Source organism: Amblyomma mixtum, chromosome 5, assembly GCF_055824585.1.
Source record: "Amblyomma mixtum isolate Tamu chromosome 5, ASM5582458v1, whole genome shotgun sequence".
NCBI lineage: Eukaryota > Metazoa > Arthropoda > Arachnida > Ixodida > Ixodidae > Amblyomma > Amblyomma mixtum.
The window spans coordinates 185,162,224-185,234,312 of record NC_143016.1 but is presented as its reverse complement, the minus strand read 5'-3'; the positions used below and the strand labels follow the sequence as shown (position 1 = coordinate 185,234,312).

Here is a 72,089-nt window from a genome sequence, read left to right as displayed (position 1 = left end):
TCGCAGCAGGCACGTTGCCGGTTCCTTTCTAGCACACACACACGCACGCACATGCACGGGCGCATACAAATAAGCAAACAAAACTCTAACCCCTAGTGGGATTCGAACCAGTCGCGGCGCAAGAGGGAAGCTTCGATTTTCTTACGCCTTAGGCGATGATAATGTGCTCAGGCTTAATCTACTCAGCCATCTGAGAAGCTTATTTTTTTTTGTCTCATGGAATATTAGGGACCTCCCATGTCCCCTCGTGGATTACATTAGCGGGTCGAATTCAGCGATCTCGGCATGCGCCCTCACGCCACTATCACTCCCTTATTCCGCACGCGCATCAAAATTCCGGTGGTCGCACACGAAGAAGCGCCAACCAGTCTGAAGGTTTAACATCCTGCTCTAAAATATAATGTACTCTGAACAGTCCTCTCGTTGCACGCGATGGTTCTGCGTGTTCATCCATCATGCGACGTTGCCACACGCTAAACAGTCGTATTAACACGAAAAGTTCGCACGAAATTTCAGCGTCTTTCATCACAAGCAGAAATCTTATTGTGTAATGCGTGATCTCAATGTCCTTTTTAAGAGTCTGCGAAAGTTTCTGCCAAATTAACATTGATTGTTTCTCATTGCTAGCACAGGTAGCAATTCACTGACCATGGCACAAACGTCCCTTGGCGCGATGGCACGGCCTATATGCGCACCAAAAAAAGATTTTTGTGCTCAGGTGTTTGAAGTCCAAAAAAGGTTTGTCGACACATTGAATCTACATCCGCTGAACTCGCTCTAATACACCGTTGTCAAGAAAGGCTGCACGTTTAAGGGAAGAGGAAGTAATAACCGGTCAGAACTATTTTCATCTGGATTCGTAGAGCCCGTACAGGTGTTCCGAGAAAATGCGGAGAGTGGAAACCGAATGTATCAACACAAAATTCTCTCACGGCCATGTCTAGAAAAGAGAGATGAGCACTTAATCACCTAATAAGCACAGCGGCCAGGAAGGGATCGTTTGTGGTTTTGAAAAATAAGAACCTTGAATCTAGTTGATGCACAAAAACGTCGTAAGGTATTAACGTAGTTGAACCGAGTAGACATGCAAAACGACGTGATAATTCTGCGTCTCATCATTCTGGCATCTGAAAGTGCACGCAACCCCTTTCTCGATGACGGTAGCTGATTGCGCAAGTTGGTCGTTCATTATGAAGACTGCAGCGCTAGGAAACACGGACAGCACGAAGTAGACACTACATGGGCTAAAACGCCTAATCTCTTTTCTCGCTCTTCATCTCCACACCCTCTCTCCACTCGGCGGAAGCTGTCGCGATGCCCTCCTCCCATTGGCTACACCTGGTGCGGCGTTCCTCCGAAGTTACCCGGGTTACTCCGAGGCATCACACAGGAGTCTTGGTTGGGTCTGACCCCGTTAAGTAGTGCTTTCGTGCCAAAAGTGCCCGACAGGCTCACCAAACTCTATCAACATATCAAAAAATTTGGTCGACGCTTATATAAGCTTTCTTTGTTAGCGTCCCACAAGTGTCAAAAAAATTTATGTAGCTAATTTACGTTTTTCTTCGCACAATGCAGCAATTGCGAGTGTCAATGCGCTAAGTTGCAACGATGTTGCTAAATATGTCCGCACAGACAGAAAGTGCTATCTACCCACCCACCCATGCCTGAATTTTTTTATAGGCTTTTTATTAGAATCAAAGATGGCAACGACATCACCAGAAGCCAACAATCTTAATTTTGCACTGTCCTGGTAAGAAGCAACGATTTCCAGTGTTTCTGAAGACATCACACGAAAACAGCGCAAACTTCACAAAGGACGCAGAAAGGGGAGACCAGACACAGGCGCTGACTAACCACTGGAATTTTATTGCTCTGACACATCGGTAAATATACACAAGGCATCAAAAACAACAAGAAGGATAAGATATGAAACAGACAATCGCAGCAGGAAACGAGCAGGCAATTATCAATGCCGAGCTGTCGCAAGGAAACGAAATTCCTTATCCAGAAGGGCTATGGATGGGGTGCTGACACAGCGGTCTTTTAGGCTTCAATCATCTCTCGCGTGATTTGGTCACTGCACCTGCTCAGCACGCTCGTATCACTCCAGTGAGGAGCGCGTTTACAGTCGCGGCAATGGACGCCCAGATGGCCCGAGATTCGTGTGCTTACTATGTTTTCGTGTTCTGACAGTCTTTTTTTGTAAAGGCATCTGCCGGTTTGTCCTGCGTAAGCATGGCCACAAGACAAGGGAATCGAGTAGATTACGCCTTGAGCGCAGGAAACAAACCGATCCCGACGATTCGTGGTGCAGCCAACGTATCTGCGACCCAGCTGGTTTACACGCTTGCACAGGCTTGACACATGATCTGGGGCTGAGAATGCGACAACTATTCCTACTTTTTTCCCGATCTTTCTCAGGGAATGGGAAATCCCGTGTTGGTAAGGAATCACTGCGATCTTCTTGTCCCTGTCCCTTTGACGTGGTTCTTTTTTGTCAACATGGCCTCCGCCACCGGTGACAATAGCGTGAGAGGGTAACCAGCCTGCACAAGTCGGCGCGTCTGGTTTAAGAAGCTACCTTCAAGCTGATGATTGCATGATTTTTTGACTGCGTTATAGAAGCAATGGTTAACAATACTGCGCTTAACTAACTTCGAGTCAGCTGAATCAAAGGGCAGAAGGGGTTTTTTGGCTCTAGGCTCAAAGGTCCAGCACACATGATCGTTGTCAAAATAGAGTTCTAATTCTAAAAAAAACGTAAGAAACCACTAGAAGGCAGTTCGTGGGTGGCAATCAAAGGGCTCAGTCTGCTAGAAAAATTGCAAAGAACCTTTGAAGCTTCGATTGGGAGTGCCTGATGTTCGCAGTCTAAGATGACAAGATAGTAGTCGACAAACCGGAAGATCTGCTTAACATTGCTACACTGAAAGAGGTTCTGTAACTCGCTGTCCTTCATAGGTAAGTAAAGATCACTGATACCGGAGCAATGAAGAAACCTATACATATGCCATTTTTTTGAACAAAAAGTGAAGCATTCCATTCTGTGAATGTGGACTTCAAGTACACAGGAAGTAGCTTGAGAAAGCCGGCAGTTGAAATGCAACAGTCGTTCTTGAATTTTACAGATCCATGCCGGTCAATACAATCCTTGATACAAGTGATCAAGTTGTCGTGAGGGATGGAATAGTATAAGTCCTTAATGTCAATAGAAAAGCCTACAAACGCCTTGTCGGAGTTGTCTTTTAAAAAGTTAACCACAGGATCTGTGTTCTTTACCAAAAATGGGTCGTCTACAGTTGGTAGCTTTAGTTGCTTCTGTAAAAATGATGCAACAGATTTCTGCCAAGTCCCTGTCTCAGAAACAATGACACGGAAAGGATGATCTACCTTATGAGTTTTAACAGCGAAGAACATTTCTAAGCACAAATAGTTGCTGTGTTGCATTCCATTACATAATTTTTGCAAGTTCAGGCGTTCACACAGTTTCCTGGCCCCGTTCTTTACCTTCTTCAAGGACACGTTGTCGCATTCATCGAAGGACGATCTTATGGCTTCGAAGGCCTTGGTCATAAAATCTCCTTTCTGTAAAACTGCGCAACCTCCTTCCTTGTCAGCGGGAAGAAGACAAAGCTCATTCTCCTTCAGGTAGGGGACAGTCTTACCCAGGGATAGTCTCTTGCTAGTCGGCTTACAGCGGGTCAACACGTCCACTCCCTCGGAAACGCACCGGTCCACTTCAGCTCTAGTAGCCATTAGAAGCTTCAAAGGTTCTTTGCAATTTTTCTAGCATACTGAGCCCTTTGATTGCCACCTTCTAGTGGTTTCTTACGGTTTTTTAGAATTAGGACTTTATTTTGACAACGATCATGTGTGCTGGACCTTTGAGCCTAGAGCCAAAAAACCCCTTCTGCCCTTTGATTCAGCTAACTCGAAGTTAGTTAAGCGCAGTATTGTTAACCATTGCTTCTATAACGCAGTCAAAAAATCATGCAATCATCAGCTTGAAGGTAGCTTCTTAAACCAGACGCGCCGACTTGTGCAGGCTGGTTACCCTCTCACGCTATTGTCACCGGTGGCCGAGGCCATGTTGACAAAAAAGAACCACGTCAAAGGGACAGGGACAAGAAGATCGCAGTGATTCCTTACCGACACGGGATTTCCCATTCCCTGAGAAAGGTCGGGAAAAAAGTAGGAATAGTTGTCGCATTCTCAGCCCCAGATCGTGTGTCAAGCCTGTGCAAGCGTGTAAGCCAGCTGGGTCGCAGATACGTTGGCTGCACCACGAATCGTCGGGATCGGTTTGTTTCCTGCGCTTAAGGCGTAATCTACTCGATTCCCTTGTCTTGTGGCCATGCTTACGCAGGACAAACCGGCAGATGCCTTTACAAAAAAAGACTGTCAGAACACGAAAACATAGTAAGCACACGAATCTCGGGCCATCTGGGCGTCCATTGCCGCGACTGTAAACGCACTCCTCACTGGAGTGACACGAGCGTGCTGACAGGTGCAGTGACCAAATCACGCGAGAGATAATTGAAGCCTAAAAGACCGCTGTGTCAGCACCCCATCCATAGCCCTTCTGGATAAGGAATTTCGTTTCCTTGCGACAGCTCGGCATTCATGATTCCCTGCTCGTTTCCTTCAGCGATTGTCTGTTTCATGTCTTATCCTTCTTGTTGTTTTTGATGCCATGTGTATATTTAAAGATGTGTAAGAGCAATAAAATTCAGGTTGTTAGTCAACGCCTGTGTCTCGTCTCCCCTTTCTACGTCCTTTGTGAAGTTTGCGCTGTTTTCGTGTGATGGAAAACCAACTAGCTCGTAATGTGTTCTTCAATTTTCTGAAGGCACAGAGCTGTAGGGTTTCGAGATGCATAACGCGAGTTACGAAGGCGGTGTCGAACAGGTGATTTAAATAAAATATGTTCCATAAGCTCTTGAGAAGCATGCTGTAGGTGTGCCAGAGTGGGGAGGATGGGTGACTGTTAAGTTGGTTTTCTGGTGGTGGAAAAGAGTCTTCTCATATACCTGCGCATACAGGAGAGCTTCCTCTCTCAAGAGTGTACGGTGAAGTAGAGGGTGTCCGTGTAAGTATTCTGCGTAGAAGAAATTCACGACTCATTCGACCTTCAGGAGAGACCTATTACTCGAGCGACGGGGTCTCAGAAGCTGCTCAAGCAGAAGGGTTTTGTAGGTGTAAAACCCACCAGCTTTTTTTCTTATATATCTCATCAGATGAATTCTAAAGTATGCATAGCCAATTTACAATAATTTTGAGTTCATTTGATTTCGAAGCTATTACCGTGAATTCCTATCTTTTTGCCGCGGACGGCAACCTGAAGTAGGTGCAGTGAAGACAATTTGCGCTGAGCAAATTTTGAATTTTGTATTTAATACATCAGTGTCACACAGAAAAGTAAACAATAAAATAAGGTTAATTAAAACGCATCTACGTTCAGAATTTTTTTGTCTGAACCCGTTTGAATGAACCGGTTCGCAGCGGACCGAACCGGAACAGAAGGCCGCTCTGGAGCCGAACCCGGAACTGAACCCGAAAGGCGTGAACCCGAATCCGGACCGAACCCTAAAATATTCCGGTTCGACACCCTGCTCGTAGTACACATTTAGCTACGCATAACTTTGATTAGCTAGAGGTGCATGGTTTGTCTACACTGAACTATAAAGTTGGGGTGTAAGTGGTTGCTAAATCGTATCGTAGAAATAGATCATTCAGTAATGTCTACCGCCGATCGACTATAGGCCTGCCAAGTAATATGACATGCATTTCAAGGACAACCATATGCACGAGGAAAATTTTATAAATCAGTACCACTACGAAAAACTTGCTGGCTCCTGGCACACATTTAGCTACGCACCACTTTGATCCGCTAGAGGTGTATGGTTTTTCTACACTCAACTAGTGGCCGGTAAATCGTATCGTAGAATTAGATCATTCACTAATGTCTACCGCCGACAGCAATACCAAGGACAACCATGTGCAGCAGGAAAATTCTTTAAATCAGTACCACTACGAAAAACATGCTGCCTCCTGGCACACATTTAGCTACGCAGCACTTTGATCCGCTAGAGGTGTATGGTTTTTCTACACTCAATTAAAAAGTTGGGGCGTTAGGGGCTATAAATAACAGGGAAATGAATGGAACAAATATTACGGTCATCATACAGGATTATGTGAACTATGATTTACCTTCCACATTTATGGGCATCGATAAGACAATGGGAATCAGGGAGATGAGTGCCGATTGTGTCCTTCGTGTTCAGCGGCCGGACCAAGACGACTTATTTGTGCAGACGCGATATCACTCGAAATTTAAAGTTCGCGATCTCGTCTAATTGTTGCGATTGGCAAGAACACCAATAAAAAAATTCTGATTAAAAGAACGCATATCGTATTGTGCGCGATGGCTATTAACTAGGAGGCAACTTCGTAGAGACGAAGCTACAGAAGCGTGCGCGCAGGTATTCCCTACGGGTCTTCTTTCTTCGCAACCGTCGAGTCCGGCCCAAAAGGCCACAACATCCCAGTCGCCTCGCTCGTGGAAATGTCCAGATAGAGCTTGACTTCCCCCTCGTCGTTGACGCTGGCGTGGTCCTGACCGAAGTCTTGTGGCCGCAGGGGCGAAGTCGATCCAGACGTCGGGCTAAAGTCGTCGTGGGATCGAAGGTTTTGAAGCCGGCGGTTTAGCTCGTCTACAGGTGTGGGGACGCCGGCCGGAGATCCCTCGGGAGAAGCGGGCTGGGATTTCTCTGCCGGTTTTTCAAGGCTTTGCTGACCTGTCGGTGCTGAAGAAAAGGCCTTTGCCGTCGATTCGCTTTTCGAAGACTTCTCTGATTTCGTCTTACGATGTTTCCGTGCTGCCTTCTTTTTCTTCGGCAGCTCATCCTTGACGATTGGCCGAAGAGGTTGAGGACCGAAAGCTTCTGGCTCGAACGGCCCACTGTGAAGAGCAGCGGCTTCGGAGACACACGAAGGTGGTGACGGTGGCAAGTCTTCGATCAGCACCAGTGACACTGACGGCACCTTTTGAGGCCCCTTCGCTTGCTTCTCGTATTCCTCAGCGTGCGGAGTTGGCGCATAAGAGCCCTCAGAGCTACAATATTCGCTGCTTTCGTGAAAATGCTCCGAGCTCAAAGACCGCTCCTTGAGGCGCGGTACATCTCGGACGCTTCTGCGTTCTGCAGTAATCGAAGAGTAAGCCAATTCATCGAACTCGTGTCGTGTTCCTTTCCTCTTAGGCCCGAAGGATGGGGACGAGGCTTGATGGTAAGGACACTGCATCTGGACTTCGCTGTAGCTGTTAGTTGCACCCGCTGAGGAAAAACTGGGATGGTGGGGTGCACTCTGGGCTTCGCTCCTCGCCTGGAGACCTTGAGCAAACAGCATTCTTGGTGAATGGCCCGAAGAAGGCTGGGGAGTTGAACATTTGGTAGACAAGCCGCTGAAGGGGCCTCCCCACATACGAGGCAATGATGGACGTTCCTTCTCTTTCACTGTTTCGGCGTTTGTCTGCAGAGACGTTGGTTGCAGCGCTCCAGGCTCACACAAAGCGCCAGCTGACTTGCCGGAAAGCGAGAAATCCTGAGGCCCATCTCTTTGTCTTTCATCCGTTCCAGCGGCAGCCGAAGAGAAACCACTGTTGTCTAAGGCACCTCGCTCACCTTCCCCCTTCTTCGATGGCGAGGAAGCTTGCTGATCCGGCAGCTGGGCATCGGAAACTGTCGTGGAAAGGGAAGTCTGTTGGCGTGGCAAATCCAGTAATTCTCTATTCACTGCAGCTGCCGGCGCTGTGGACATCTTTGGTGAATGGCCTTCTGAGTGTTCCGGGGAAGACTGCTTCGAGGGTGGTGACTCAGCCAGTGGTCCTTTCCAAGTCGATAAATGTCTCTCACGCCAGTATTCCGTTTCTGTTACCTGCTTCGAACGCACAAACTGCTCTTCTGGCGCCTCAGATATGCTGGTTGAGGCAGTTATCCCGCTTTGAGGAAGCGATGCACGGGGCAGCGTGCTTTCCTGAACTGACGCTGAGACACTTGCCTCAGTTTGTCGAGCTTTCTTGTCGAGGAAAACAGTGTCTAACTGCGCCACGCTGATCAATGCGGGGATGTCGGGTTTAGTGTGGGTGCAAGAACTATCCAGCATGGATGTGTCCTGTGGCGGCTTATTGTGTAAAGGAGGCTGCTTATGATCCTCGGAATAATTCGAGCTTTGAGACAGGGGAGTATGAGATGCCGTTTTCCTTGACTTTCGTTTTCGCGTTTTCTTTGAGGCGGCCGGCCCATTTTCTGTGCCTTTCGGGAGGTTTGTATCAGCAGAGCACAGTTCACTACTCAAGTTATCCAAGGGGGCGTCGCTGCCGAACGTCGCGCCTTCATGCGTTCCATTGCCGTTTGTATTTGTCAATTCTCGGAGGCTGATTCCCCGAACGACCGCAGGGGCATTATTAGTTATGGGGCCCTCATGCGATCGGTGATGCTTCTTCTTTCTTCCGTGACGTTGCCCTTTATGTAACTTTCTCGGTCCTTCATGGTGATCCGTAATCTCCCTTGAATGTGTCCTGTAAGCGCTCTCTCCCCGCGTCCTCTCAGATGATGGTGGAGAGGCGTGTTCAGTAATTGCCTGGGCTGTCTGGAGCGTGACGCTGGGTCTTGGCCGACTTGAAGGAAAGTTGCCAAGGGATCGCGAAATTTCAGGCACCGAAGCTTGCCTGCCGCAGCAGGAATCTGTGTCGGTGGCTTCCCTGCCTCTCGAGGGCCGTTCTGGTTTAGGCGTACTGGGCCGACTGCTTTTTCTCAGCATCTTCGGTGAAGGTGGTCGAGAAGCGGATTCGGTTATTGCCTGGGCCGGCTGTAGCGTGACGGTTGGTACTGGCTGGTTCGATAGTAATGTGTAAAGGGCTGACGTCGCGTTGAATGGCAAAGCTTGCTTGTCTCGCATGTAGCCTGCGATCGGAGTGGGAAGTGTCGCCTCGGTTGATCCTGTGCCTGTAGCGGGATGTTCTTTCCGAGCCGGGCTGGGCGCACTGCCTTTTCCCATCGTCTTCTGTGAAACTGGTTGAGAAGGGGATTCGGTTGTTGCCTGGGACGGTAGTGGCGTGGCGCTGATCAAGCTCTTACGAACTGGCGTCGCTCCGGATGTCGAAGCCCTATTGTCGCACTGGGTGTCCAGGGTAGGGCCTGATGAGGTCACCTCGGTTGCCTTTGTACCGGCCACGGGGAGGTCTGTTTTAGGCGTGCTGTGCCCGCTAGACTTACGGCGCGGTGTCGGGGTGTTCGATTCTTTCATGACGTGCCGCTTGGTTGGTTGCTTGGCCTCAGATAAAATGGCACATACATACTATGCGGCAGTGGCCAAGACACCTTGTTTTCTTCTCCTCGTTCGTATTCTTCTTCCTCTTCTTCTCTGTGTCTACTCCCTGCAGGTCACGTGAACCGGCGACGAATAAAACATTTTCTGTTGATATTTGCTCTAAATAAAATAATCATGGACCTCACTGCTGCTGAAATGCAATTGTTAGAAAAAGTTAAGGAAATTTTTTCCTAGTCCAATACTACAACTCAGGACCACCGCCTGACAGGAACTGTCGATTTGTATTTGTACGGTATTTCTATTAAAGAAGCCACTAATCTTCAACCAACGGCGCAGCTTGCCCGCAGCTAAGGTTGGGTGCGGCAATGGGGAGCACTCATAAGTAGGCTGCCTGGATGCAGCGTTGTCTTAAGGTTAGGCCACATTTATTTTATTAAGATAAATACCTTAATTGTTTTTAGCTACTTTCAAATCAATTGCTGTCCAATAAAAAAAACACGATTAGACTGCTAATTTCCCATTTATCAGCAGTGTGAAAAAATATACCCCTATGATTTCTTTCTTTCGGTGGCTGTTGACTTCTTTTAAAGAGAAGGAAGACAACGCATAATTGTATTCTAAGGGCATCGTACATGTTTTGCGCTATCTCAGAAGCAAGCGACCGAATTCCCTCTCCCAAAATGTGGCCCTGAAAATTAAAGTCTCACTGGCTGAAGTAGCTGTACAGGCAAGAAAAATCTGCCCCAATCGGAAAATGTGGACGCCTTGTATGCGGACCCCCCTTCTGATGCTTCGCTTGAATACAACGTCCATTTCACAATAGATCAGCTACAGGCCGCGCAGCATGACACCAATTAATGCGCCACTCCGGATCTTGATGGTCTACGCCACTCAACACTTCTCAACCTTCGTGAGTAAAAGGAACGCTTTGCTGGAAGAAAATAACATATACAAGACCTTCGATTATCTTCCCTCTGCCAGAAATGAATCAATGGGGGTACTGATTCCAAAACCTGGCAATTCGAGTCGCACATTACAGGACCTAAGGGCGACATCCCTAACGCTCAGCGTTTGTATGCTAATATAACGTATGGCTCTAAGAACACTGGAGTCTCATTCGGCGAGTACAACGTTCTCCTTCTCAGGCGTGTTTTCGTCAAGGGCTCTGCGCACAGGACATCCTTAGAAGGTTTCACAGCGGTGTTCTCGCACACCCTATCCGAGGACAGCTTTCGGAGGTAGGTCGTTGAGGTAGAAGTCGAAAAGACGCTTGATTCCGCTTCACAGGTCGCTATACTTCACCGCCCTTCCGCTGGAGAGGACATTCGTGGCGATGGTTGGAAATATCCGTCGTAATGCCAATGTAACGAAATAGACGTCCCCGAAGGGCCGTCACATTTCGGCTGTTTTGGCATTGCTATGCCAGGCCTGCCAGCAATGCTCACACCCATATCGAGCCTCAAGCGAGCCGTGTCTACTGACGACGTGGCGCAGCAGACTAACTCAGCGTCCCCCGAGGAGCGAGAGCATGCCCTACTGGCCGGCCTGAATGGCATCTATGGCTACAGCCAGGAGTTCGGAATGCAATTGTTCCTCGAAAAAAAAACGCAGTACGTCGCTATCATGAATGGTCCTCAGGTGCGCGCCGAAGTGGAACGCAAGCTCATCTCCTTCATTTCAAGCAATGCAGTGATGCGCCGCAAAACATGAATCTGTATTCTCGGTATGCAAAATGACGAGGACGGGGGACGAAAAAGATGGTTTCATAGCGCAGTGCTTAGTTTTCACCGAGCCTTGGAGCTTAAGTGCCGCATCACTTCGTTCGTGTGACGGAATTTAAGAGGGATGACTCCGGCAGATAGCCATAGCTGTCGTGACATCTAAAATTCTGCACATATAACCGTGCATACAACTTAAAGTGACTCAAACCCACTGGCTCGAACGAATCAATCGCAAGGTCGATGCGCTGGTTAGTGGTCGGCCACACACTTGCCCAATCGCGGATCTGCAGGGATGCAGAAAAATTAGCGCCCTGTAGGATGTGGTAGAGAAGCAATTGCAAGTCCGTCTCTCCACGACGGCGCCTGGCTGTCAGATCCTGCTGCCATTAGGCTGCTGAAACGATTGTCTGAAACGGCTTCTTGATTCCCTGAACGGGATGTCATTAGCCAAGAAAATGAGTTCTTCCAATCCCCATTGGCGTAAAAGTGCTGCCAAACGCCACGCCAAGCTGTTAAGCAAGCTAGTTCAAGAAGGAGACATGGAACTATAGACCAGCTCCGTTCAGTGTATACATAGTGCCGCCATAGCTTGCCACGATCCTGAGTCGAGCGCCACTGTGATCGAAAGCCTGCCTGCGGAACAGAATGTCCCTAATCTTGAGCTCATGCCTTGCCATCGCCACTAAGCCACCGCTATGTTCACGCGGACTCACAAGCACCGTACAGGGCGTGCCGCGCGGGATGAGCGCACTACGCCGTTCCCAAGGCTATCCGAAACGAAGGGCATTGTCCGCGGTAGGACGGTTGCGCTGTACTCATCAAATGCATTGCCGCCCATGAAGAGATCATTGGAAACGAGAAGTCACACCGGGCATCGTGAGCTGCATCTCGTACCGCACCTTTGACTGGGTTCGCTCACGTTTCGACTTTCTGGGCCTCTATCGCCTTTGTTCATCCGACGTCGGCGGTTACGACAGGTCCGGGAGCAGGCATGGGGCGCAGCATTGCATCCGCAACAATGATAAGCGCCTGGCCAACACCGAACAACTACACACGCTCCCACCCAGCGCTTTCCGAAAAGCAGAGAAGGTCCTTTTTTGCTGAACCCAGACTGACATTCCAATTGAGGGGCTTCGCCTTCTAAAAGCGCCCGCAGCCGTCGTCCCACTCGCCGTTCCGGTGGCTAGGCGACGGCTGTTGCAAGGCCATCTTTTTGGGACCATCGCTCGGCCTTAAAAACAAAGGCGGTCACCGTGAGGCTTTCCCCTCAAAAAGCCTTACGAGCAATGCCCGAGGTGAAAGCATCTGGCGAGGACCAGGTAATTGTAGATCTGTTCAAGGACTGTGGAGAGGTGCTAGAGAAACTGGCCACATTGCAAACACTATGTTTCATGACCTTGAGCTTACAGGATTCGCCGTAGAACACTAAAATAATCACAAACCACAAAAAAGAAGGGGCGCCTGGGACTTGAGAAATTGCAGGCCGGTCACATCACTGTCCGTTGCCTACAAGGTATTTATTATGCTTTACGCTGCCCTAGAGCAACCCTAGAATTAAAACAAGCAAGGGACCGGGATGGGGTTCGTAAAGGCTGCACGGCAATAGACCATTTTCAAACCATCAAACACGTGATTGCCAGAAAAATTACGCCAGGCCGACGGGACAATAAGGTGCGTCAAGACGCCTGTCATCATCTCGCAGTTTTTTTTGGCAATCAATATGAACAGACTAACCCAGCATCATGTCTTACATCAATCAGGTGATAGAAAAGTGAACAGTACATAACCGACCTACAACTTTAGCCACAGTTTAAACTGTAGCCATAGTTTAAAAATATGCCGTGGCGCTCTAAGACGACGCGACGAAATATATGCTGCTAGGCGTTGTACGGAGCAAGCCACATTATTTTCTTATTGTGCCTAATTGCATAATTAGTCAAGATTAATTAACCGGCTTCGCAAGCAATGGAGAAAGACGAAAAATTCCAATGAGACACAGTGGGACACCCTGTACACAACGTTCGTAGATTACGAATAAGCATTTGACTGAATCGAAAACTCAGCAGTCATGCAGCCATTACAAAACGAGCGTGTAGAAGGAGCTGTCACCGGTGGGTCTTTGGTTCGCCTGGGTCGGTGTGTTAGAAAGACCAGCTAAAGTGAGCAGGGCGTACGATCTTGTGGACATGCCCTCGGTCTGCTTAAACAAAGCCTGCGATCCCCAGGTCCCTAGCCTGGGAATCTCTCTACTTGAGCAGTGTCCAGTCAAGTGATCACTCGTGGTGTCTTGGGGAGCCGCCCGCAGCGTAAATGGTGTCCTCTTGCAGCTGTTCTGGTGGCGAAGGCTATTTTCGACCAAGGAGCAACGCTGCCAGTAAAGTGGCCAACTTCAGCCCGCGGTGCTCTGTGGAAATGGAAGGGGATCGCCGCCATCTTTATCCAGTTTCGGAAAGAGGAGAGGTTAGGTTCCCAAAGCGCCTCGTGGGAAAGATATGGCTCCATGTTCGTGCCGCCACACGGGCATTTGTCCACCAATGACGGTGCGCTTAGCCCGAGTGGTCACTCACCACCGCCGTGTCCGTACCATCGAAGCTGCTGGTCGGCTGCCCCGCATACAGAGTGAAGACTCTTCCGTGCATGTCTAGGTGCAAGGATTCGGCGCCCCGCCGACGCCTCTAGGATGGCTCGAGCGCATGTTGCTATACAACTGCGTGAAAATTTCGCACAGGCTGTGCGCCGAGTTCTTAAAAGGGCTTATGGAAGAGTACTGGGAAATATCTATGGTGGGTGCACAGCTACGAAAGGCCTCTATAGAGAAAGCAATAAAATCCCGACAATGAAGACTGTCAGGCAGGGAGACACGATCTCTCCAGTGTTTTCACAGCTTGTTTAGAGGGAGCATTCGGATATCTGGATTGGGAAGATTGGGGTGCAAAAGTTAATGAAGAATACCTTAGGAATCTACGATTCACTGTCGACACAGCTTAGGTAAGTACCTCAGGTAACAAACTGCAAAGCATGATCGAGGACTTTTACAAGCAAAGCAGAACGGTTAGTCTAAAAATTGACAGGCAGAAAACTAAAGCAATGTTCAGCGGTCTTGGAAGGGAACTGCAGTGTACGATTGGAAGCAAGTCATCCGAAGGGGCAAGGGAACAGATACACCGCACATCTGCACCGCAGATATGACCGTATATCCGTACCACGATAGTGAAATACCGAGAAGAATAACTGTGTGGTGGAGTGCATTCGTCAGGTACTCTCAGGTCACGTCATGGTAAGCTGGCAACCATTAGCAGTACCACAAAAGAGGAAAATATATAAGAGCTCTATCTTACTGGCCTTCACCTGTGTGGCAGCAACGTTGAGGCTTACAAAGAGGTCCGAACATTAATTGAGGACAACGTGGCCAGCTATGGAAATGAAAAAAATAGGTTTAACGTTAAGGGAGAGGAAGAGAGCAGAGCGGGTGAGGGAACGAACGCGAGTTATCGACATCTTCGTCGGAATCAAGAAGAAAGGGAAGTGGGCAGGACGTGTAATGCGAAAGCAAGATTACAGTTGGTCGGTAATGATAACAGAGGTTTAATCCAAAGAGAGGGCTAGCGTAGTAAGTGGCCGCAAAATGTCAGGTGGGCGGATGAGATTAGGAAGTTTGCGTGTATATAAGGTGGCCGTAGCTGATACAGAACAAGATTAATTGGAAGCATATGGGAGAGGCATTTGTCCTGCAGTGAGTGTAGCGAGACTTCTGCTCATGATGATGACAGTTTTGGTGACTAATGCGCCCTCAGTCGAATATGGGTGCATTGGAATGCTAAAAAGGCTGTGACAAACAGGCCGGCATCACTCGTCGTTACACTTCCTAGCATCCGACAGTGCATGGGGCACCTACTTATTCAGCTCGAACGCCTTGCCAATGCTTTGCAGGTGAAGTGTGAAGGTTTTATTAAAATCCTAGAAGCGTAGGTGGTGGTGAAAACTCTTAATTGTTGAAATAGAGTTTGAGAGCCACAGAGTGCCCCGCTACATGGTCGGCGTCCCTAGTCCGGGACACCGCATGACAAGGCCCCGTCTCTCGCCCGTTTCACCAGAGCCATTTGGGACTCAAGCGAGGAGCAGTTGAGGAGTTGAGGTAGGGGAAGGGGGAGGTGCTCATTTTGAGTACATGCCCACACCATGTGGAAGATATCACAGGTCTTCCACAGTGCAGGCATCGCCCATCCGTGTTAGGATCGTAATGTTTTATGATTGCAGGACAGAGTAGAGTACCTGTCTGCAGGCGCCTTAAAGTTCGCTCCACCGTCTTACTCAGCCCCCTTGCAGGGGCCGGAAAAAGGCGGTGGTTGTCGCTATAATGTGTTATTATTTCCCTGAATCGCAGCAGCGGCTGGTTAGTCTCCGAGCCAGAAGAGCTGGGATGAGGAGCCCGGTGAATGAGCGCTCGGGCAGCCGCGTCAGCGGCCTCATTACCTCGTAAGCCCTGGTGGCCGGGAGCCCAAGTGATTCTTTTCGTCGTTGGATCAGTGGCAGTCCGTCTTAGAATGCAAGCCGCTAAGGGGGAGATCTCCCCTGCCAAGTAATGATAATGATCACATGCTTTTCGGGAGTCCGTAATGATGGTTCTCAAATTCGGGTTGGCGGCAGCAAGCGCTATCGCTACTTCCTCGGCTCGCATTGAATTCGGAGCTCGAAAGGAGAGTCCATCAGCGTGCATTTTCTGGTGAACGACAGCGGCCGTGTAACATCCCGTGGGTGATGGCCCTGCTACGTCTACATAATATACACCGGGTCGGGACCCGTGTGGTCTCTCAAGAGCCCGAGCCCACGCTTGTCGTCTGTTTTCGTGCATGTCGGTGCCTATGTTACGGGGGAGCGGGGAGACCCAGAGCATATGGCGCCACAGTACTGGAATACGCTCCGCCTCCTCTGGAGTGCAGTCGTGTTGGATGTGCAAGCGGTTTAAAAGGCGGCGCCCAAGGGCCGTCTGCATGAGCCGCGTGTATTGGTTCACGAGGTGGGTCTCCCGCAGCTCCTGGTAGGAGTTTAGCACCCCCAACGCCTTGAGTTTTGCATTAGAGGTAGCCACCCCACCGGGAGATCCAGGGCTCGCTTAGTTGCCTTGCGGATAATGGCGTCTATTCGCGCCTCGTCTTGCTTAGTAGTGCGGAGATATGGCACGGCGTAGAGGATCCGGCTAGTCACGAATGCATAGACGAGCCGAAGCTCATCCCTGCCCCGCAGACCGCCCCGCTTGTTGGAAACGTGGCGGATCATGCACCCTACCTGTTCGCCTAATCTCTTGAGTTTCACAATGGTGGAGTCCGGTCTGAGTCTGTGGTGAATGAAAAGGCCCAGAATACGGAGCTCCTCCACCTCTCTAATGGACCCCCTGACAGAGATATGTGAATTGCGGTCCTATACTTTGGGTTCGCTCTGATATGCAGAAGCTCTGATTTCGCTGGAGCACATTGGAGCCCACAGTCAATAGCATACGCATCGACTATGGAAGCGGAATGCTGAAGGCGGTCCTCCATGTCCCCAAGGCTCCCCTCAGTGGTCCAAATTGTAATGTCATCTGCATATAACGCGTGTTGAATGCCTTCCACCCGGGCCAGTTGGCTTGGAAGGCGCATCATAGCTATGTTGAACAGGAGCGTTGATAATGCCTTTCGATTTGCTCCCTGCCCAATCTTCTCAGCTGCGTGCGCTTCTCGAGTCCTATTCCGACATCTTCGACCTCCATAACAGCGCCCTCGGCCAAGCTCTTACCGTTACGCACCGCATCGACACCGGCGATGCTCCTCCTATCCGCCGCCGACCATACCGGGTCTCCCATGCCGAACGACAGGTAATCCAGGCGGAAGTGACAAAAATGCTGGAGAAGAACATCATTGAGCCCTCTCACAGTCCTTGGGCTTCGCCCGTCGTCTTGGTCAAGAAGAAAGATGGCTCGTGGCGCTTTTGTGTGGATTACCGTCACTTGAATAAGATAACTAAAAAAGATGTCGATCCGCTTCCTCGAATCGACGATGCCTTAGACTGCCTCTACGGAGCCAAATTCTTCTCCTCCATAGACCTCCGATCTGGCTATTGGCAAATTGCTGTGGATGACCAGGACCGGGAGAAGACTGCGTTTGTTACTCCTGATGGCTTATATCAGTTTAAGGTTATGCCTTTCGGCTTATGTAACGCCCCAGCGACTTTCGAGCGCATGATGGACTCCTTGCTGCAAGGATTTAAGTGGTCCACTTGCCTGTGCTATTTAGACGATGTAATTGTGTTTTCGCCCTCGTTTTCGTCCCACATGGGCCACCTTTCACAAGTTCTTTCCCTCTTTCGCCATGCCGGGCTGCAGCTGAACTCTTCAAAATGCCGTTTCGCGCGTCGCCAGCTCAATATACTAGGCCATGTCGTCGATGCTACGGGGGTTCGTCCCGATCCAGACAAGATCCGAGCAGTAAAAGACTTCCCAGTACCCCGTTCGAGCAATGACGTCCGAAGTTTTTTGGGCCTTTGTTCTTACTTTCGTAGATTCATTCAAGATTTTGCCGACATTGCTCAGCCGCTCACCGATCTTCTTAAAAAGGATGTTAGTTTTTCCTGGGGGTCCTCCCAAGACCAAGCATTTGCCCACCTTATAAGAAAGCTTACCACTGCACCGGTCTTGGCACATTTCGATGTGTCCGCTCCTACGGAAGTCCGTACTGATGCTAGTGGCCATGGCATCGGTGCAATCCTTTCCCAGCGTCAATGCGGCACACATCGTGTAATTGCCTATGCTAGCCGTCTCCTATCCCCTTCCGAGAAGAACTACTCCATTACCGAAAGAGAGTGCTTGGCCCTCGTCTGGGCTGTTGGTAAATTTCGTCCCTACCTATATGGCAGGCCATTCACAGTTGTGACAGATCATCACGCACTGTGCTGGCTTTCTTCTCTGAAGGATCCTATCGATCGCCTCGGTCGTTGGGCGCTACGACTCCAAGAATATGACTACGCTGTGATCTACAAGTCTGGCCGGTTGCACAAAGATGCCGACTGTCTCTCTCGTTACCCTGTTGCCCACTCTAATACTGTGACGAGCGCAAGCACCATTGACCTGTTCTCTGTAACTCCGTTTACAACTATCGGCGAAGAACAGCGTCGGGATGCGGAGCTTCTCTCCATCATCGATCGCCTAACGTCCGCCCCAACCGACCCTTCACTGAACCGCTTTGCTCTCGTTGATGGTATTTTATACCGCCGGAATCTTCAACCAACTGGTCCTGACCTTCTCCTCGTCGTCCCGAAGCACTTACGAACAGTCGTTCTCCACGAACTTCATGACCTCCCGACTGCTGGCCATCTAGGCGTTACTCGCACGTACGACCGCATCCGCCGTCGGTTCTTCTGGCCTGGCCTCTACCGCTCAGTGCGCCGTTACGTTGGTGCTTGCGATGAGTGTCAGCGTCGCAAGCGCCCTGCGTCTGCTCCCGCTGGCTTTCTTCAGCCCATTGACATCCCTCCGGAGCCGTTCTACCGTATCGGCTTGGACCTTCTCGGCCCATTTCCTGAGTCCACTTCTGGGAACAGATGGGTTGCAGTCGCCACAGATTATGCCACCCGGTACGCGATAACGCGTGCGCTCCCCACGAGTACTGCCGCTGATGTCGCCGACTTTCTTCTTCAGGACGTCATTCTTCATCATGGAGCACCCCACCAACTGCTCACTGACCGTGGCCGCACCTTCCTTTCCGCAGTGGTAAACGACATTCTTCGCGCGTGCTCAACTAAGCACAAGTTGACGACCGCTTACCACCCCCAAACTAATGGCCTCACTGAGCGACTCAATCGGACGCTCACCGACATGCTCGCCATGTACGTCTCCTCTGATCACCGAGACTGGGACGTCGCACTCCCATACGTTACATTTGCATATAACTCCTCCCGCCACGACACTGCCGGATACTCTCCGTTTTACCTCTTGTACGGCCGTGAGCCTCAACTGCCGCTTGATACAGCGTATCTAACGTCTCCTCCCCCACATTCTGAATACGCCCGTGAAGCCATTGCCCATGCCGACCATGCTCGCCAAGTCGCCCGTTCCCGCTTGCAAGCCTCCCAAGCTTCTCAGCAACAGCACTATAACCGCCGCCACCTGGACAGTGCCTTCTTGCCTGGGTCCCTTGTATTGCTCTGGGTGCCTTCTCGCCGTGTAGGGCTCTCGGAAAAGCTTCTTTCTCGATATCTGGGCCCATATCGCGTGCTGCGCCAAGTCACAGCCGTCACATACGAGATTGAGCCTGCCTTCCCCGAGTGCAATTCCCGTACTCCACCCTCCGATATTGTGCACGTGTCGCGCCTTAAGCCCTACCACCTACCCTCTTCTGACACTCGCTGAGCCGCACCGCGACGGTGCTTTCACGCCCGGGGGTCATGATACGGGTCGACTCAGAAACGATGAGGCAGACGAAGTGAGAGGGCGCTTGGCGCGTGCTCGGGCTCTGAATCCTGTGCAGTGGCCTGTGTCTTGACGTCCGGTGCGCCCTGTGCTTGTGTTCTGTTCAGTGTGAGTGCACCAGTGTTCTGCGGGCTGTGAACGCCTCCTGCCACGTAACAATAACACCGCTCCATGATGGGTACCCCGTGTTCCCATCATGTAAGGGCCGTATTCCTCGCCATCAATCCGAAGAAAGGCCTGGCGATTAGTCAAGAAATCTCTTACATACGCGTAGACCCTAGCCGCACAATCGGTAGAACTCAAGTTGGCCAGGATGCTTCCGTGTTTAACATTGTCGAAAGCCCCTTTCTGATCAAGGGCGAGGATGGCTTTGTCATTGTGTTTCATAGTTGTGGGTCATATTACATCCCTGTGCAGCTGCAGAAGGACATCCTGTGCAGACATGTGGGGGGCGAAACCCGAACATGGTGACTGCAAAGAAGCCCTTACTCTCCAGGCATGGAGAGAGGCAATCCCGAGCCATCGTCTCCATAAGCTTGCCCGCACATGAGGTCCGTGATATGGGCCTCAGGTTGTCCGTATTCACGGCCTTACCTGTTTTAGGGATAAACGTCACAAGTGACGTTTTCCACTCGGGAGGGAGTGGACGCCCGCCCCAGATCTGGTTGATGTATTCTAATAAATGGAGGTAGGCTGAGTCCGGTAGGTTCGCTAACAGGTTCACTGTTATGTGATCCCGTCCCGGAGCCGTACCCCGGCGCATTTTTGCTAAGGCCCTTAAGGTCGTGCAACTCAAAAGGGGCATCAAGTGTTTCATTAGGCCTGCCAGAGTACATGAACTCAGGCCCAGGCGGGTCCTCCGTACGACAGAGATATCTGTCGCACAGAGTGTCCGCAAGTTGCGCCGCCGTACCTTGATACCCTTGCAGAGCCCGGCGGAGCTGCTTTTGCGTCTCCCCTCTAGTTTGGGAGGGGTCGATTAGACTGCGAAAGAGACGCCACGTCCCCTTCGAGCTCATCAGAGGAGCTCGAGCTCATCTGATGAGCAGCGTGCTATCCAATTTGAATCTGAGAGTTCGGCAGCATACGCTGCAGCCTGCTCTGTGAGTGTGGCTATGCGGTCGCGTAATTTGCGATTAGTTTTCTGCTTTTTCCACCGTTTAGTTAAGCTCCGGCGCGCCTCCCACAAATGCAAGAGGTGGGTGTCCACTGCGGAGATCTCTTCGGTGGTTTGCAGTGTAGCGACGTGTTGTTTCTAAATGTTGTATATGTGGTTAGCCCACTCAGCGTAGCCGCTCGAAAATAGTACGGGAGGGATAGTGTGTTTTCGGAATTTGTGCCAATCGGTCAGCTTGGCCTGACCCCATTTTTTGCGCGCTGCCTTTGCCACGAGTGTAATCCGGAGAAGGAGGTGATCGCTGCCTAGAGAATCGCCCAAGTTCTCCCAGGCAGCCGCTCTAGCATTTTTAACGAGAGAAAGGTCTTGACACGTGTCGCGGGTTACCGAATTCCCCACTCGGGTGGGATACGCCGGGTCCGTGAGCAACGTGAGGCTGAGGGTGGAGATGAGCTCCGCCAGCTTACGTCCTCTTGCCTGTTCGAAGTGGTAGCCCCAATGAAGGCTGGGAGCATTGAAGTCTCCAACGATCACTAGAGGCTCTTTGGCTGCCATCCTTATCGCGCGAAGGAAGATTTCATTGAAAGTTACGCGCGGCTAATGCGGAGGGCAGTATATGTTGAAGATATGTATTGACGGGTCGCGGCGTCTGAGAGGCAGTACCCGGACCATTGTATATTCTTGCTCGGTACTCAAATCTAAGTCGACCTGAACCACGGTGTAAGCCTTATTCACCATGATGCACGTAGAGGGGCCACCCTGAAAGGTGCTGTAGCCTGATAGTTTAGCGTCTATGCCGGGCTCCTGCAGGGCAATGAGAGCCGGCATGTCACCTAGGGACTGCAGGTAGAGCTGGAGGTGTGACCGCTTTTCCAAGCTCTGATACCCCCACAGTTCCATTGGATGATCTGGAATTTTGCAATGCTCTTATCATGCCTATTAGATCTGCTAGCCTTCTTGTTGTATTTATTTACGGGTGAGCGGACTAGCTGTGACCGGGAGCCTGCGAACCCCAGTGAGGGGCCGCACCTACCCACCAGCTGCCGAGCCTGAACCATGTTCCTCCGCTGCCTGGCGGGAGGCGATCTTACGTTTGAAGTGAGGGGATTCGAAGCTAGTGGCGTTCTTAATTTGGGTGTTGACCCAGGGCTGCACGGCTTTAAGGACGGAGTCAGTAACCTGGGCCATAAGGTCGGGAAATGCTTGCGTTAAAGCTGCCTTGAATATGTCCTGGAAGGACTCGCGGACTGCTGACATGATTTGATTCGGGAGGGCCGCCACTTCCTCCTCCAGTTGCTCGGTTTGGCGCTGCAGTGCCTCTAGGCCGGCGACGCGACCAGCAGTGGAAACTGATCCAAATACCGTGTCCCCGCTCTGCCGCGAGACGCTACTGAGGCTAGATGTTACGGATGATCCGTCATCCTCGTCATCTGGCTCAGCTTCTTGCATTGGTTCGGATGACCCGGCGTTTTTGGCCTCTATTCTTGAATTTTGCGCGCTAGAATTTGGTTTTTGCGCCTGAGTTCCTCTACCTGCTCTTCTAGGGCGGTTTCGGTAGGGGAGGGACGGGTAGGGGCCCCGGAGACTGCCCTACTCCAACTGCTCACCTGTGGTTGGACAGGTGCCAAGGGCGGGAAGTCCCTGGCGTTGAGGACCGGGGGCACCGCCTGGGTCCCGGACTTGGCAGGTTTCGATGGCCCGGTTTGGGCCTTGGGTTCCTGAGCGGCTGGTGCTTTCTTGGCCTTGGGCGGAGGAGCCTGCTTGGGCCCCGTCTTTGTCTTCGGTTTGGATCCGGATGGGGAGCTCGGTTTGATGGCTTTCCGGAACCACCCGGCGCAGCCAGGAGCTCCGGTAGGGTGGCCGCCTCCGCAGATGAGGCAGCTCGGAACACAGTCATGTTCCGCCGGGCCGTCATGAGTGAAATCAGGAACCTGGACTCCGCAGCGTTTTGCAGCGCCCCGGCTGCGGTCGCGGGCACGCATCGGCCCGATGGCCCACTGTGCCACAGCGGTGGCACGCAGGCACTGTCTTCTTGTACAGGCGAACAGGAAGCCGTTCGTAGCTGTACAACACCGTCCGTGGCACCTTGGTCCCCGCGAAGGTGATCACCGCAACCCGGGTTCCCCCTAGCTTGTGCACAGACACCACGTTTTTTTCCGCAGCACTGAGTTTTCGTTTAACGCTTTCAGACGTTTCGTCTGGCGAAACAGTCACGACTCATCGACAGAACGCACCGGAGAGTTTAGGGTGTCCCCGGAACGGTAGCTCGAGTTCCCCTACCGGCAGCACAATACCCCGGAGTAGCTTCTCCGCGGCGTCGACTGATTTCAGTGCACATACAAGGACGTTTTGGTCCCAAACGGGCCACACCGCAAGTCCCGCATTTGCGTCGTCCCCGAGGATGCTCCGGATTGCAGCGCCAGCTTGTCCAGGACCAAAAGTTGCCTTGAGGTCGACCGTGTTTCTTGGTTTCAGCACCACGACGATGTCATCTTTTTCAATGCATGGCGTGTTCTGCGGCCGCCACTGGAGTTGCTTGGAGCGCTTCGAGGCTGCGTTCAGCGCACTCCCGCCCTGCGTATGCGCACAGCTAGCCAGCGCCTTTTGCTGGGTGGCACCAGCACCAGCGTCCCTCGATGGCGCCGCCGCGTTCTTCTTTCCGCGCCAGACGCGGACCATATCTTGAAGGCAATCGTCCTCGGTTGGTAGAGGATCCTCGCCTTGAGTCGTATCCTCGGATTGATGGGTATCCATTGTTACGATCGGCAAGGTCTGCGGGTCGTATCCGGTGACTTGATTTGGAGCCGCCAGAGGCGAGGGATACCCGACCGGGGCCATCGCAGGCCCCGGCGCCGTTAGGCTTAGAACCACCGCGCCATGACGAAAGCTTCAAATGACCCAAAAGTGGTCAAAAATTGGCCCCACCTTAAAGGGGTAGAAACATGAAATTCCAAGGTTGTACAAAAGACTGCCATACGTTTCCTTTGTATGTGAGCACCATAAGAGCGAAGTATTAAATTTAAGGGAAGTCTAGAACATATTTTAATTTCATTTTAAAGTTTGTGAAAATGCTCACTCTTGAAGTCTGAGTCATCGCTAGTGCATCAATGTGACGTAGGAACAGAGAAGAAAACACAAGCAAGTATTTCCTACGTCATTGCACAGTTTTCTGACGTACGGGACCAAGTTTTGCGGTTTCGCGGCCTAGCAACCTTGGTTACGAGTGCTCACGAGTCTTTTTTTTTTTTCTGCACGCTCGCGAGTGCGATGGTGCTTTACGCCCGGCGTTGCCGCAGGCGATGTCGTTGCCGAAAGATCCACTTTTGCAGAGGCATATTGCCCGTGCTCTAATGTAGGAAGCATTCTCTAGTATCATGGATGTTAGGTATTTTCTTGTGCGAACGTGAAGTACGCCGAGCATGCCGGCCGGCCGGCCAGTCTGGATCCCGTCTGCCGGCGTCATAAAAAGGAGCTAAAGTGTGTTCTTGACGTAAATAATAAACCCTGGGATAAGAAATGTGAAAAATGTGTCATTTTTGAGGATCGCTGACGAATACTGAGCTGCTGGCAAAGGTAACGACTGTGATACGAGCAAACTTTTTGCCACAACCGCCTCGCAGCTGCCGCTGGCCCGACGTTGCAGTCCGGCTCGCCTGGCGCCCGCTCGCTTCGCTGCTGAAGACGTCGTGGAGATTTACCATACTATTATTTTATTGTGAGATGATGCTATTGACAGTAAAGCGATGTGTAGAGTAGGCCTTTTATTATAGCGCAGGCGACTTCCGAAGCGCCGGCCGCTGCGACTTCGATGCGGAAGAGGCTTTAGGCCTAGCGACGACCACGGCAACCAGGCAGCAGAAGAGCTCGTCGCCCGGAGCGCCCGCAAGCGCTGCCTTTGCCGAAAGCTCGAAACATAAGCAGGCATGATTTGTCGCTGCTCGAGCAGTCTTTCTGAGGGACTGCTGTACGGCGGCGAAGTGCGACACCGGTTGCGGGCGGAGCTTGGGTAGAGCGGCGCAGCGATGCTCACCGCTCCGTGTCCCTGCTTGCAGTGGGGCGGCAGTTCGCAAGCGACGATCAGTGCGGCGCGTCGGCCAAGTGGCCATATAGCTTGATGAATGTTGCTGCGCGTGCATTATTTGTCTAAATAATGATTGCACTTCGCGCTCTGAGCTCGCTACTTGTTTTTGGTCGGCGAATGTTTTCGCTCGGCCACCGATATGCCCAAGCCACGTCGGCCAACGGGTCTCGTTTTGGTCGGTGGCGTTGTCACACTAGGACGACGCTTGGTCGTTGGGGCGTCGTCGTCGGTGCAGTGTGACTGGCTAGTCGGGGAACGACCAGGTTGGCCGACGCGACCGTCGGCGTCGCTGTCGCGTCGACCTCGGGGTCCCGTCGGCCTAGTGTGAACGCGCCTGAACTGCGCGCTGGTCCCAGGCTGCCCTAGTCGTCGCTAGGCCTAGGTGGTCTCGCTTCCGCAGTTGACGGCGCTTTGGAAGTCGACTGTGCTATAATAAAAGGCCTACTCTTCACATCGCTTTAGTGCGAACTCGTCCCATAATAGAACATGAGTTCGATTTCCACGACGCCTTCATCAACGGAGCTAGCAGACGAGCAGCGCGCACGAAGAAGCAGCGTCGAGCTGTCGGGATGGGACAACGTCGGCGTGAGGTCGGCGCTGTTGTCGGCAGAGTGTGACACACGTGTCGGCCGACGGCTGCTATCTCGGCGACGCGACGGCGATGCGCTCGTCAGGCGACGACCGGTGCTCGGTCGGCGTCTGCGCAGTGTGACAGACGCGCCGACGGCACGAAAATCGCTGCCGCCGACCATCGCCAGACTGAAATCGGCCGATCGTCGGCGTCGTGTGAACGCGCCTTTACCATTTGACGTTGCCTACACGCTCGGCGTTCGCTGGCACAATCTGAGCTGCGTCGGGCCTGACGCCTGCCTCCTCTTCGGAATCGCTGGCCAGCGGATCAAAAATGAAGTGGTTGTCGGGGTTCGAACCGCGGCGTCTTCTTCCTCGTCTGCGTCATCCCGCGATTCCTCATAATCGGTGTCTTCGCCGAAATAAAATTCTTCTTTCCGACTCGGAGCTGTTCGACTTGCCCTCCGCCCGGCTCTCCGTGTTTACGCGCACCACGTGCGCGTCAAGCAGACGACATGCCTACACGACGTCACGGCTTTCCGGACCCACGTGACAACGCATTGTCTGGTTTTTGACGTCATGAAAGAGCCTGGCAAAACCTGGCAACTACGAACCGAAACCGAAACTGCTGGGTACAAATAATACGATTATTAATTATATAATGCGAGTTCATGCTTCTAAGATGGTGTTCCATGCTCACTGAATTGCTACGCATTATTTACAACCCAGAGATACAACACAAAAATTTGGTGTCTCTACCCCTTTAACAAACGTGGTGTAGACGGGTGCCGCTGAGGCTCCTGGAGACGATGATACCAGGCTTGCAGGGGGAAAAGTTGGTGTATCGCAACTGATTGCGATCTGTCACAGTGCCGACGCGGTATGCGACCGCTGCCGTCCCCCCCCCCCCCCCTCTGGAGGCGTAGGGGGACCTGACTACATGTTTGGCTGCTCGTCAACCTCACCACTTAGCACACGGGCAAACTTTTATAACCAATGCCTGCCAGCGCTTTCAGTAAAGGCATTATTACCGAAGGTGACGTATTTCGCTGGTTCATTTGGCTGCTGACAAGGCCTTCGAAAAGTGAGTGAACAGACAGCCGCGAAATAGATGTTCCGACATCTCCATTTCTCTTCGACAATGGTCAAGGTATGACCGCTGTGAGGGTACAACGCGCCTGTATTTGTCGAATTCTGTGTTTCTATTTCTCATATGGTTTCTCAAATTTGTACCTAAAGAGAAACAGCTCCGTCGGCTACGATTTCTCTTTACAAAGCACTTCATCCATTGCTGAAATGCCGGGAAGACGTGGTTACATAATTGGTTGATTCTTGCCTTAGGATCAGTAGCTGGGCTGCGGTGCACTCCTCTGTGCGCAGATTAAACGGAGATAAGCTACAACGGAGAATGCCGATTACAGCGCACGCGCATCCCCAAAACAATCTATTTGCAGAGCCATCGCTCATATGCAAACGCTCATTCATATGCAAGCAAACATTTTGATTATTTTTATTTTTAGAAATTTTTTACATGTAAACCAAGGAAACTTGAGCCAGGCGTCACAAGTCGGAACATTGAGGCGATCACTGAGCTTGCCTCACACGCGTCTGCATAACGCCACTAGCTGTTGATGTCAGCCTCCAAAATAAAAAAATGGCAAAAAAATGAATTTCGTTAGCGCGAGCTTTACTGAACAGTGCATGCTTAGTGAATTACAGCAAAAACTGCTCAGAATATTACGCGTCCAACATACCAAACGTGTTTAGCAACAGAAAAAAGCTTACTTTACCGTGCTCACAGCAGTTATCCAGGCCTGCCGTTTCTCGTTGTCATCCATTTCATACCCCACAATTCCGGACAAACACTTTTGAATAGAAAAGAGTGTATGAACGCATTGTTTTCTTCATATACTGAAAGATTTCACTATAGCAATCTCACATCGATAGGCTTGCATTTTTTTCGTATTAACGTTTTTCCTATCGTCAACTGCTCGATACGAGCAATGAAAAATTTTTAAGATTTTGCTACATATAGAAAGGGTGGACCATTATCTTCAATATTTCTATTACTGTACGTTACAATTTTCCAATATTAATTTTTTTCCCAAGAATGCAGGAAATGTCCAGGAAATCTGTAGATTTCCACGGGCAGTCCTTGGCCGTTGATGTTCAGAGAACTACTGTACCAGCCCCTGACACAACAAGTTTCTCCACTCTTAGAACGCCGCGGAATTCCAGCCATGACTCACAGCGAGCGGCAACACCACTTTTGTGCGCCCGCGAGCAAGACGGCGCGTGCTCACAATGAAAGGGAGAGTGCCAGCGGCGCGAGCAGCACGCGCATGCCAGTGGACAGACTGCTGGCTCAATGCGCTCCGCCGGCGACGTGCCCGGACAGAAACGCCAAAATGACCGGCAGGGGAGAAGTGGCGCTGGTGCAGTGGGAGCAAACTTCAGGTGCGCTTCCCTGCGCGGCAGCGGAAAAAAAAAGGGAACTGTAGGAAAAGCAAATAGATGGTTTTCTTATATGAACGCTGAGAGACACGGGCTAAGGATGTGTATACGTTTATAATTGCCATAATAACAGCGCAGTGTAGAGCCGACGCAGAATAGAAAAAGGTCAGAACTAGCACTCGCCCTGTTGTTTTTCGCTCCTGCGCCCTTTCGGCAGTATGCTGTTAATGTGAATGTGAATTACGTCATTCATAAGTTATGATAGCGAGGGGGGGAGGGGGTGTTTCAACATGTAACAGTTCGGCACTTACTACTTTTGAGCGTAGGGTTTGTTCCTGGAAAAGGCCAATTACACACGGTTACTCGAGTATGTTTGGGCAAGAGATTCAAGGTTCAAGCGCAACCATAATGGACCGTTTGCGGAAATCTAAGTCAGCTTCTCCGTTTAAAGTTCAATACCAATAAGTCTAAAGCAGTTATATTTCCTACAAGAAACACGAATATTAAACTGCCTCCCTTCCTGCTCAAGGAAAATGTACTGGAAGTTGTACCCTGTTATAAAACTTTAGGAGTTTAATTCTCTGAAGACATGTCATGGGATAGACACATTGAACATTTTTCCGGTAAATTACCTAGCACCATCGCTCTTATACGTCGCTACTGCCCGACTTTCCCCACATTCGTTAATACCCTCCTTTTTAAGTCGCACTTCATGTCTTCGATTAACTATGTCATCCTTTTGTGGGCTACTACAACTACTGAAAACATGCACAAGTTGGTCGCCTTGCAGAAACGTGCCATAAGAATTATAAATAAAGTGCCTTACCAATATCCTACAGCTGACTTACTCAAAAATCTAAACGTTACTCGCGTGAACTCCATCTTTGGCTTTAGGTTATGCAAATGTTACAGATCGAAAGTCATAAACAACATCCGAACTCTGGCTGACTTATCTGAATGAAATGCATAGTTTCATATCCCACACGTCATCCTGAAATCTGGAAAGTTGCCAAATGTCGCACCAATTATGGAAAATAGATGCTATAGTTCACTTTGCCAACTACCATAAATAGGCTACTACAAAATGACATAGATGCTAAGAGAATATCCATGGAAAAGTTGCGCGATGTTTACTTAGATAAGGCATGTGTTTTCCACTTGTACTTATTTTATTAACTAGTCATGCTCGTTCTGTATTTTTTTTGTGAATACGACAGTAAGTGTTTTATGTTTTGTTTTTTTTTGCTCACGTAAACATTGTGTCTACGAGTGGCTTATATATGCTGTGTAATCTTCCATTGCCCTCTCCATTTGTATTTTTATCGATGTGTGTATTCATGTTATCGAAGTAAGACATGATGTTGGGCTAGTCGGTTCATGGTTAGAGCGAAACAAAACTGCGCGAAGACGACGGGACAAAAGAAAGGCACGAATACTGCGCTTTGTGTCTGTGTATTCGTGCCTTTCTTTTGTCCCGTCGTCTTCGCGCAGTTTTGTATTCATGTTGTGTAACGTAATATTCGCCACCCCTGCTGTAAAAGATTGGGTGGACTGGCATGTAAAGCCTTTCTGATTTTTTGCCTGTGCACCTAACATCACCTGATGTTGAATAAAGATCAAATCAAGTGACAGACGCCTTGACATAATGATCTCCTTTGTCTGTGTGCTTTATTTTGCTGTGACTGGATTGCATAAGTGCTGAGATATCAGCAAAAAATGTTTTGCAAACACAAGCATTGCCTTCATAATAATTTATTTCGTTGGCAAATGACTTTTGCACTGCATAAATTGTTTGTGGCATTGTTCAATAACTTAGATGCAATAATAATAAAATTTGCAATTTTATTTCATTCATGTTTCTTATGAGTCCAAAGACATTGCACAAGGAGAGGCAGCTGAGCATTTGTTTAATATATTAGAAAAACAAAATACAACACAAAGAAGCAAGAGCAAAACAAATTAGAGCAAGAAGCAAAAATAAATAGAGCGAAAGAATGGGAAACAGGCGGAAAATGTTTAAAAAGTTAATAACAATTCTGATCAATTATCTCTCCAAAACAACCTTAACAAGATTCGGAATTGGTGTAAAATTTGGCTAATGGAGCTTAACCCTCACAAATGCAACGTACTCTCTTTTCATCGCCGCCGTAATCCGCTCGTGCCCTTCTATCACATAGACTCCGTTCCCGTGCCGCCAGTAGAATCATACAAATATTTAGGCGTAACTTTGTGCGCTGACCTCTCCTGGAAAACGCATATAACTAACATCATTTCTTCAGCTAACAAATCCCTTGGTTTTCTAAAACGTCATATCCACGATGCGCCCATGCATGTTAGGTTATTAGCTTACGAAGCACTTGTGAAATCGAAATTAGAATACGCATCATCCATCTGGCATCCACATCAAGCTTATCTAACCAACGCATCAGAAGTTTTGCAAAACCGCGCAGTCAGGTTTATTCATTATTCATATCACTACAGCACGAGTTTTACGCATCTGAAATCGCTTTCAGGCATACAGCCACTCGAGCTGCGCCGCCGCACAGCCAGTCTTTTATTATTTGGTTTGGTTTTATGGGGTTTAACGTCCCAAAGCGACTAAGGCTATGAGAGACGCCGTAGTGGAGGGCTCCGGAAATTTCGACCACCTGCGGTTCTTTAACGTGCACTGACATCGCACAGTACACGGGCCTCGAATTTCTCCTCCAAAGAAATTCAACCGCCGCGGCTGGGATCGAACCCGCGTCTTTCGGGACAGCAGCCGAGCACCATAGCCACTGAGCCACCGCGGCGGCTTCTTTTATTATTTCACAAGTTATTTTACAGCCATCTACGAACTGCACCCTACATGGTCCCTCCGGCACGCATACGAGGTCTCTTAGAAAAGTATCCGACTTTATTTTTTTTTGCGAACACCTGAGGGATGTGAAACAAGCGCGCCTACAGCAGCCGACCTTGAACCCTCGTGCGCATGCACGAATTTTTTCCCGCCTGCCGATAGCGTCAGTCGCTGGGAAGCAGCGTTTGAGTGAGGCAGTGCGCAGTGCTCTCGTCGGTTTTTTGTTGCAAGGAAAATGGCGGAGCGAGAGGAGCAGCGCTACTACCTCAAATTTTGCCAGAAACCTGGCGATAGCCAAGTGGAAACCATTCGAAATGCTCAGACGGCTTTCGGTGATGATGCTATGAGCAGCACACAGATTAAGCAGTGGTGCAACTGGTTTAAAGACAGCCGCACATCCGTGGAGAGAGAGCCACGCTCCGGTCGGCCATCAACATGCCGAAATGACCAGGTTATTGCCGAAGTGAACGCTGTGGTGATGCGGGACTGTTGTGTGACTATCCGAGAAATTGTGGGAGAGGTGTACATCAGCAATTTTTCTGCACATTCCATTATCACCGAAGATTTGGCCATGGAGAGAGATGCGGCGAAATTCGTGCCGAAGCTGTTGACGGTGGAGAAAAAGCAGCTTCGTGTTGAAGTCTCACAGGAGATGCTGGATTCCACAAACAGTTACCCTGACTTCACCGACGCCGTAATCACTAGTGACGAGTCTTGGGTGTACGGGTACGACCCGGAAACCAAATCCCAGTCGTCACAGAGGACGCATTCCACGTCACCAAGACCAAAGAAGGCCCGCCAAGTGCGCAGCAATGTCAAAGTGATGCTGACTGCTTTTGTGACTCCATCTGTGTGGCACACCACGAGTACGCACCCCACAGGGTCAAAGAATGACTAAATAGTACTACAGGGATGTCTTCCATCGCCTACGTGGTGCTCTGCGGCGCAAGAGACCGGAATTGAGGTCAACAAGAAATTGGCGCATCCCTCGCGGCATTGCTCCTGCACATTCCTCGCATTTGATTCAGACTTTTCTGGCGAAAAACCAGACTCCTGTAGTTCAACAGGCTCCTTACTCTCCTGATATGTCCCCCTACGACTTCTGGCTGTTTCCTAAAATGAAGAGGCCATTGAAAGGAGCGCCATTTCAGAAAAGAAAGCACATTGTGGCTGCAACGACGGCAGAGCTAAGTTCCATTCCGAAAAGAGCCTTTTCGGAATACTTCCAACAATGGCAGCACCGATGGGAGATGTATATGGAGTCCCAAGGAGACTACTTTGAAGGGGATTATTTTTCCAACGCTCCAGTTATGCCATTTTTTTTTCTTCGGCCAAAGGTCGGATACTTTTCTAACAGACCTCGTATCTCACCGCACTCTCCATCAACTCCAGATCACCCGTCCACGTGCACGCAAAGTCACCTTCGCAGCTTCATTTTTTCCACGCACCGCCGCGGACTGGAATGGCCTTCCCGCTGACATTGCAACAATAACCTGTCCCGCGAACTTCGCACGCAGAGCTAACAGCTTTTTGTCATCATCATAACGCATGATTACTTTGTCTCCCCAAACGTTGTATCCACCCCTTATGTAATGCCCCTGAAAAGGGGTCTTTAAGGAAATAAAATTGATTGATTGATTGATTGATTGATTGATTGATTGATTTTCTCAGGCTGTTTCAGTCATGGTTTCACCAGCCGAACGCCGGCTGTGACATCAAGGGCGCACTCAGGTCACGTGAGGCATGGAGAAACTGTGGTGGTGTCGCTGCATTCTCAATTTTAATTAACACCGACTCGTACGCAAGCCTCCTCAAGAGTTGGAATTTAAGAAAATGAACAAGCAGCAATTATATCGCCGTATTATAATGTAGCCGTTGGCTGCGCTTGGGTAGATGCCAATGAGTAATTACTATATGATTACAAATCTACTCCACCTTGGGAGATTGCCCTACACATTTGACCAACACTGTTCCCACTTGGAGTTATTGATCAATTCGCTCTCGCCCTACCATAAAGGCCCATCTCCATGGACACATTCGAGGCGCACCAGCGCAGCGCCTACGCGTACCAGCGTACGCCGGAGCCGGACTGCGCATGCGCGACGCGCCGACGCGAGCCGGCGCTGGCGCTTGGCAAATATCTGTCCACGTCAGATATTCGCGCCTCGCTCGCGCCTCGCTCGCGCCGGCGCCGGAAGTGACTCGCTGGTTTGCGGTCGGTGTAACCAATCAGAGAACGTAGTTCTCTCGGCATCCGGTACGGCCCTTCGCGCCGTTTGCTTCGCCAAGCCCAGCTGAACGCGGTAGCCGCGACAGGCCATCGAGTTGCATGTGTTTTTCGACGCTTGTCGCGGTGCGGCGCTGGGCGCGTAAGCGCTGCGCTGGTGCGCCTCCGATGTGTCCATGGAGATGGGCCTTAAGCTTGCCGCCTCGGTTAGCGTTGGTAGAGCAACTGCTCCGGTGAAGCGGTAGTCCCGGGTTCGAACCAGGACGTAGTTTTCTTTAACTGCGAAGTTTCTGTGGAAGCTGTACATTTTTGCTCTGTAGCCGTGCGGATGCACATGGGTGGATGCCATTGAGTAATTAGTCCCTTATTGCAGTTCTTGCATGTTTCACATGGCCTTAACACGATCTGACTTTACAGCGGATGATTCAGCTGTTGAAGCTGAAATCAAAATGACATGAGAAACAATTTCATTAATCATTCACCCATCATTCTGAGGGTAAGCTGAAACAACTAACAAAGTGTGAATTTGCAGCTTAACCTGCTCTTTTCTGCGACCATCCACCTTGCTGAGAAGGCCTATTAGGCTCAAAAGGAAATACTCGTTATCGTCTACTGATATGGTAGCCGTCGTCAAGTCACCGAGCCTCTGCCGGTTTGCTTGTAGAGTAGGCATCATTAATTCGTCTATGTCTGTCCTCTTTCTTTTCGCGCGCTTGCTAAGGTTCTTGCCTGGTGCAGACATTTCGCTTTATGCAGGCTGTCCACTTGGGGCAGGCTGAAAGTTTGGCTCGTTACTGGCCTCCATCGGTTCCGACGCGGACAACCCTTCCACCTCATCAGGCAGTGCAGGCTCCTCCTCAGTACTGTCAATATAAAATGAGCTGCATGTGCCCTCAACAGAAGCAGCTGAGTCAGTGACTGAATCAAGCGACGGTGCATGTTGAACTGCAGCCTCGTCTCGTCTTGCCAGGCTGTGGATGGTATGAGAAAAAGCTTGTTAGATGCTTAAATGCACACATAAACTCAAGCATAATTAACAACACGAAGAGAATAGCGCATGCATAGTTTGTGTCACACGGGGTTGTTTATAAACTCCCTGTCAGTGTCAACACGTGACAAGTCAATGTTGCCCCATTGTATGGGCTGGTTTTGGCTTCTAAATATTTTTCTGCTCTTGGTAGCCTTTTGTCACTGTAGAATGGAGCAGAAATGCTAGCCATGAGCTCTGGAATGAAGTAGGTTGCGGAGAAAAAATAAATCTTAACCAGCACTACACGCAAATGGGGCACCGGTTTTTATTACTTGAATGGAAATCAAATGTAGACTACAGGGGAGTACAATATTACATACATGAAGTATCCGAGATGAAGGGGCCTATATGTTGTACAAATATTTTACCGATTCCCTAAAAAATACACTTGTGTTGCGGTAGTTTATTTTATGTGCGGCGTGCTGGCAGTTGTGCCCCACTGATTGTTCCCACTTTAGGACGTGAAGAAGTGAACTACTTCGTACATATCAAACATGCTACTAACTTCATTAACACCTCTTTTTGGGCTAGTTGGTCATACCTCGGCACCATGAGAGGTGGCTCACTCACACTCACACTCATGACCACTCGCTCTCACTACTACTCACACACACTCACACTCATGTCCATTCACACTCACAACCACTCACTCACTCGCACTCATGACCACTCACAACCACTCACTCAAACTCGCACTCATGACCACTCGCACTCACAACCACTCACTCGCACTCTCACACTCATCATCACTCACACTCACAACCCCTCACTCACACTCATGACCACTCGCACTCACACGCACTCACACTCATGTCCACTCACACTCACAGCCACTCACTCACACTCACAACCACTCACTCGCACTCATGTCCACTCACAATCACAACCACTTACACTCATGACCACTCGCACTCACAACCACTCACTCACACTCATTCCCACTCACACTCATACTCATGTCCGCTCACTCGCATTTACGTTCAGTGTACTGTTTCCTTGTTTGCTGACAACGGCGGGGATGAGAGATTTACTGTCGCGGCGACTGCCCTCGTAGCTCCCCTAACATTATACTGAGTCGCAAAGATGTGGTGGTGAGCTGCCTAGGCTTTGTCGGGCTATTTGGCCAATTTGCACAGTTTCGATGCTCGAAGAAAGTAGTCACTCATCACGCATATTCCGTGCACCGAATGCTACGCACCTGTGCTCCTCCGCTTGCTGCTGAGACGATGATTCCCTGTACAGCGTCAGCAGCTGAGATGCTTAGACAAGTTTTTGAACAGTGTCCATAGGCGTGCGCAGGGTTCTCCATGAGAATGAGCCAAGTTTCAGCGCAGTGCCCCCCCCTCCCCGCCCCCCACCCCAACCACCTCTCACCTAGGCCCCTGCCGCCAAAACGGAGAGCAAATATGAGGAATGATTATAAAACATTTATTTCCATGTGATGGAATTGCTAAATATACAGCATATTATAGAGGTGTAGTTTTTTATTTTAATCTGTAACATCGGCAGAGGAATATAGGGTATAGAGAGGATAAGCGGCTGGTTTTTTTGACGCTCAAAATGTGAACAAGTGAGGGGAAAGATTCACAGTATTGCCAGCGTCTCCACAAGAGGTCTTGTCTCCACCCAGACGAAGACAGTCCTCTTGTTGAAACGTTCGCAAACACCCTGAGGCTTTCCCTGCCTTGTTCACCACGTGAGTACCGGCAGAGGAAGGCAGTGATTGCGTCGCTGAAGCATTGATGTAGCATCGCGCTTCCGGAGTAATTTCCGTTCTCTCTAGACCACAGAAGCTATGACAGATTTGTTTTTGGTTACTGTCACCGCAAAAAAAGAAACTGAAAATATTGCCTCCAAAATGACCTGGCAAGTACACAGTTCTTGGAACGCAACATCAGAGGTCCTTGGCCGTTAAAAAACCTGCTTGGCGGTAGCACTGCACTGTAAACAAAGACTGAATAGGTCCGACAGATTACATGCATGGGGCAGACTTGGCGATTAGGGGGGAAGGGGAGGGGGGGGGGCGCACCTCCTTCCCTTGTGCGTGTGCCTATGACGGTGTGCAAGTAATAATAATGAGTTTTGCCTTGACAATATTCTTAGATGGTGTCTAATTACCAAGATTTGGTCTTCCTTGACAATGACGTGTCCGTGACTCTGCATCAACTCATTGGAGTCAAGTGACGATTATGAATACTTTTCGCGGCATGGAAAATGGAGCGTTTTTTCAAAAGATCGAGTGATTTCCTCACGCAAAGGAAAATGGCTGGAGTGGGTCGCAAGTAGAGGATTTCCCCGCGTAATAACGATGCTAGGGGAGGTTCCCATTATCAATCCATTTACAAAACCTACTAAGCTTACTATGTGTGACCGATCTGTGTACTGTACTATCGCGCTCAATATGAGTTGCAACGCGCGGTCATCGACCGGGGCTCGTTCCGTGGTGTGCCTCTTCCAAACAGTCGCTCGGAATTCTGGGAGAAACTTTTTCCTGGGCGGGGGTGCTGTTGTTTCCTGGAACAGCAGTTTCTCCCAGAATTCCGAGTGACTGTTTGGAGGAGGCACACCACGGAACGAGCCCCGGTCGATGACCGCGCGTTGCAACTCATATTGAGCGCGATAGTACATGTCTGCAGGCAGTAAGCTTTCTGTATTGCCCATAATCCCGGTCTGAAGGAAGTTTTACAAACCAACGCGGTGTTTTTGAGACCAGTGCTTGCGGAGACCACGTGCGCATACGCGCGGTAATACAGGGTGCTTACTTTGCACCCGATTATTTTCCAACGTCGTTCTCGAAAGAATGCATATGCAGCTAACTTGTTAGCCAATTTGAGCCAATCTGAAATTATATGACTTTACTAGGAAAAAGCGCTATCCAGAAGTTCTTGGTGGAAATCATAGTATCTGCTTCAAATGATGCCTCATGCTGTCCAGATATCAGTTAGGGTAAGATTGCTGAAATCGGTGCGTGCCGACAGAAGTTAATCCCCTTGCTGTACTAGAACACGAAAAATGAACAAAATCGCATTCCACGAGCTCATTTCGGTTTCACTGGCCAAATGCCGAAGATTAGGCGGCACAAATGAGAACCAAGCCTCGCATACATGCAGCGGAAGCTTGTATGCAGTTGTTGACTTGCCAGGGCAGCCCCCACCCGATCATATTGCCAACGGCGTAGTTCTGCTTACATGACGCTGACGGGAGCCTATTCATGACCAAAGAAAAAACATTTTTTTTTGGACTCCGGGGAGAGCGTGGGGGAGCTTAATTTTCAACTCTTCCTGTTCTGCGAGCGCAGTCCAGAGTGGAATATGTCGGCACCCTTCGACCTGTTTGTGAAAAGCTCCTGGCCCCCTTCCGCCCGCCACCCTCAGTTTTCTGTTCTCTTCTGGTCACATTTTTGGCTGTGGCGTCGTATGTTTTTTCTTCAGTGCCTTAGCAGCAATCGCTTGCACGATACTTTTAAGCGAAAGGAAAACTGTCACCCTAGCTTGAGTCTAATTAACTTTCATTCGCGTGCACTGCTTTTCTTTTGTAGTTTTTTTTTCTCGAGTGAAACGGTGGCAATACTCAGACACATTCTATTTTATATCCCTTTCCCGAGTACATAACAATTAATTTCGAACTGTACGTCCAACCAATCAAAAAAGATCCGGCAGTTTGGTTGCCACCTCATATCCACTGCCGATAATCGCCGCTACGTTTCATCACAGTTGAGTTTCCCTCTCAATCTTGTAGAGGTAAATTACTTTGATGATGATTATTGAAAGGTGCTTGACGTCTTGCAGATTCGATATTGCTCGATCACGTTGCCAGAGGACACTTGTGGAGAGGCTAACTTTTTATTACCAATTAATAAAGCAAAGAAAGATACAAGCAAGGAGAAAACTTGTTTAAATTTGACTGACCAGTAGCTTTACGTGACGAAACCAGCCCTCGTTCCCGCCCAAACACTTGATTTTAAACCGTATGACCCTGCCGTCGGTGGAGACAGTAACCAATCAGGTAAATCCACAAACATAAACCCAATAAATCATTGGGGAAAAGAAAACGTCGCCAACCAACAACTGTAAAAGGACAACACAGCCAATCAGTGATTTTGGAAAGAAGATAACTCACCTCCACAAACACTGCACAAATATGTCCATTTTCCACCATCAAGATTTCGGAGGTTTCTCCCTTCGTCCCGCGAGCTTCGCAAACATTCTCGATTTCCCACGGTGCAGGTTTTTTCAACCTCTGGTAAACTCAGGTTCGGGGAAAGTCACCTCAAGGCCCATCTGTGTCTACAAGCCTGTAGCTAGCGTGGCAATGTCCTGTTGACCGCGCCTCAAGCTGTCAACGCGTGCTGCCATAGACATGGGACAAAAGCTACACGACGAGGATCCGCCTTTCCGCAAGAACGTGCACAGTGGGATACGACCTGACGTATATGTTCCTGGAGGGTGTTTGACCTTTCCCTTATTCTCGGAACCCTTCGCTATCCCGCTCCCCTTATACCGCTGGGCAGCCAGTGTGACTCAACCCCCTCTCTGCAGTTGTGCGGAGGGCAGAAAAAAAAAAAAACTCAATGGACATTCCTTTATCGCGAACCCGGACGCGACAAACAATGCACAGGACCGCGAACTTCACAACCACCATCAGCACGAAACAATAATTTCTGGCGCAAATTAAAACATAAAATATTGCCGTTTTGGATATCTCCTTGGGCGTCAAAGGCATTACCATGCCTGATGCTACGCATACCAAAAAATAAATTATAAAAACCACATGCTTGATTTCCGACGCTGGGCTCTTTAAAGTACATGATAGAAACAAGAATCCTCTGGCGTTACCGAAAAGCGCACTTGGTTTTCGCGTCGTTTCCGGGCTTGAGCCGGGTTTGTGCAGTTCAAGACCTGGGATAAAGGAGGTCGGGTTACCGCATGGGTCAGAGCCTATGAACAAATTACGACCAGAGGAGAGCTCTGGAATGCGCACACCTGGGCAAAGAAAAAAACCTAAGTCCACTGCAGCACCCGAGGTCCCAACTTACGGTAGTTATTGCCGAGCAGCAGATAGTCGTTGTTTCAGCAGTAAGCATTGTAACTCATATGTATACGAGATCGAGCCATGCGGGGAGCGTGGCAAGAGACATAGATCTGTATTTTCAGGACAGGCAATGCTAAATTCGATATAGGGTCCCAAAAAACTTGTAGCGGCTCACTGCATCCGCGAAGGGCCTGCGCCCGTGACAACGTTGAACTACAAAAGCAACGAAAGATTGCCGTTCTCGTGCCAGCGGAATACTTTTCTTGGGTTGTCCAAAGACAACGGCATGATGCCTTATGCTGCCTCGAGCGCCTTCAGTAGTGAATATTTGCTTCCCGCAGCTGTCAACAACATGAAAATAGCTAAGCGGGTATCAGCGTCACGAAACATGGGCGACCGACTTCGCTGTCGCTTCCACCCACCACTCATTGCCACTCACAACCACTCATTGCCACTCACGCCCACTCACATCCACTCATCAATCATACCCACTCACCTCACCTCTACTCACGCTCACATCCACTCAATCGCATTCGCACTCATGTCCACTCACACTCACGTCCACTGACACTTATGACCACCCCCACTCACATCCACTCACTCGCACTGACACTCACGTCCACTCGCACTCACGACCATTCACTCACACTCATATCCACTCACTCGCACTCACACTCACGTCCACTCGCACTCACGACCACTCACTCGAACTCACACTCATGACCACCCACACTCACATCCACTCACTCACACTAATGATTACCGACACTCATATCCACTCACTCGCACTCACTCTCACGTCCACTCGCACTCACGACCACTCACTCACACTCACAGGCGTGAGTGTGAGTGAGGCGATATGAGTGCACCCATGAGTGAGTGTGCCGACCTATGTAGTTGGTGCATAGTTGAATTAGAGAAAAAATAGCGCAAACCGTGCACACCACGAGGATGGAACGAGGACGGGACACAAGCGCTAACTCACAACTGAAATTTTATTGAAGACAGGAAGCACAGGAAGCATAAGGTGAAGTCTCAGGAGGAAAGAAGGGTGACAAGGATGAGAAGGTGAACAAAGGCAACCATCTCGGAACGCAGAAACAGGCAGGCAGCCCAAAATCACAAAAATAAAAAGAGCAGTTACCTGATAGCAGAATCTAGAAAATTGTACTCGGAGGCAAAAAGCGATAAAGATGGAGTGCTAACACACCTACGGCCAACTTTCTTTATGTAGAAAGCCTCCAGACTAACGCGTGCAGTTTTATCCGTGCTCTTGCCAAGGATCTTTGTCTCCTTTAACCGAGCCTCGCAACCGTCGCAGCCGATTACGTGCGCAACCAAGTGTGCGTACTTATCTTTCATATCCGATAAATTTCGAACATGGTTCCCCTAACGCTCGTTGATGCATCGGCCCTTCTGGCCAACAAAGTTTCCCACACGTTAAGGGGATAGCGTAAACCACTCCTACGGAACACTGCGTAAACGGAGTATCGTGCTTAATCTGGCGTCCCCACTTTCTTGAGCTGCAGATTAGGGGCACAACTTTTCCAGCTTGTTAGGAGCTGACAAGGCGACACTCACGTCATACCTTTTGGCCACTTTCTTCAAGTTGTGCGAGGTTTTGTGCACGTAAGGCACAACCAGTGGCTTCTGTGTCCTGTGGCGGTCCTCTCCTGTATTTCTTCATGTTCCGTGCTTCAGTTTTTGAAAGAGGGTCTCTCAAAGAGCAACCGACACAGCGCAGGGGAACCCAGCCGCCGAAAGTCGGCTCATCTGATTCTGAAAGCTACCTTGCAACTGGTGCGGGCACGATTTCTTGAGAGAAGACTCCAGGCAATGCGACGCAATCGCTCCTTTTACAGTCTTGGAGTGCATGGAATCGTAAGGCAAAAGATCTTTTTTTGCACGCGGGTAATAACCCCAGCAAACGTGTCTTTCAAGAAAGGTTAGTTTCAAGTCTAAAAACTGTAAAACATTAGTGTCGAGTGGTTCGTGGGTAAAAGAGAGCCCAAGTCCATGTTTGTCAAAGGTATTTAAAACTTCACCTACTGTAGAGGGGTAGGCGAAGGACGTCTGCTTTTTTAAAAGCACTAAAAAATCGTCCACATACCTAAAAACCTTTAAAACCGCACCCCCCATAAAAAAGTTTATCTAATGATCGGTCAACCTTTGCCAAGAAAATATCGCAAAGAATAGGGGCCACGCAGGACCCCATGCACACACCATTGCGCTGCAAAAAAGGCAGATTGTCAAAAAGTATAAAAGTAGAACTTAGGTAAAACTGCAATAAAGCGATAAAATTATCAACCGACAGTCCTGAAGAATTCTGGAAAGACACGTCGCCGTTTGCTTCTATGCATTCCCTTACAGCCAACAAAAGCTGGTCTTGAGGAACAGAGTAAAACAAATCTTGTACATCTACCGAAAACCCAAAGCCGATGTCGCTGGTACTCTGTAGGTATTCAGGGACAGCTGTTGAACTTTTTGTGATGAAGGGGTCATCCATAACAAGTAATTTAAGATGCTTCTGCAAGAAACCGCTGGCATTCTTTTGCCAAGATCCTTCTTCACTGACAATGGTTCGGAAATGTATTTCTGGCTTGTGGGTCTTGGCTGTAAAGAAAGCATTTAGGCTATTACCCTTGCTCTTTTTTATATCCCTGGCAAGAGTCTGAAGATTCAAATTTTTGCAAAAGGTGATGAATTTAGTCTTAACTCTAAAAGCACTTTTCTTGACCTGTACAAAGTTCTTAGTGACTGCCGCATGCGCTTTCTGATCGTACAAATCCTCGTACACGTACACGTTCCTAGCATTCTTAGAAACTGCGACTTATTTCCATCTGCGGCCCATTTCCCTAATTAAATCGAATTAACGTCCTGCTCCCGCCTTTATTTTTTAATTCTCCGCGTACGGTGGGCGGAGTCGTCCAACGCGTGAAGTGCCTTTCCGCCAGCTCCGTGGATGCTTTGCTTTCGCTTTATTTTGTTTTTTAGGTTTCCATGAATAAATCGTTTCATTAGCAGATAATACAGCCGCAAAATAAGCCCGCAGAAATAAAAATACGCGCGGGCTATTTGCTACTACGGACTACTACGTATTACTCCGCCGATGGCAGAGCGGCAAGCCGCCACGGGACCGGGTGAAAGGCGCTCCACGCGTTGGTCGACTCCGCCCACCGTACGCGGGAGAATTACAAAAAAAAAAAGGCCGGAGCCGGACGTTAATTCGATTTAATTACGGAAATCGGCCACACAGGGCAATAAATCGACGTTTCTAAGAAAGCTAAGATCGAGTTCCCGCGGCAAAAAGACAAGTTCAGATTCCTCTTCAGTGCACCTTTAAGGCTGTTCTGCCTAAAGAAGGTAACAACATCATTTAACATTCTGTCACTCTGTGCACCTACGCAGTTTGGTAAACAGTTCCTCCAACAGTCCACCCCCTCAAGGAGGCACCGGTCCTGGTTCTCTCCATCTCTTACTTTTTGGACCAGTTTCCTGTTTGCAGCGATGAGTTCGTGAGCCTCAACACCAGCAAACTGTATTTCGGTCCTTTTTGAAGAAGCCGCATCACGTTGTCCGATGCGCGTTGCCCATTGGCCGATGCATCACCGAGCGTTTGGGGGACCATGCTCGAAATTTATCGGATATGAAAGATAAGTACGCACACTTGGTTGCGCACGTAATCGGCTGCGACGGTTGCGAGGCTCGGTTAAAGGAGACAAAGATTTTTGGCAAGAGCACGGATAAAACTGCACGCGTTAGTCTGGAGGCTTTCTACATAAAGAAATTTGGCCGTAGGTGTGTTAGCCCTCCATCTTTATCGCTTTTTGCCTCCGAGTACAATTTTCTAGATTCTGCTATCAGGTAACCGTTCTTTTATTTTTGTGATTTTGGGCTGCCTGCCTGTTTCTGCGTTCCGAGATGGTTGCCTTTGTTCACCTTCTCATCCTTGTCACCCTTCTTTCCTCCTGAGACTTCACCTTATGCTTCCTGTGCTTCCTGTCTTCAATAAAATTTCAGTTGTCAGTATAGCGCTTGTGTCTCGTCCTCGTTCCATTCTCGTGGTGTGCATGGTTTGCGCTATTTTTTCTCTAATTCAAACATGCTACTAAAACAGACCACCTGCAAAGTCCCAATGCCGAAATGCAGAGTACAAAGGATGTCGTACTGTCGGCTACAGGTTTCTTTTTTTTTTAACCAGGGGGCCAGTTAGTGTATGCAAACAGGTAGGTACACGAGCCTGGTTTATCTCTTTCTTCATCAACATATGGCGGCTGCAGCCAAACATATTGCCACGTTTCATTGTAGTGTTTGTTCATACACGCTCAAGGCTGCAGGAAAGGGTTGTTATCACTTTTGTTCGTCACGCGAGAAGCTACCACACTAATCTCGATTGATCGCAGCCATGAAAGGCTGCATCTAGGTTTTTCCAGATTTCTGTAGATGATCTTGTCTTGTTATCTGGAAGTTTCCTTGCCGGCTTTAAATTGAGCGATGCCGCGAGCGGCGGACATTCGTAGTTCGACGACCGACGAGCACGCTTGTTGTTGCCCGAGCTCGTCCAGACCCAGCGAAGGTTTTTTTCGGCGCTGGCTTCCTGAGAAGTTTCATCGACAAGTGCAGGCGGGCCCCGGATCCACTGCGACCCGGAGGTTCCGCAACCAGCCTCCCCCGCCCAGGCGCCGTGCCTTTGCCGGTGCTCGGGCAAACTGCGTGAAGTTCGTGCAAGCAGCAGCCCAGCCGGCCACCCGTGACGTCATGGGAGGCCCGGGACCTGCTGCCCCTCCCGTGTTCCGTGCGCCGCCCCCAAAGGCGCACTGTTTTTCATTTACAGTTACTTCCGACGCGACAGCTGACGACATCGTCGACGGCATCGAGTTGGTTGTCGGCCCGAAAGGGCTAGAGAGCCTCCAGCACCATGGAGGCATGAAGTTCTGCGTCGCCATGGCCTCGGCTGCGGCGGCGGAGAAGATGCTCGTGGAAGGCGCCTTCAACGTGAACGGCACTTCCGTCCCAGTAGCCTGCGTGGGTCCTGCCGTGGTCCACGTGACGGCTTTTCGTGTGCCGCTGTTCGTGGGAGACGCGGCGCTGGCAGCGGCACTGAGCTCCTACGGCAAGGTGCTTGACATCACCCATCCCGTCCTCAAGGGCCGTCGTCACGTCGGCAACGGGACGCGCGTGGTCCGGATCGAGATGAAGCAGGCGGTGCCGAACTTCTTGACCGTCCAGGGGCGTCATGTTTGACTACCGAGGCGTCCGGAAGGTGTGTTCCCGCTGCGGGCAGGACGGCCACATCGGCGCGGCGTGTCGAACGCCGCGGTGTTCTCGCTGCGAGGTGTTCGGCCACGACACGGCCGGATGCGGAGCGGCTTGCAGGCGCTGCGGTGGAAGCCACGCCACAGCGGACTGCCTGCGACCACGGTCCTATGCGGCGGCCGCCGCCTCGAGAAAGGAACCGAGCAAGGACAACGTGGTCGCAGAAACGCGGAGCACACCAACTGTCCGGACGCCTCTTGCCGACGCGGACCTTACGACCAGCAGCCCGAGGGAGCCCGAGCCCACCCCCGCGACGGAGGTGCCCGTGAAGGAGCAGCTCGAGGGGACGCCTTCAAACGAGGTGGAGCCGTTCGGTGCTGTTTTCGCGGAACCCTTGCCGCCGCTACCCCGCACAGCTTCCTTCAACACCGAGAGCAGCAGCGGCGATGAGTCGAGCGTGGCGTCGGGCGACCTGGTGGACGTACCGGACAAAGTCACGCCGCTTCGCCTGACAGGCGACTTGACGTGCGGCCAGGTGTCAGGAACGACGACTCCTGGAGGTGCGGACGACGCGCGCTTCCCGTCACCAGCCAGCCACACCCTCCCATCGGCGACCCTGGCGTCGGCATCGGCTTCAGCTGCGAGCGTCGCCAAGACCACGCAGCAACCGGTGAGCGAGGCCACAAGCGCCGACGGCCCCGAAAACATGGACTTTTCCCGACCAGACTTCAAACGTGCCCACCCCCAATCATCGGAATCCGAAGAGACTGTTAACGAACGTTCTAGCAAAAAAGTGCCGCGCGCGCCAAGCGCCGCCCATGGCAGCGCTCTTTAGGTTGTATGCTATGCCGTCGGTGCTCTTGGCAGTCATGGCGGTTGTGCATCTCCTCTCCCTGAATGTTCGGGGATTTCAATCCGTAGACAGACAGAGAGAGGTGATGCACTTTGCCAGGGCTAGGGGCGTCGACATCCTGTTTTTACAGGAATGCAACTTCCGTACTTCACTTGATGTGCTGAATTTCACCACCCGGTTTTCTGTTTTTGCTTATTTTTCGTTGACTGATTTTCATATGTGCGGTGTTGGTGTCGTTTTTGTAAACCCCTGCCTGCGCGCGGGTGCTCATTGCACTTTCGGGCTGGACGGCCGCACTCTTGCGGTCGACTTCACACTAAACCAGCGGCGGGTACGTGCGTTGGTTGTATATGCGCCAGCACGGCGGACTAGTAGTTCTGATTTTTTTTGAGCGCCTCGACTCATTCCTCCTTGATCCCTACCCCACTTTCATCGTCGGTGACTTCAATTGTGTACTTAACATCGACCGTGACGTCCGCGGGCAGGGTCACGGTCGCCGTTATTGCGGTGCCCCCGCGCTCCGCGATCTCGTGACTCAGTTCCGCTTGTGTGACGCGTGGGTGCAGCTTCACGGGGATGCCTTTGGAGCGACGTTTGAGAGAGCACAGTCAGCGAGTCGGATAGACAAATTCTATTTTCCACCAGAGCTCGCTTCTTTTGTCGTTAGCTGCGAAGTTCTCGCGTTCCCTGCAGGCACGCCGGTGATTTCCGATCACCACCCCTTGTCAGTCAGGCTCGACTTTGGAGAGGACACCCCACGTACTGTTACGTGGCGCATGGACACAAGCCTACTGGCGGACCCGGAAAGCGTGGCGTCGCTGCGTACGGCGTTGGCAGCATCGTGCAAGAACTTCGTTGCGACTGATTCATGGGACACACGGCTCGTTGGCAGGCAACTCTGGTGGCGGCCGGTCAAGACCGCAGACGCCGGGTAACTCATGCACTGAATGACACCCTCAAGCGCATCCGTATAGTGCAAAGGGGAGCACCTTTAACCTTTGCCATGAGCGATTACCTGAGTCTACTTAAAGCGCGTTACCACGTGTTGCTCTGCCAGTCATCACGGGCAGCTAGTCGTGCACACCAGCTCGGGCGGCCGATATCAGACCCGGCTGTGCTACGACACGTACGCGCAGGCACGGCAGAGGAATTCGCTCCCGCTACTGTGCCTTTCCTGACACTCCCAGACGGCAACCAAAGCAAAACCACGGCCGATATCTGCACGATCTTCGCAAGCCACTTTTCGAACCTGTTCTCTACGGACAGTTGGCTACATCTTCGAGATGGTTATGACGGTCTTCTACAAAGTTTTTTTGGAAACTTGCCACGAGTAGCTGAAGAGTTGCATGAAAACCTTTGCGCACCAGCCACAAGCCAAGAGCTGCACGCCATCCTGCAGAGTATGAATGCAGCCTCTGCCCCCGGTCCAGACTGCATTCCAACAAGTTTTTATTCAAACTTTTTTTACGAGATCCAAGGAGCGCTCCTGAAGATGGTCAACGGCTTCCTCGCGGATGGGTTACGTCCAAACTCTTTCCGCGAATGTCGCATCATACTCATTCCGAAAGCGGGCGGTGACCCCTCCGACCCGCAAGCATGGCGGCCCATAAGCCTCTTAAACGCAGATTACAAAATAGTCACATCTTTACTGAACACAAGAATGCGGACGATCCTACCTCACCTAATCCACCGGGCTCAAACCAGCAGCGTCCCTGACCGCTCTGTGTTTGATGCATTGGCACTCACTAGAGACCTGTTCACATTTGCCAGCAGGACGGGCTTCAGCGGGTGCTTTGTTTGACTAGACCAGGCGAAAGCATTCGATCGGGTGGAACACTCGTATCTGTTCGGAGTCCTTGAAGCTTTCGGATTCCCTCCGCAAATTGTCAGCAGGCTGCGCTTACTTTACGCAGACCTGAACGCTCGTCTCTCCGTAAACGGCCACCAGAGCGCTCCCTTCTCAGTCACCAGGGGCATAAGGCAAGGATGCCCTCTCTCCCCAACATTCTTCGTGTTGTGCCTGGATCCACTCATCCGGCGCATTAACGACAGCCCATCCATACGTGGCTTCCCTCTGCCTGGCCAGGGCCAAATCAAGGTATCGGCCTACGCCGATGACGTGTCGCTTTTCCTCAAGGACGAGGATAGCTACGCCGCTTTTTCGCGGCTGTTTCTCGAGTACAGCGAGATATCTGGGGCCCTATTGAACAGGGGAAAAAGCAAGGCACTAAGGTTTGGCACCTTCACACCGAACCTTGCGGGCGAGGTGGAGTGGGTGCAGGGAGTGAAAGTCCTGGGAGTAGTATTCCTCGCCAGCGGAGAAGTAGCCCGCGAAACCTGGACTAACCTCCGCACGAACGCTGAGAAACGCCTCTCGGTGGCGTCAACTTTCCGCCTTTCAATGGCAGAGCGCTGCTATATAGTTAAGTCCACAATCCTAGCCGCATGTTTTTTTGTCGCCCGCGTCGCAAACCCACCGCGCACGTTTGCGCGCAGGCTAACCTCGGCCTGTGGCTCTTTCGTTTGGGCGGGCAAAACCGAACTTGTGTCACGAATGTTCATGCGCCTTCCATCGTACATGGGTGGGTTTGGTATACCTTGTATCCGCACCATGTGCAATGTGCTCGCCTTGCGAGGAGTACGAGATCTTGTACGCAACCCAGACTATCCCGGGAGAACACTCCTCACATACTTTCTGGGTACAGCGCGTAACGTGTTTTTTTCACAACACGTGGTTGGCCCTACAGCCGAGCAGCCGCCGGCATTTTTCGTTAATGTGCGTCGCACACTGACGTCGTTGACTGCCAGCGTGCCCGATCTGGATGTTGATGAAACCCCGCCCTCCAGAATGTGTGAAGCACTAACGGTCGCTGCGCTGACCCGCGAACAACTCCAGAAAACGAGACGGGCACGCTGGCGCCAGCTGACCTCAGCTACGCTTCCTGCAGATGTCAGGGACTTCGGCTGGCTGCGAGGCTGGCGGGTCCTGCCCACAAGAGACCGCCTTGCGGCATGGGGCGTGGCGCCCTCCGCCCGATGCCCGCAGTGCGGTCTGCTTGAAACTTTGCAGCACGCAATGTTTGAGTGTGTAGTTGCGCGCACCTTTTGGACATTAGTGTCACGCATGTTTTTAACCCGCCTCGAAGCGCGCACTAGTTCACGCGAACTGTTCACAAATATGCTCTTGTGTGTCGGCATGTTCGTTTTGTGGCGGCAGCGTGGAGTGGCATCCTTAAATGGGCGTCCGCAAAGAACAATGTTCCCAATGTTGCAGCGCCTGCGCACGCGCCTCTTTGAACAAGCATGCATGGACGCTCTGTCAATGAGCGAGGCCGAGTTCTTGCGCAAATGGTCGACATACTTTATCGTCCTGCGCGGCGGTCGAGTATCGGCATTTTTACTGCATTACTGACGTGCTCAGTGCTGCGTCACTGCGCATGTGCTTGACTGATCAGAGAATTAAGTTCATCTGCTTTGTTTTGTATTTTCTATGTTAAAACAGAAAAAATAAACTTCTCTTTCTACGCCGCCGCCGAGTGATTCAGTTATTTTGCGGGCGCAAGTCAGCCCAAATAAAGAGCTTCGTTTCCAAGACTGGCTGGTGTCTTCCTGACTACTGTACTGCCGTCACTACAACGTGACATCTGGTGGAGGTGCTGGGTAGCCTTTCATGTTCCGGACACCCCCAACAAGTCGTGACGCCAGCCCTCTGAGTCATCTACCGCAGGACCTGAGTCCAGTCCACCGCGCAAGCCGACGCCTGCAAGGGGACGCACCTGAGTTCGGGACCCTGCCGGACCCTAAACGGAAGCGAAAGCAAGTACCAACGTCCATCATGACCTTGCCCCAGACGACCACTCCAATCATTCTGCAGCAGCCCCGGGTGCCACCAACCTTCGACGCTTCGCCTGGCGCCGACCCCGAGGAATGGCTGGAGCAGTTCGACCGTGTGGCTGTCTTCAACAACTGGGACGATGCCATGAAATTTAGGTACGTCTTCTTCGCCCTGGAGGGACCAGCAAGAGTCTGGTTCGAGAATGAGGAAGCCAGCCTTGCCAACTGGGAAACCTTCAAGGAACAGCTTCTGAAGACCTTCACAAACGTCGTGCGAAAGGAGAGAGCCCAGCAGCTGCTACAGTCTCGCATACAACACCCAAACGAGACCGTTGCAGTGTATACTGAGGAGATGAAGCGTCTCTTCCGGCGTGCCGACATGAACATGAAGGAAGAAGAGAAGGTGAAGTTGCTTATGCGAGGAGTTAAAGAGCAACTCTTGGCCGGCCTCGTCCGCAACCCACCGAAAACCGTCGCGGAATTCGTAGAAGAGGCATCCACAATGGAAAAAACCCTTGACGCCCGAGCCCGCCAATATGACCGCCAGCAGCGCGTCTTCTCAGCAAACTGCCTGGACACCGTTAACAACGATAACCTGCGGGAGGTTATCCGTCAAGTTGTGCGAGAAGAGCTCCAACGATTGCTGCCAACGGGAACGCAGCCGCAACTTTCATCGCTCACTGACGTCATCCGGGACGAGGTTCAACAGGCCTTGGGTGTGACGCCGACACCCACGCAGCCACTGCAGCCCCCAGCCATGACTTACGCCGCAGCTGTGCGCCGCCCTGCCCCTCGACGCCAGGACCCAAGCCTCTATCGCCCTCAGCCAGCTGCGTTGGAGCGCCGCCCACTCGCCCCAACCCGCCCGTCCTACGAGCGACGCGCGCAGCCGAGGAAATGCGACGAGTGGAGAACTCCCGACCAGCGCCGCCCACTATGCTTCCACTGTGGCGAAGCCGGTCACGTCCTCCGGCACTGCCCATACATACGACTGGGCATCCGAGGGTTCTCTTACGACGCTCCATGACCCCGACCCGGGCAGCGACCAGCCGAAATCGAGGAGTTTTTGCGCCGGGAAGAATACTCATCGCCGAGCCGCCTATCACGTTCCCCGTCGCCATCGTCCGCGCGCTTTGTTTCTCCTAGCCGAGGTTACGCCGTGCGTGGACGCTCCCCCAGCCCCCGAAGGTTAAACTAAATAAAGCAGCCTCTGGAGGTGAGGTTGCTTCTAAGCGCAATGACAAAGATCCTCCATCGTCGAGTACTCAAGACCATGCCTCAACTACGACGACAACACCGACGACGATGACACCTACGACGACGACGACCCCTGCGAAGACGACGACCCCTGCGAAGACGACGACCCCTGCGAAGACGACGACCCCTACGAAGACGACGACCCCTACGAAGACGACGACCCCTACGAAGACGACGACCCCTACGAAGACGACGACCCCTACGAAGACGACGACCCCTACGAAGACGACGACCCCTACGAAGACGACGATCCCTACGACGACGACGATCCCTACGACGACGACGACTACTACGACGACTACTACGACGACTACTACGACGACTACTACGACGACAAATACGACGACAAATACGACGACAAATACGACGACAAAAACTACGACAACACCGACGACGGCACGACAGCATCTCAGCGACGCCGCCCACGCCCGGAAGTCGTACATGTCGTACGCCTGAAGCCATATTATGAACGCTAAAGGACTCAAAGTTTCATTCTCCGTGTTTATTTTCATTTTAAAGCATCGAGACGATGCTTCTTTGGAAGGGGGGTAATGCCACGTTTCATTGTAGTGTTTGTTCATACACGCTCAAGGCTGCAGGAAAGGGTTGTTATCACTTTTCTTCGTGACGCGAGAAGCTACCACACTAATCTCGATTGATCGCAGCCATGAAAGGCTGCATCTAGGTTTTTCCAGATTTCTGTAGATGATCTTGTCTTGTTATCTGGAAGTTTCCTTGCCGGCTTTAAATTGAGCGATGCCGCGAGCGGCGGACATTCGTAGTTCGACGACCGACGAGCACGTTTGTTGCTTACGCCGCCGCCGAGTGATTCAGTTATTTTGCGGGCGCAAGTCAGCCCAAATAAAGAGCTTCGTTTCCAAGACTGGCTGGTGTCTTCCTGACCACTGTACTGCCGTCACTACAACGTGACAATATCAAACCATGCTTAGCAGCAAAACGCAACAGCCACTGAGTAGCAAAGAAGGTAACAATTGGCTTTCACCTTCGACGTTGTATTGCGTCGGCCAGGAACATAAGATTTGGCATCAACGTTCAGCCTCACTCCGCATCCGCTGCGCCACTGCCGGACTTTGTGTACCCTTTACGGAGGCGGAGGAAGTTTTGCCTCAGGTAGCCACACCGATGCTGCAGCACTGGCACTGCATTAAACATAGGAAAAGAACATATTTACTTATTACAAACCAAACGCTGCACATAATTTTTCTAAAAAATGCGTTCGTCTGAAGGAACCTCACTACTGCCATATTATGCTGATCTCATTTCTACAGCCCAACATGAGGTTTATGAAAATTTGTGCGCAATGCCGTAGAAGTGAGCTATGAACGTTCACTTCAGCCTACCAGCTGGAGTTCGGCAGGGTAGCATCAAAAACAAACAGGGTCACTTCATCGCTGATTAAAGACAAAGCGATAGCAAGACACTCGTGCCATAGAGTGTAACCCGCTCCCATAGACACCCTTGCACGTGTTGGTTACAGTTCGACTCCCAAGCGAAGGCTGGCGCAAGTTGCGACTAGCAATTCTGTGCTAGTACTCACGCTGATTTCAACGCAATCAGTCAAGCACGTGTGCGCTAATTCCGGGGCCCACAATCTTTGCCCTAGAAATCGCCGCTTCACCGAGTGTGACAGCGAAACACCGGGAAAACGCTTCGACATGCCCCTTGTCCTATCGCATAAAAGCACCGTTGTCGACAAGTCGCTTGATGCTACGCAGGCTTTGCGGGCTGCAAGAATGCAGAAGAACGAAACGGGCAGCGCACCGCCGTCAATATTGTCAACGCTCACCCAACGCCATAATCGCACTTTTCTATAGTCGGATACAACTTAAAGGGTCCCTGAAACGGTGCCCATGTAGGCAAAGAGAAGTCGAAGTATTGATAGACACTGAACGATCCATCATCTTACCGCAAAAATTTTTGATCTACCTTGTGTGGAACCAGAGATAATGGCTATTAAAAATGACCACCAGCCTTTTCCCTCTCAACACGTACACCGGAGCGAACCATAAAAAAAATAAAGATTACAGACCGGGAAAATGCTCCGCCCACAAATACGTCATCGACGAGATCGGTTTGTTTACTTCCGGTTGACGCGCTCTTTCGCTCGCTCGCTCGCTTTCCCGCTGTCTGCTGTGTTCACTGTGTCTCTCAACCGTCTCTGCGGCTTCTCTCGTACTATGGACCCCGAGCTGAAGGAACGACTTTTGCGGATGAGCGCCGAAATGGGATTTCAGGCTTAAGGCGGGGACATATGTGCGAAAAGTGTGTGCGATTCGCTGCGGCGCGCCGTTGTGAACGACGTCGTAACGACCGATCGCAGCTCGTCGCCTGCGTCCAACCTGCTGGATGTCAACGACGAGCCGCGCGCGGAAAACGCAACGACGGGAAGCGGGAGCCAATACGAGCACGGAGAGCGGCAGCGTCGTGATGCCGTACAGCACGCTCCTCATTGCGCTGGGGGCCGAGCCACGCCAGGCCGGCCTGCCAGCCTTGATGCCGGCCGCCGGCGACTGAAAAACGCGCTAGTATTGTTTTTTTTCGTCCATAGCAAGTCCTTGAATAGATGCATGTCAAAAATGCATAATTTCTGACGATCGTTGGCCAATATCGAGTTGTTGGTAAAAGTGATGACTGCGATACAAGCACATTTCATCCCTCAGCTGCTTTGGTGCTGCTGCTACTAGGTGCGGTTCGCCTGCCGTCTTCTAGTTCCGTTGCTGAAGGCGTCGTGGAAATCGAACATATCTTTTTATAATGGGACGAGTGCGCAGTAAAGCGATGTGAAGAGTAGGCCTTTTATTATAGCGTAGGCGATTTCCGAATCGCCGTCAGCTGCGACTTCGATCCGAAACCAGCTAGGCCTAGCGACGACTAGGGCAGCCTGGGACCAGCGTGCAGTTCGTCGCGCGGCGTTGCCGCAGGCGGTGTCGTTGCCGAAAGGTCCACTTTTGCACAGGCATATTGTCGTTGCTCGAATCTAGGAAGCGTCCTGTCTGGTATCATGCCTGCTTTGTATTTTCTTGTGCGAAAGTGAGGTACGCCGAGCATGCCGGCCAGCCGGCCAGCCTGGATCCCGTCTGCCGGCGTCATAAAAACGAGCTAAAGTGTGTTCTTGACGTAAATAATAAACTCTGGGATAAGAAATGTGAAGAATGTGTCATTTTTGAGGATCGCTGACCAATACTGAGCTGCTGGTAAAGGTAACGACTGTGATACGAGCAAATTTCTTGCCACAACCGTCTCGCAGCTGCCGCTTGGTCCGACGTGGGGTCCGGCTCGCCTGGCGCCCGCTCGCTGCGCTGCTGAAGGAGTCGCGGAAAGTGACCATACTATTATTTTATTGTGAGATGATGCTGTTGACTGCAAAGCGATGTGTAGAGTAAGCCAAGCGACTTCCGAAGCGCCGGCCGCTGCGGTTTCGATGCCAAAGTGGCAATAGGCCTAGCGACGACCACGGCAGCCAGGCAGCAGCAAAGCTCGCCGCCCGGAGCGCCCGCGAGCGGTGCCGTTGCCGAAAGCTTGCAACATAAGCAGGCATGCTTTGTCGCTGCTCGATCAGTATTTCTGATAACAAGGCGATCCTGCCTTGTGATATTTGTACACCATCCCAAGCAGCGCTCAGGCACTGCTGCACGGCGGCGAAGGGCGACACCGGTTGTGAGCCGAGCCTGGGTAGAGAGGCGCAGCGATGCTCACCGCTCCGTGTGTCCCTGCTTGTAGTGGGGCGGCAGTTCACAAGCGACGATCGGTACGGCGCGGCGGCCAAGTTTTTAAGGACACGCCGTTCAGAAATCCGGCGCTGAATCCTGACGACGACGACTGCTCGCTCACTTCCATCTTTCGGCAGACAGTACCGAAGGGCAACACCTTGCCGAACCCTGGCTTTGCAACCAACGACATAGCACGGCCGGTCCATTTTGATTGCGCATGCGACGGAGGTCGCGACAGAAATCAGTAGTGCGGTGACTCCAAATCGCACTTCGATTCTCGATTCGGTTCGTCGGCGGCGCCGGCGGAGTGACACAAGCGGTACGAGCAGACGAAAACGTTGTAAACCGGAAGTGCAGTACTAATTTCTGACACCCAACACACAATAACCGCGTAAACATGCATATAAACGACAACTCTCCGTGCTGAAATGCGAAATAGTTCCGTGAAGAGTAAGAATGTGAAGTATCTAGAGCTCTTAGTTTGTTAAATGTGCGATTTCAAGTTGGCACCGCGAACCAATGATAGCCCCGCGCTGGTGACGTGAAGAGTACTGAAATGACGTAATGAGTACAGATTCGAGCGGAAGTTCACCGCCGCTGGTCGCCACAAGGCTCGGGAGCAGCAGTTTTTGAAAATGTATTATAAATTATCTACTCGCTTTTGATGTATTGTACGCGGCATGAACGTTCAGTGGCCTATGCTCTACATAATGCAACTATTTTTTTGCCAACCTCAGACACCCCTTTCAGGGACCCTTTAAGAAGGCAGCGGCTTTTCCCCCTCAAAGGAACCCCCTCCAGCCAATGGCGTCGGCCGATGCTCAACTGTAAAAGAAAACGCAAAGATGAAAACTGCCAGTCGAGCTCAACTTGTCTCAGGAAATGCAAAATTGTGAAAAACCTCTTGCACCTAGAGAAATATCTTTCGAGATACTTTGAGATCTGATGCTAGTGAGCATATTTGAGCATTTAGAAGTACGTGTATAGATTAGTTTATTAGCCACGCATGTCTGAAAAGCATAGAAAACAGAACAATGTAATCTGCAATACCTTTTGGGATATGCATTGCACTGCGACGACTTTTTGTACAGTTTGAGACCGTCTAATCGCCCTTCCATTCTGAAAATTTCATCCATCTGCCTTGTTTAGTTTAAAAGTTATTCCTGATCAAAGTTAGCGTTTTTTTTTTCGAAATACTTAAAAACGGAATGCAATACTGTTCAGGTAACCAGCACGTGGCAGTTCTGAGATTTTGCGTGAAGAAACTTAATACTTCGCTCTACGCGGCTAAGCATCGCCTTTACTCTACGGCTTTTGGGGAATGCGCAATGTCTAGTTGATTTTAGCTAACCTTCTTGTTCTCCTTATGAAGGGTACAAGCTCTTGAAACGTTCCGCGGCTTCTTTTTTTTCTGGCAAATATACTCTTAAAATGTCGGTCTTTCATTCTTTTAATAAACTTGTAACAATTGCCAACAAAAAAGTCCACAGAATACAAACAATAATAGCAATAACGCAGCGACATGCGATAAATGTAGATAAATCTAGTAAGTAGCGCCATCTACACATATGCACGTGTACTAAATAATCACAGTTCAAAAAAACAACGAGTTTGGCGCTGCTAAACATTTACAATCAGGAGGTGTTCACGAGAGCGAACGATATCTCTACGATGTCTGCACGTTTCCCTCGATTTTGCCCTATGTAGTGTGTGTCGAATTTCCGAGCAGATTTCCGCCATATTGCTTTGCTGGATTGTTTTATAGACCAGATTTTTGAGCCTCTCCTGGGCGCGGCCATTTTGCACCGACTGGCGCGCCGCGGTGCGGGCGTTTCTTTGGGGACTGCGGGGCTGCGGCAGTTCCGCGGCCGCGCCTGCATATAGCCGCGCTTCGGGCGCTAAAAAAACATTGTCGAGCATACTTCCGCTGTGTGGCTGTGTTGCAGGAAGCATTTACGCTATCAAAGCGATAACATTGACGCGTTTTAATGACATTTAGTGTGACATTCAGGTTAATTGTGCCGGCGCTTAGAACGCGCTCGTGCTTAATCGAATTCCGTCTTGGTGCTCCACCGCAAAGAAACTTTTTATTCAATATCAAGAATTAGGTGTGCGGCTAGTATGCAGTTCCAATTCCCATGCACTCTTATTCCTTCCTGCCGGCCATAAAGCCCCCCCCCCCCCCCTTCCACAAACGGCTTTCTTGTCGCCGTGCCAGTTTATCAACAAATTACCGCTGTGAGCTCAACTGAGTCGCAGCGCCAACAGAAAACAAATTTTGTCATGGTTTATGCAACCTGGTGCATAAAAACGTACTTTCGCTTAATTTATAAAAGCTTGAATAGATATGAGCAGCTAATCCAGCTTTCACTAATTCTGAGGTCCGAAGTCGCGTTATGTTATTCAGGAGCTCTCGCCGCGTGTGAGAGCGTTGCGTAGGCGTTTGGCTAAGTGTGGAAAATGCAATGAAATCGCGCATATTTTCCTATGAATAATGTAGATACCGCACCGCTGCGGTGGCTCAGTGGTTACGGCTCTCTGCTCTGGCCCAAAAGACGCCGGTTCGATCCCGGCCGCGGCGGCCGAATTTCGAAGGAGGCGAAATTCTAGAGGCCCGTGTACTGTGCGATGTCAGTGCACGTTAAAGAACCCCAGGTGGTCGAAATTTCCGGAGCCCTTCACTACGGCGTCCCTCATAGCCTGAGTCGCTTTGGAACGTAAAACCTTAATAAACCAAACCAAGCTAAGGTAGATACCAACAGCAGAAAGATACTATAGATAAACCTTTACCCCCCAGATACCTCTGACATGTGTGCGGAAAAAGCAGCTGAAATCGGTAGCGGTCGTGCTTACAATCCTGTGCATAAAATGTTCTGAATGGGAACAAGAGCAAGCTCAGCGCAAGGATGCTGAACACGTACTGGTGATCGAAAACACGCGCTCCGTCGGGACAACCTTCAGTCTGCAGCTCGCCTATCCAGTTACTACTCCACTGAGTCAAGTATATAGATCTACATTCTAATGCATAATATTATCATAGATGATATCGCACGTAAAAGGCGACAACAAACGACACGACAGCGCAGAAATCTGCTTCGAAGTGCCGGTTTCCAGTCGGTACACTACCTGGTCGACTACCCTCGGATGTCACGTTAACGAGTAACTGCGCACAAGATAACCGCAGCACTGTCTGGAAGAGGGCAAATGTGAGTAGTGACGCACAGCACACACCCTCATACGTTAGCTGATGGAGCACAAAACGGCAGAAGCGAACACGTAAACATGCGTTCTATGCGCGGCGCCGGCGCGACCCGCAGTCCCTCGGGCCGCGCGCGCCGACAGATGGCGACTGGCGTCGAGAGTAGGAATATGGAAAGAAGGCTAGAAGAAAGTAATCTGGGTTATAATCTATCGTACAGATTAGGCGGAAATGTAGTTGAGCAGCGACTCCCGGGTTTAATGTATGCGGACGATATTGTACTGTTAGCAGATAGCCAGGAAGATTTACAAACTTTGGTTAATTGCTGTGGAGACGAAGGAGACGCTCTAGGATTCAGTTTTAGCGCAACTAAATCAGGTGTGATGATTTTTAACGATACAACTGATCAGGTGCTTACAATACAAGGCCACGAAATACCCAAAGTGGCCGAATACAAATACCTCCGGATATGGCTAAACGAATGGCAGATATACACGGAAAAGCATGAACAGGCTCTTAGGGCAAAAGGACGAAGAGACGCCGGGATAATGAAACATAGGGCATTATGGGGGTACAACAAATATGAAGTACTAAGAGGTATTTGGAAAGGAATAATGGTGCCGGGACTTACTTTCGGCAATGCGGTTCTGTGCTTAAGGGCAGAAGTTCAGTCGAGATTAGACGTAAATCAGAGAGCTGTTGGAAGATTAGCACTAGGTGCCCACGGCAAAACCACAAACGAGGCAGTACAAGGGGATATGGGCTGGGCATTGTTCGAGGCACGGGAAGCTAAGAGTAAAATACTATATGAAGAACGCCTGAGGAAACTGGACGATAACAGATGGGCAGCTAAGGTATTTAAATATTTATACAGAAAGAACGTTGACTCACAGTGGCGGAAAAGAACTAGAAAACTAACCAGTAAGTAGGCCGGTCATGAGGACGGAGAAAGAAAGAGCATTAAACGACAGGTCAAAAACGCGGAAGTAAAAATTGGATGAATTCAATGGAAAAGAAACATAGTGTAGAACTATATCGATTCTGGAAAAGGCAGATCAGGAAAGAATTTTTCTATGATAACTCAAGAGGCAGTGCCCTACTTTTTGAAGCTAGATCAGGGTGTCTTAGAACGCGCAGCTACAAAAAGAAATTTAACGAAGAAGATGACACATGTGCAGTGTGTGGTAGATCTGTGGAAACAATTGAACACCTCATAATCAAATGTGATGGTATCCATCCGGATGTCGATGCAGTCACAGTCACTCTTTCTGAGGCCCTAGGGTTTAAAGATAACAATGGTCATGTAAATAAATCTGCAGTGGAAGTCAGCAAAAAGCGATTGGAGGATTGGTGGCTGAAAAGCAGAGATGTGGAATAAGGTTAGAATAGTAGGAAACCGTAGGCAAAGTTGATGGAGAATCTTAATGAGAATTGCCAACACAGTAAACAAAAAAATAATAAATAAAGAAAAGCTGAGCATGGTGGCAATTGCCACCACCCCGTTTCAAAGGGGGCGCTCCTATCCATCCATCCATCCATCCATCCATCCATCCATCCATCCATCCATCCATCCATCCATCCATCCATCCAGGCGCGCGTCCGCAGCCTGCGTGCGAGGGTAAAAAAATCTGGTCTATAGCGTAAAGCTAGTAAAGCCCGTGGTAAAGCCACACTACGCGGGTCAGAGCCGAGTTTTGCGCGAGTGGGCGCCGCCTGTTATGCGCATGCGCGAGAACCGCGTGACGGCACGGGAGGCGCAGGTCCGCAGGTGCGTCGCCTCCTCGCCACAGCCAGTGCGAGCTCCTCGCTGCTGGCGCCGCCAGCGTGCACTCCTCTCCGACGCGTGACCTCGTGTTTACGACAGTTGCGCCGCGCGCTACTGCGCATGCGCGAGGAGGGTGCGCGGAGAAATTACGATCGCGCTCAACATGTAAGCTCTGGTAAGCTAAGGAGAGTCGAGCCGCTGCCAAACAGCGCAGAAGACTGGAAAATGTAAATTATTCCGATCCCGAGGTTGTCGCCTGGCAGTTCGCCGTCGAGCAGCCAAGGCGAAACGTGCGGCCGAAACACCGGAGCGCTTTACGCTACGTATATCCAGGCATAGCACAGCTAAGCCACTGCCAATTTTTTTCACCTGATGCTACGAAACGCATTCTGGGCGTCGTATTATTTTTCGAGGACATCTTTGGCATTGCTAAAGCGACAGGAAAGGGAAGAGACAGGCTTTCGCTTCGTACTGCCGGTTGTTCGTTGTTCCGGCTAGCGCTGTGGAGGGGAAGTTGGAGAGCGCTCGATTCGCCTGCACTCACTGCACCAGCTCGGCAAAGTTCTGCGGCAGCGGCGGTGCGGCGGGTGTGTACCGCTAGTTCCAGCACTTTGAGCGCAGTTTGGCACTGTCTGCTTCCAAAATGGATGGTCGAGTGCAGGCCTGGTCGTCGCTAGCCTTTGCGATGTCAATGAATTGCAGTCAGCTGTTTACAGCCTACATCAGCGGCAGTCAACATCTCGTACCTCATGAAGAAATGTGTAAACAGCACATCACAATAACATGTTGCCATGAACCAGCCTCGATCCTTTTCTTTGGAGAACTCGAGCAGCGTTCTAGCTTGTCGACGAGTGAAAGTTATTGAGTCTCCGCCATTTATCACAACCTGCAAACCATCATCTGCTTCCATGGCGGCTGCAGCTGCACTATTTCAGCACTAACCATGGAGCAGGTGCAGTTTTCCTGAACTAGACTCGCACTTCTTTCAAACGAATGCCGTGGTTCAGAGGGCGCATTGTTCCACCGCTGAAATGAATCTATGTGATATATAAGTCGGGTACAACTCAAGAACGAAACAGCACATGCCCATCAAAGGAGACCGCCCAGCCAAGCGCGTCGACCGAACAGTTTTCTGTTCGGTCTCCACAGGTACGCCGCGACAGCACCGGTGGAGTCTGAAGCCGCCACGACCGTCTGTTGCCGAATATGACCCCACCTGTAACATTCATCGCTTTTGCGCAAAAGACGCTCTCGCGCGGACATATGCGAAAGGTGAGCACCCCAGCCCTCTCCCCCCCCCCCCCTCCCCCTTTAGTGGCCAGTGCAGCTGAGACAATAAACGGGGGCACCACACCTACTAGTACCTTCGCCTTTCTGCCTGTCTTTTCCCCTGCTCCAGCTCAGGTGCTCCTAGAGACGATGGCAGATGCCGGGGCAGCAAAATCTTTTCCTTTCTTTTTGCGTCATTATTCTTTTAGCCTTATCCCGAACAAAGGACATTCACCCTCGGCGACACGGGGACAAAGCGCCGACTTCTTCGCTCTCTTTCGCAGGCTTGGCTGCATGCACAGCCACACAAATCGACGTGATTGGCTGGAGAGCTCCCTCTGAGTTGCGTGTGCCGCTTCGTTCTTTATACCCCTGCTACACGGGCGTTTCGAATGTCTTCCAACCGAATATCATCCGACTCGAATGCCAAACCAACGCTGCTACACGAAGTTTTTCAACGGCATTCGGTTCAGATGATATTCGAGTCGACGGAGCTACGCGGAGACATTCCAGATTTTGGAATGCCTTCGAGCCCGAACCGACCAATAGCCGTCGCCGCTGCCGTCGCTTCGCCCCGCCCCCAGCCGAGCGACTGCTTTCGGCTCTGTGGCTGTTCATTTCGATACCCGCTGCTCGCTTTTTTCTGCTGTTTGTTTAGCAAATAGTTCGTGTTCCGTCTAAGTGAGTGCTTGCAGATAATAGTACACCCATGAACATTTACCGCGTGTGCATGAAATTTCCCCAGGAGTGCGCCGATGAGGACGACTGCAGTCATACTGCTGTTTACATTGGTTTACATCGCTTCGTATGAACAGCTTGTGCTCGTTTGCAAGACACAAAACGAAATATGCGCTTTAGTTCTATTAAATAATCTCTTCTCTTCTGTACCGGCTGTACCCGTGCTTGTTTACGCAGTGCGAGAATCTGTGGGAAGCGCCGTCGCGATCGCTCGCCTGAGAAACACTTGACAGCCGGGTTGTTGACATCGGATGATCGGCGCTTCTCACTAGTTTTCTCGGCTTCCTCCGACATGCCCAGTTCTTTATTTTAAACTACTTTATCCAGAAGTATGTTTGGTAACCGTTCGCGCTAACTGATATGGCCTAACTTGTTAGTCAGAAGCTAGCGACGGCGACGACTGCGGCTGGCCGTAAAGCACTGCTCGGCAGCTCGAGTCACACCGCCGCTTCCCGTTCATCATATGCGCGTCCTGCGATGTAAGCGATAGTTGATTTCAGGTCGCTGTTGCCAACACTACACTCGGTGACCGTTTGCATTCGCCAAAGCTTGTGATTCGCTCTTCACAACCACCGCAATCACAGATCCAACCCGGCGGACTCGCTAGGCCTAGTCGTCGCGGAAGGGAAGGGAGCCGTCGTCGACTGAAATTAATTTTTCAAGCGCTTATCGCAGCTGAGCGTTCAGGTGTGCACATGTGAAATGTAGCTGTTCGTATCGCTCATTTAGAAGCGCGAACATATTCACACGGCCGCCTCATCATCGTGCTTTCGCTCAGCCGCCGACAAGGCTGACCGTCCGCCGATCGGGTTCGTCGGTGTCGTTGGCCTGACAAATCTGTCCCATTACAATGATATTATAGTAAACTAGATATTTCACTATAATGACATCCTGCTGGTGAGCGTAATATAAAGTGTCGTTGTCGGACTAGTGTGACCGCCGCCGTCGTCGTCGTTGTACACTAAAAACGAGCTGAGGCTTTCGAATGCGTTTGGAAAGTGTCGTGTAGCACCGCGGGAGTCCGTCGAGTCCGAATGTCATTCCAATTCTCGAATGTCATTCGACTCGGATGTCATTCGAACGTTGCCGTGTAGCACAGGTATTAGTTGTAACCGACTATAGTGCTGAGAAGGCCCTTTTTCGGGAACTGGCACAAAGGACCGCCCCCTCCCTTTGTTGCGCGCCCCTCCTGCAGGCAGGGTAGACTAGCGCCGCAGGAAAAGTAATTCTCGGAAAATGATTACAAGCACGTTATAAGCGGTGTTTACATGACGGGTTGAGTTGAGGATTTGAGCTGAAAACCGGTTACTGGGTTCAAGTAAACACCTAACAGTCGGGTCCGGGAGTCGAGGGAGCGAGTCCAGTCAACTCCGCTGCAGGGGGCGGGTTGACTCACCCCAACAGCAGATAGCACGTAAACCGGTCGGAGTCGGGTTAGTGGAAGGGGAGCTGATAAATGCGAACCTGTTATTCGCTTGCGCCGTAGCGCCTCCGAGGCAGCAGCCGTACATGCCGCAATCTTCCAGGCTGCCACTGCCCTTTCCCGCTGCGCCGCTCGACGCTTGGTGCCGCTGCTGTTGAACCGGTCTCGACTCGCTAAAATCGAGTTCATGTAAACATGCAGTCATGTTGGGCTGACCTTGCTCAACTCGATCTCCTGGCTCGACCCGCCGAAGTCGGGTTCATGTAAACGAGGCTATAGTTGCCTGACAATAGACGGTGTGAAAATAGCAGTTGTTCCTTCAGTTTCCAGGTACGTGCGCGTGGACACGCACACATACACACACACATACGCGGGCGCACTTTTTCAATCTTTGATCCAACCAAATCGAGGCAAATCGACGCAAGGCAAGAAAGATATACATTTCAGCACGCGATGGAAAATTCTGGAGGGAATAAGCAACCTAATGATGCGAACTGCAAGCAAGAAATACGTACGTCTAAAATGAATAAGAGCACGCAGTTGAGGGTCCAAACGAGAGAGGGGAGGGGGTCGCCCTTAGTGCCTACAGAACTATTGCTTTGTAGCCGACCCCCTTTTTTTTTGGCAGCGTTCCTGCACACCTCGCCCCCCCCCCCCCCCCCCTCCTTCTTCGTACAATGTCTATAAAAAGTCTCGAGTCCGCCTCGTGAATGGTATGCATCTGTATACTGTATTTTTGTGAACCTTGGCAAAATTCCATCTAAGTTGATCGGAATTGGTTGCAAGGTGCCGCCGCATGTACGACGAATATTTACTTCTGAGGTAAACACATTCCGACACCCTGCGGTGCTAACCCCCTCAACAGCAATTTCACGTCTCTTGCGCAATGTCGATTCATCTCAAGGGTAAACAGAAATTGACAATTGCCCACTTCTCTTTGCCTTTTTCTTTACCAACCATAGTTTATAAGGTTGGACAGGCATCCGCTGAGCGTTGACTAAATTGTTTAGCTGTCTTTGTTATAGTTTTCTTGTCATAGATGCAATATCATTTGATAAAAAGATATATTTTTTTCAGCGCTAGAGTTTGCAGGTTACACTCTAGACCAGGAGTGTTCCGACTACTACTAATATTACTACGCATCAACAGTGACGAAGTGATTGCACGCGCAAAAGACGAGGGCAGAAGGTAGGACACAAGAAAGGCACCGATTTCAATTATAAGGTTCATTGAAAAAAAAAACGCTAGAAATATTTACATGGGACATAAACATAAATGATTTGCTTTATATCAGACCTTCCTTATTTTTGGCGTCCGCTTTCTCTTTTCGCTTACTTAGTAATTTGCGCTGTGCAATTATGTCGACAATTATCACTAACTCTCCCAAGTTTCCACTGTATCGACGTTGTCCCTTTTGCGATGCGGGCTGGGCAGCATTATTTTTTTCTTTTTCTTTGCTCCCACTAATATATGTCACAACATTGAAAACAGTAAAGTCTGTAGTCGGGTAAAACTCAAGATCGAAACGGCACATTCCCTCAAAGGAGGCCCTCCAGATAGTAACATCGACGGTACAGCTTTTTGTGGCTACTCAGCCAAGGCTAAACAAGAGAGGGAAGGAAACGGTCCTCTGTTCCCGTGCTGGGCATCCTTATCCCGAACAAGGATCACCCCACCTCTGACGCCGTTTGGACAAAGACGGTACCCTCTTTGCCCCGGCTCTCCAACTTTTTCCCTGCACCCTTCCGGAACCATAGACCGAATAAAGGAAGCCCCACTTTCTGCCTTTGGCAAGGGACAGGCAGAGAAAGAAGCATGCGGAACCACCCCAGCCAACACCTCCCCCCATGCACGACGGGGACTAGCAGCCGGGTTTGCCATGGTTCGTTTGTAATCCTCTGAAGGCAGGCGCAGCAGCAAAAGAACAGCCTTCACGAAGCACGGGTCAAGAAAGGACCGGACACGTATCTCGATATCACAACCAAAACCACTCTCGGGTCGCTGGGGGCAAGACGGGTACACACTTTCTCAGTGATGGATCAGTGTCGTAGCCTGGTGGCGCAAGATAGCGGCAGTGGAACCGCCACCTTAAGTTTTATCCGACTATAGACGACGGAAAGCATTTGACTGCCGCGAGTTTGTCCGCAGATAGAAACTAAAAGCACTTGCCACTTTGATTCAGTGCACTTGCGATTTCGAGCCAGGCGTCGTTTTGGAGCTGCTTGTCACGGTATGTTTTCAGTCGCTGGTCGTACAGAACCGGCCTCTGCCGCACTTCTTCAATGAGCAGCTCATCGGATAATTCAGCAGGGCGTTCCGCATTGATCATGATGAAGCTGCGGACAGACCACGACACAACACGAGCGACCCGAAACAACGTACTGTCGGAGCAGCGCTGGTCAGAGCTTCGGATGGAGCGTCGATTTGCGCGCGAAATTTGGGCAGGCCGGAAGCCTCGTGACCAGAAAATGAAAGCCGAAACTGACGTACGCATTGGCCTAGCAGTAACAGTTGCATCTGTGCTTGTCGTAAAAGTTGCGGGTCCACCAACATTTACGTCCACGCTGACAGCAGACTTTACGTACTTTACGCTCAATGCAACACTCGTCTGAACAGACTCATTGCGTTTTTTACGTTTACGCTTACGATCCTTACCAACGATCCGTGCGTAGCGCACGTAGTCTGAACGCGGCTTCGCTGCTGCTGCCGTTGTGCTGCGACTGAGACCACCGTCCCTTCTTCCCTCCCGCTTCTTTTTTTTTCCCCCGTCTTTCTTTTCTCAACGCGATCGGAAACGTCGGTGGCGGGCGGCAACGCCTCTTCTCCCCCCTTCCAGTTCCATTTTTTTTTTACTTTAAGTTTTTATTGTATTTTTATTTTTTTGTATTTATGTTTTTAGCCGTTCTTCTCTCCCGCATCGTTTGCTTGTTTCGGTTCATGTGTTCGACACCTGTGCAGTTCAAGAGAAGCAAGAACCCTTTATCTTCAGTCTTGAAAAAGGGCAGGCTCTGTCCGAAACGTCCACTAGCAATAATTGTCGGGCCACTTAGCCTCAACATTCGTGCAAAATTACTGGGCCAATCGTTTGCCGCAGAATGTTCTGGATGGTGCCATTCGAATCAGAGTTTCGTTCAGCAGAAACGTACTAGTAGAGTCTAGCTCCGGCAGGGATTCTAAACGGCGTCTTATGTTAGGTGTGTTAACGCGCGATAATCGATGGTTGCCTGAGTGTTGGCTCAATATTTTTGCGCACTGCAGATTCGCTGAAAAATATGAACCCTCGTATGCCGCATAGGCCTGCACATATTTTATGCATTCACCGAGTTGTGATTTTTAATCATCTGTGAACAGGAATTTGACAGCAGGGATCCACGCCAATGAGGTGCGTCAAAGTTTAGGAGCGCACGGAGTACCCCATGTTCATTTCTGGCGTTACACGCACATTAGGGTCCCATGAGATAAAATGGGCGTGCCACGAGGCATCCTGGAAGCGTCTACCTTTGTTGTTTCTCGCTGAACAGCAAAAACAGGCTTGATGTTAACAGACAGGGCACGAGAAGAGAAGCACAACGTCTACGTTCTGCGCTGTTAACATCGGGACGGAAAAGCAATGAGCCGCCGCGGTGGCTCAGTGGCTATGGTGCTCGGCTGCTGGCCCGAAAGACGCGGGTTCGATCCCGGGCGCGGCGGTTGAATTTCTTTGGAGGAGAAATTCGAGGCCCGTGTACTGTGCGATGTCAGTGCACGTTAAAGAACCCCAGGTGGTCGAAATTTCCGGAGCCCTCCACTACGGCGTCTCTCATAGCCTCAGTCGCTTTGGGACGTTAAACTCCATAAACCAACCAACCAACCAACCAAAGCAATGAGCCCAAACTGCTGTTCTGCCAAAAACAGGCGGAAAACGAGCGCATGAAGTGATGGTAAATCGCGTTTCATAACTGAATACTAAGCACCAGTAAGAAAACTTACAATCTCAACCTTTGTGGCACGCCAACAAATAGGCAAACCAAGTTCCACACTGTCAAGGAAAAAAAAATCTGCTTAGGTTAATTGTAGAAAACAGCTGTTCTAAGAATGCGCAGTAGTTGAGGCAGTATTATGTGCACGGTAGTGCACTTGTTTCCAACTAATAATTCGCGATCGATTGAATGCATAACATGTCCCTCTGTTCTTTGCTACCACGAGTTCAGATTTAGGACTCTGTTTTCTGCAAAGCGAAAACTGCCTTTCTGCAGCCTCTTCATTACCGTTTCCGATAAATCTTGCTTACAGAACGCATTGCTTAAAGAGAGTAGTTTTTATTCAATCCAAAGCAGCTCCAGTCAACATTACTGACAACCTACTACCTGGTTATGCTTATGATGGGCACAAAAAGAAAATGAGGCACTGCGAGAATTGTATCGTAACACAACCCACGCAGTTCAACCAAAGAAGAAAACATACAGGGTATCTCAATGCTCACTTCGTAACAGTTTAATACTTCGCTTATTCGATTGTGAATTATGCACACAGTGTGCAGCAAACTGAATGTACAGGTGCTCACAAAAGTTTTCGGAACGCCAATATCACAAAAAAAAACGTCAATTTTCCTCGCTGACAACAAGCGCAGCCGGGCACACAGGGGCGCATTGTGCAGGCCGCGCTGGGAGCTACAAAGCACGCACTTTGTTGCAATTTTCGTGGTTCGAAAACTTTTGTGGGCACCTGTACAGAAGGCAAAACGCTTGTCGAGAACACGTTCTGGGCGTGTTTCGGGCTGAACACGCGATATCTACAGATAACATTTGGTTAAAAGACCTCCTAGATGTTTGCAAACAAGCGAAGTGGTGCTGCAGTCGCTAGCGGGCTCACGGTAGGCAAGAGGCCAGGGAGTGGCGTCGAGTTGAGGTGGTGCAGCGCCGGTTTTCAAGGCTTGTAGGCGCGTTTTGAGTTTCTGAGAATCATAGCAATGGTTGATGCTTTTAACTTAGTATTCCTCGAAGTACAGGGACTCGAGTGGGCCATGTACGACGTATTTCGCCACAAGCGTTTCTGCCATTGGTTTCTACCCTATGCACTGAATGAAATAAGTTTTTGACACTCTCCACTAGCCAGAATGATTTTACCTCGGGAGAGTAGTGAGGGAAGCACTGGCGTTTTGTTGGCAGAGCCGACGTGCGCTCACCGTTCTGTTGACACGTGACGCGCAGTGCGAAAAGTGGGGACAGCGTCTACCGTGTCGCGATCTCATCTGTCTAGTGTAACCGCTGTTTTTAGCCGTCAGATCAGGCACCAGCCAGGCTGACTTCTCCCCTTCTTAAACTGGTCGATTTGGTGAAATGTTTGGATTCCTGAAATTATATTCTTTCCTAGCCCTGGGTCTTCTGCTTGGTGACGAAAAATTACAGCAAAATACTCAGCATAAATGCATAAAGTTACGGTTTTTAGATCAGTGGTCGTCAATAATTGTGCGGTAAGGGGGTTTCTTATGGTCCTGGCAGGTCGCGAACTCTGCGGGTTTCCGACGACGGAGCACCACAATGGTCGCATCACTTCGAAGAAGAGGGATCAGGGGTTTCGTTGATTTCAATGCCGCATTTCTTTGACCAAAAGTGAAAGCGAAAGAAACCATAAACGAGGGAATAAACTTACAGGTTTGTTTTGTGATCTACCACAATTTCTGCGATTGGCATCGCTCACCGTTCGTAAATTTAGAACGAATGAAAATACAATGATTCTATTAATCACGAATGATTCCAGTGACGTTGAGAAGTGCAATAAATCTCTCGATTTTTTTCCTACAAGAGCAGTAGTATGTTAGTTATTTTTATAAGAAAAGTTTTCATCTAACTATGAATGCATAAGTACTGAGAATATAAAAAAAAAACAAGTAATACCGCCTTCATAGAGAACAGGGCTTTGGGAACATGCTGGCAGAAAAATTTCCGCACTTCCCACTTAATTATTCAAGACCCGGGGGGACTTGACGAGGGTGTTAATGGTAATTACCCATGAACTGTACCAAGTATAGCTGAAAATAAAACGCATTACTGAACTTAGCAGTGGAATTTCATATTTGCACCAAATTTGGCTACATATTATGCATCAATAAAGAAAACACTTTTCATTGACTCATCCCCTGTCAATCTCGCTACGTGCCTCTGTCGGTAGCCCGCCTGCGGTTGCTTCTTTCCAAACAGGCTTCGCGATCATGTACTACTTCATGAAGCAGCTTATGACACCTGCATGATGCAATGAAGAGCATGTGGTTTTTAGCACACTTACAGTATACGCTGTTTAAAGCATGCCAACGACCGCGCAAGATTGTCACAACTTACCAGACTTCTTTCTACTAGAATCAAATAATTTGGTCGGTCATGTTAAGAAATAGTTTCAAGTATATATTTAATGCCCTAAAACATGCCATTATACATTCGTATAACTTGTACACAGGTTAAAAACGTGCTCTGCTATCAACAAAATAATGCACTCCTCAGTGGTGAGTGACCCTGCCTGCGCCCGTGCACACCATCTCAGGGTGATAAATGCGTGCACAGCTACATGCATGTTTTTTTTTCCTTGCGCAATTTTAAAGGTGCACTAAAGAGGAATCTGAAATTGTCTTTTTGTTGCGGGAACTCCATCTACCTTCTCCGAGCATTCTTAGAAAGTATGAATTATTGTCCTGTGCGGCCAATTTCCTCATCAAATCGAATTAAATGTCCTGGCTCCCGTCTTTTTTTTGTTTCAACTCTCCTTCGAAAAGGGGAGGAGTCAGCCAGTGCTGGAGTTCCTTTCAGGCTTTCGCATTGGAGCTTCTATTTCGCTTTTATTTTGTTTTTTAGGTTTCTCTGAATGAATAGTTTCATTCTCAGACTACGTAGCCGGAAGTTAGACCCTCGGAAATAAAAATACGCGCGGTCTATTTGCTTTCGCCGATCGCTGCATATCACTCCGCCGACGGCAGAACAGCAAGCCGCCACGGGACTGGCTGAAAGGCACCCCGCGCGCTTGGCTGACTCCTCCCCTTTTGGAGGGTGAGTTAAAAACAAAGGGCGGGAGCAGGAACGTTTAATTCGATTTAATAGGGAAATTGGCCGCGCAGGACAATAATTCCAAGTTTCCTCAAATGCTCGGAGCATGCAGATCGAGTTCCCGCGGTAAAAAGACGAGCTCAGAGTCCTCTTTAGTACACCTTTAAGCGTACCATGATGTTGTTCAGGGGAATGAGCGCAGCAATTTCCCTTCTATGAAGTACGTTGACTGGCAGCGTCGGTCGACACCCAGACTTCGTGGTTTTACTACCGCGGCCCAGACTTTCTAATGCGGCATTTATTTTCAAGCAACCTAGTAAGTCTAATCTAATTTTCCGTTTTAAGGTACTACGCGGATCCAACAGTGACGCAGCTGGTCAGTAAATGCTGTTTCTGCAGTGCGCAGGCATGATGCAGCCGCCTCTAGCTGAGGCAGCTGCGGGTAGGCACGGGCAGGCGGAACCTGCCTTGCCTACCGCGCGAAAGTCGGTACTGACATCAGCGCCACCGCATCTTCGTGACGTCGCGGCATAGTCGCGGGGTGAAGGAGGACTTCCTGGTTGCAGCGGTTTTGGGAGCTGCGGAAAAGGCAGTTCGCTCGTTCTAGAGATGCGTTTTGCCTTCTGTACGTGGAGCGCCGAAAAAATACTTACCAAATTTTTAAAGGCGTGTCAGCCCACCTCTCTCGACACGTACCAGAGTTCCTGATATTCGGAAGGATCTGTCCAGTTATGTGAGCGAATAAGGCAGAATAATAATAACGACAAATTTCTTCAGAAAGAGATTGCCTAACCTAAATCTATTTTTGCCGCCGCGGTGGCTCAGTGGTTATGGTGCTCGGCTGCTGACCCGAAAGACGCGGGTTCGATCCCGGCCGCGGCGGCTAGATTTTCTTTGGAGGAGAAATTCTAGAGGCCCGTGTACTGTGCGATGTCAGTGCGTGTTAAAGAACCCCAGGTGGTCGAAATTTCCGGAGCCCTCCACTACGGCGTCTCTCATAGCCTTAGTCGCTTTGGGACGATCAACCCCATAAACCAAACCAAACCAAACCAAATCTATTTTTTTAACGAAATTAATATGATTCCGCGCTATTCTGGGCGCGGAGGCAGTACGACATGGCGGACCAGGCAATGATGGTGCCACTGCCACGGCGTGTGCACAGTAGAAGCAAATTTAAGCTTGGCGGTGTGGTATCTTTCCTATAGGAGCTTTAGCGCCTAGATAAGAGGCAATAAGTCACCTTCAGTTAATAATATGAGCCCATTCTCGAGTTTCACTTCATTAGAGGCTCGAAATAAATTATTTTGACTATGAGCATGAAAGTGCCAGTTCGCAAGTGCCGCAAGAACTTCATTGGCTTTGTAACTTGGAGCAAACTCTGCAGATTGAAGTGCAACAGACACTTTGAACTAATTTTTCCGCGTTGTCACTTCTTTTTTTTCCTTTGCCGCGTTTCTGTGCGGCGATTACCGTCTATACGCGGGTAAGGGCCGGACTTCATTCCCAATTTTGGTTGTCTTCGGCGCTGATCCGAAAGCGGAATTATGAAGAAATTACTTTAATGACCCAGGCAGTCTGATGTTATATTTGATGCCTACCCGAGTGCGGCCCTAACAGGCATAAATAAAGTATGTGTATTTATTTTGCGCTGATCTTTAAGGACACAACTGAAAAAAAAAAGAAAGCAGTTAGTAACTACCGTCCGTGACGTCCTGTACTACTACGCTTACCAATTACAGCTGCGAACGAATTCTGATTTCTAATGTTCGGCTGCACCAAGAAAACCCGAAATATCAAGATACTTGAGCCTACGATTTCGTCTCGTGATTAACTCATTGCTCAGGTGAAAAGAAACTCTATAAGACCATTCTATTTTTTTCTCACGGAGGAATTCTGTACGGTGGTTCTGAATGTTGGCGGAGCTTCTCTGCAGATTGAGTTGTATCCAACTATAGTTCATCTCCAGCGTGCATTCTTCCCATATGCGCTAATAGAAAAGGCAATGTACACTGCTGTTTGAAGCAACAGCCAGAGGGCCATCTCAGCGTCATAGAACCGCCGAAAATTGCGCTCAAATTGAGTCGTCGACTAGCTGAATAAAAGGACTGTGGTCGAGTGAGCAGACGACAGGTGTCAAGAAAAATTTCCGGTTGTTCAGCCACTTTGATCATTATATCCGGAAAACAAAGAAACTACTGTGAAATTCTTCTCATTCATATCGCCATTTCGCACCCACATTGTGGCCACAAAGGCGTGTTTAGTCTATATTATGAGAACAAAAGTAACTGCGCAAAAGGACGGGACAAGAGAAAGAGAACCACACGGGACAAACGCAGACTGACAACTGATTTATTCCACCAACTCCTCTTCCCTTCAGCAGCAAAGCGCATGCGCACCAACCACAAAAACAAAAAACAGAAGCGACACTCATGTCGTGAAATCAAGGAACTCGAACTCCTTGCGGTACAGGTGTACTGAAGCATCGCTAATACACTTATCAGGCCCTAACCTCGCGATTTCCAAGGCCTCGATAATTTCTCGTTCTTTTTTATCCCTCGAGCGTCCGATAATCTTAGTCCTATCGAAAAGCGGATTACAATCTCTGTCATCATGCTTGCAAGTGTGACAATGCTTAGGCAGATGCTGCCCCCTTGAATCTTCTAAGGAATTTGCGTGCTCTAATAATCTAATGTTGACGCAGCGGCCAGTTTGCCCTATGTAGAACCTACCACAACTCAGGGGAATCTGATAAATTACATTGCATTTACACTGTACGAACTTATTCCTGTGGTTAATGCCACACTCAACCATCTTTTGCTTATCTTTTCTCGCCAAATTGCACAAACGCGACAACTTGCAAGGTGCAGAAAAAATGACGTCAACGCCGAATTTTCCGGCGACCCTCTTGAGG

At 50.1% G+C, this 72,089-nt stretch overlaps 1 pseudogene; it reads right to left on the bottom strand.

Annotated features, from left to right (window-relative positions):
* Window positions 1–33,257: 33,257 nt before the first annotated feature.
* LOC149345103 (uncharacterized) lies at window positions 33,258–64,494 on the bottom strand (annotated as a pseudogene).
* Window positions 64,495–72,089: the final 7,595 nt, after the last annotated feature.